The sequence below is a fragment of the Miniopterus natalensis genome, chromosome 9 (genome assembly GCF_054644295.1).
Source record: "Miniopterus natalensis isolate mMinNat1 chromosome 9, mMinNat1.hap1, whole genome shotgun sequence".
Taxonomy (NCBI): Eukaryota; Metazoa; Chordata; class Mammalia; order Chiroptera; family Miniopteridae; genus Miniopterus; species Miniopterus natalensis.
Window position 1 is genome coordinate 46042570 of NC_142089.1, and position 72089 is coordinate 46114658.

Consider the following 72089-nt stretch of genomic DNA (forward strand, 5'->3'; position numbering starts at 1 on the left):
TGATCCTTGTAGTCCAGAGGACCCAGGGGGTTGCTGGCGAATTCCAAGCTGCCCACAGTGCTATAACCATCATAGCTCTGGCCTGACAGGGAGGGAGGGTCCCGAAAGGACCTGAGAGGTAGGCCCTCCAACAAGAGCACCAAAAAAGATTCTGACTTTTACAGAATAATGATTTCTTTATCTTTTTGTATAGGAAGGAATCTTCCCTTTTAGGATGTATATAACATGCTCGTTTCTAGAATCATGACATTGTTTTGTTTCTAATCCTCACCAGAGGATGTGTTTTTGGCTTTTATTGATTTGGGGGGAGGGGATGGGAGAGAAACGGTGATGTGAGAGAGAAACATTGATCAGTTGCTTCCTGTTCACACCCCGACTGGGTATGGAAGCTGCCACCTAGATATGTACCCTGACTAGGAATTGAACCTGCAAACTTTTGCTGTATGGACAATGCTGCAACTAACCGAGTCACCCGGCCAGGGCAACACTGATTTTTTAACACTTTTTCAAATATGTTACTTCACAGGACACTAACCTATAAAAGAAATAGTGAATGAACTTGAAAAATGCTAATAGCAAAAACACTTCAGCCACGGCACACACAGCCAGAAGCCAATATAGCCCTCAGTCATAGAAGTTAGCAGTGTTTTCTGTTCACTATTAAAGCAGAATTCCATGTTCAGACTAGAAACATGACTGTCATTCAAGAGAACAAATCAGGTCAAGAGAACCAACCACATGATGCTACAACAGATAGGAGGCGTGTTCACATGAGGAAAAACAAGAACAAAATTCACAATCAAACTTCACTTCCTTGGTCATAATATTGATGGCAAGATTTCTAAGCAATCATCTCTTTATTTGGTTTAGATAAAGACTTCCAGCACAGAACACTGTTAGAATGTGACCATTAAGGAGCTCTGTAAAAGTGAAGTAGGGCAAGTATAATATAAAGACGAACTAGATAAAGACAGTTTTTAATTTCCTATAGAATCATTGCAGGTTACTATGTGATAAGAAAAAATCAGATAATTATTAATGTGTCAAATTTATTTATTTTTTTAAATATGTGACCCCCCCATCATACAAACAGATAATTCTCAATCTAATTTGAAATCAAGTCAGTCAAGAAGTATCTATCTGGAGACTATGTAACTAGCATCACATTACACCAAAGAAAAGGATGCTGTCCTCATAGAATATATGGATCACTGGTAATCAACCATGAACATAGTGGATGTTCTAGTACAGTATTTGGTAAATATTGGAAAACTAACAGACATTGTTTATCTTGCCCTTTCGAGAGACTTGTAGATCCAGATAAGATTAGCTTGGACAAGGGATCTTGTTTAGTCCAGAAAATCTTCAGAGTCTAATACATTTCTGGGCTAAGCAGAGATGAAGGAAACTTTCTAAGGAGAAGTAGGCTTGGAAATCAAGTATTCTTATTTTTAATTAGCATATTTTAGTCAAAGGTATGAAATTAATGACCAGGTATCAGGAATTTCTACAATGTGCCCCAATGCCAATGACCACAACACTCTACCTTCTACTAGGAATGCTTGATTACAGGTCAAGGGCATTCAGAATTGCCAGCTATAACATAAATTGTACTCTAATGCCCAGGATCTCTAAAGATAAATCTTGTTTTTTAATGTCAGAAACTCACTGAAACAAATGAATGCCAATTAAAGCAAAGATAGTGTAAGTAAAAGTAGGATAAGAAACCTCTAATTACATAAGAAATACATGACAGAATGAATCATGATATGAGGAGAATCATTTTTCCAGTAGCCCCACTGCTATGAATGATTTTTTCATGAGCCTGAACCGCCTTCTCCAATGGATACTGAGGACCTACTATAGGTCGCAACCAACCAACTTCCATTCCAGCTTGAAGGGCTGCTGCAGATTGCCGAAATTCCTCCTAAGAGAAAGAAAACGTTTTTTTTTTTGTTAACGGAACATATAAATTGATTTTCAGAAGCATTACATATTTTCGGAATCTAAGAAAGCAGTTTCTTACAAATGTGTGGCTTTTGTTGACTTGTCCAGAACTACAGAAAAAGTAGCCCTCTATAGGGTAACCATAAGTTCAATTTGTCTGAGACAGTATCAGGTTACAAAACACTTATTGTCCTGAAGTAATTACTAAAAGAATCTCTCTTAAGTGTCCTGACTGGGAAAATAAATCACATTGCTGCCCTCATTATCATCTGGTGACCAATTCTTAATGCACACATCTAGTCTTAAACTTTCAGGCTGCCTGACTAGGCAAACTGATCAGTGTTAAAGTTTCCCAAATAAGGATGGCCCCTTGTCCTACCTTGGTTGATGAAAAGAGAGCAACTCCAATTATACTGGATTCCTTGGCCATGGTGTCCCGCGGGTTTATTTCAATAGGACCTCTGTTGCCAACAACCTATTACGAAGAGCAACAAGTCTACAGTTAAAGATTACTGCAAAATAGTGTTAAATTATGACAAAACTTCAAAGTGGTTAAAAAAAATACTTACTATTACTCGTCCTCCATATGACAGAAGATTCAAATCATTACTAAGATTTACGTTAGCCAACATTTCAATAATAACATCAATTCCTTTTTCGCCAACAGATTCCTATATAATATAAATATAATGCAAAATAAGTTAAGAGAACAAGTTAATAAAACCTATAAAATAGTTATCACTGTCCCATGTATTACAAAAATATGTTTCAAATGATATAAAAATGCACATTTTTAAGACTAATAATGCAAAATTTAAAATGAACTAATTATACAGTGATGATGTAATTCCAAAGTATGAGACACAACAGCTAAGATGATGAAGATTTGTACAAAATAAATTGCTATAACAAAATAAAATTTGTTTAGAATTTTCAGGTGCTTAGACTCAGCTTGACTACAAAATACTTTTTCCTTAGTTGAAAATTTTCTATCTTTAAAATGTATTTTCATAGAGAAACAGATAAATGAAAAGCAAACTCCTACTGGGAGTTGCAGGCCTTTTTTGTGTGCATTCAGTTTTGTTCTAAGCTTGGTACACTATTTTATTTGGGCTCTCAGGTGTTGGCTCCCAACATCCAAAACTAGCTCTTAAATACACTATACATAACTACCTTATACTAATTTTATTTAAGAAAAATGAATACAGGTGCCAGGCATGGTGCTAGGTACTGGGAATTCAAAGATGGAAATAGGAAGCTCAAAACAAAGCTGAGGAGAAAGATGGAAAATACACAGTCATAGCTATAATGCAACAGCTAAGTGCTGCATTAGCAGAAATAATCCACAGGTTATGAAAAAAGAAAAAGTTACAACTCTGATCAGCTGTAATGCTCATTGAAAGTCCCACAGAGATGATGCGCGGTCCCTGAGGGATGAATAGGAGTCTCTTGAGCAAGAAGGAAGAAAGAGGAGGAGGAGGAAGCTAGATATGAGGCAGAGGCAGCCCAGACAGGAGAAACAAATGCAGAGATGTAGGGACTGAGCCTAGCCGGCCTGGAGCATGTATTTGGGAAGGTGGGCGCAGGGGAGAGAAAGAGGTAGGAGAGAGGACATTGTAATGCAATATGATTTAGTGCTAATAAACAAACTCTCGCTCATCCTTTCCTTAGTTTGTGATGACAGTAATCAGTACCTGGAAAACTCTAATTCTTAGTTCACACAGTAATCAGTATCTGGAAAACTCTAATTCTTTCTCTACGTGAGCAAGTAGTTTGAGGATTAGCAAAGCAATCAGTGTTTAGTAAATTGCTGCCAGAGCACAAACGTAGAGCTTTGGAATCTGCTTGAATTCTACTATAGTAATGGAATATATGCAACAACTAATTAAATGCTGCCTCACTGCTTTGGATGAAGTAGCGATTATTCCTCCAAAGCACCCAGTTAACAAACAAGCGTGATTCCCTAGGCTAGCCAGATCCAGTTGGTAATCTGAGGATGCCTCATCTTCCAGGAAAATTTACACCAATAGAAATGACATTAATAACACCTCACAGGTGCAAATATAAAGCTGGGGACTTACTTAAACTGTGATTTGCATTAGGAGTACAAATGTTTATAGCTTTAAGACTTGAGAGGCTAAATCTTATTTGATAAACATAAACAAGACAGAATAAGAGTGAAGGTTTACAAATTAGGCAGCTCTGCTTTTTAAATTAAAACACACAGGCATAAAAAACATAAGCATTAAAAAAAAAAGGACAAACAACTTTAAGAGTGGTTAAAAAGAACTTATAAAACAAACTATAAGTCTCCCAAGTAACAAAATTTTATTTTTATAAAACTGAAGAACAGTTTACCTTAATTTTATCAATATAATTAGCATCTCTGTGATTAAACACTTCATGGGCTCCATTTTGCAAAACTATATTTTGCCCTTTCTCAGTACCAGCTGTGCCCAAAACCTTTAGGCCATAAGCTCGAGCAATTTGGCACGCTGCTAGTCCAACCTGAAAAACAAAAAAACCCAGCAGTTTTATTCATTTTTTAGGGGGAGGGTGCATATTTTTTTATTTGTCAGTTACAGCCGACATTCAATATTATTTTATATTGGTTTCAGGTGTACAGCATAGTGATGAGACATCTACAAGTTATGAAGTGATTCCCGACAAGTCTAGGACCCACCTGGCCCCATACATAGTTATTACAATATTACTGACTGTGTTCCCTGTGCTGTCCTTTACATCCCTGTGACACCGTATAGCTACCAATTTGTACTTCTCAATCCCTTCACCCAGCCCTCCAACCTCCTCCCATCTGGCAACAGCCAGTTTGTTCTCTTAACCCGATATTGTTGGATTCTCTGCATCCTTGCAAACATTCATTAAATATAGATAATGAGCAGAAGGTTCTTCTAAGTCCTACCCTATTGATAAAGAGCTTCAAGTGTAAATGAAGAAATAAGAACAACAGGTAACTTTTATTAAGCATTTATAATGTGCCGGGTTGGACACTAAGTAATTTCTATCCATCACTTTACTTCATCCTCACAAGGAGCCTATGAAGGGGATATAATTATTGTCCCTACTCTACAGATAAGAAAAATGAAACTTATAAAGTGTAAGTAACTTGCCTAGGTCACAGAGATGGAAACAGGAGCTAGACCAAATCACACTGCAGAGCTTGAGTTTTTAAACACTGCATCAAAATGTTTACTTAGTTTTGTGCAAAGGTACAGTGTTAGAGATGATCAAAATATGTTCACTGACTTCATATTTCAACTGTTCATGGAAAAAATACTATGTAACATGCCCAGCCAGCATGGCTCGGAGGTGGAGCATCGACCTATGATCCAAGAGATCGAGGTTCAATTCCCAGTCAGGGCACATGCCCAGGTTGTGGGCTGGATCCCCAGTAGGGGGCGTGCAGGAGGCAGCCGATCAATGGCTCTCATCATTGATGTTTCTATCTCTCCCTTCATCTCTCTGAAATAAAAAAATATATTAAAAAAAAACTAAGGCCTCTACCAGTTAAGTGGAAGAGACAAGTACATGGGCAAATTAATTTATTCATCTATGTGATAAACCTTTATTGAGTGTTTACTATGTGCTAGACATGGTACTTCATGCAAGAAACTTACATTCTAAAGAAGAGGGAAGACGATAAACACAGAAACAAATACATGAACAAAGTAAATTCAGAAAATAAAAAGTATGAAAAAAATAAAACAGCCTATTGTGTTAGAAAGCTGCTCTGAAGAGATGAGACCCAAATGAAGTGAGGGACAAGCCATGTGAAGAGCTGGGAAGCAACATGGAGAATGCTGTAGGCAGAATGGTCATGGCTAACTTGGTGAAGTGGGAATGAGGCTGCGGTGCTCAGAAGAAAGAGGGACAATGTAGCTTGAGGGGCACATGGGAGAGAGTGGAAGAGGCCAGAGGGGCACAGGGAGGCTAGGCTGAGCCACACACAGCCTTTGGGGTAAAGGTTTGCATTACATTAAAGAACCATGAAGAGTTACCAGAGAGCTTAAGTTGAACAAGATCTGATTTAGGCTTTAAAAAGAACACTCAAGTCATATGAAAGGCAAAAAAGAAGGCTGCAGGGAAATAAAGAGTAGGGAGACCAGTTATCAGCTGACTTAACAGTCAAGATAAGAGGTGAAGCTGGCTTGGACTAAGGTGGCGACACTCGGAAGAATCACAACAAGTTCAGATACAGTTTAGCACTGAAGGGAAATTGTGGGATGTGAGGAAAGAGAAAAACCAAGGGTGTCTCCTAGGTCTTTGGCCAGATTAACTGGGTAGGTTATCCCATTAACCTACCCAGGACCCAGTTTGTGAAAGCATCAAGGATTCACTTTGAACATGCCGAGTTGTATTGCTCACCTGACTGATGACGTTCATAATCAGCTCACTATGGGTATGGGCTCAGGGAGTTTAGAGCTGGAAATAATAAATCTGAGGTTTATCAGTTTACAGATGGTATTTAAAGCCACGGGATTAGATGAAATCATTAGATCACCAAAAAAAATGTGCTCAGTATAAATGAGAGATAATATTTTAGAAATATAGATATAAGCAATTATTTAAATTATAATACTAGGCCATGTATGTTTGATTACATGCCAAATGGAGAGTACAGATAAGTGTACACATATTTAGAGCAAGTTTCTCAAACTTGACACTAATGACATTTGGGGCCAGATAATTCTTCATTTGGGGGCTATCCTGTGCATTGAAGGCTGGTTAGCAGAATGTCTAGCTGCTACCCACCAAATGACAGAACCCTTTACCCAGACACAACCACCAAAAATGTCCCCAGACACTGCCAAATGTCCCTGAAAGAAAAGGAGGGCTGATGCAAAATTACCCCTTATTGATAACAACTGATTTAGAGGAAGACAGAATCATTATGGATTGGGCATGATAGAAAAGAAGTAAAATGAAAAATGATAATGGAACCTAATAAAACTTGTAACAGTATCACAAACTCCCAGGCTTGAGAGAGACCGTAAAGACAGTATGGCATATGGGCACGATAAGCCTGAACTCATCTGGGTTATGACAGGAATTTGTTTGAATTAACCAAAACAAACAAACACATGGAACTCACTGTCTGAGGAGTGAGACAGACATTCAACTTCATGAAATACAATACACTATGGGGTTATTAGCATGATCAATTTTTACTACTTTAATTTTCAATTTAAAATTTCAGTTAAAAAAAAGGCCTTTACTAAAACCACATTTTAGCCTAGGAGCTAATGTAACTGTATCTCCTTAGGCTCTAACTACTTTAAAGGGGCACTCAATAGCTATTTTAAAGGCACCATTTATTCTATTCTTGTCAACAATTATACCAGCCATACTCTCAATAGATTATATATCATTATGTGTTTACCATTTGTCTTCTATTTATTTTGCTGACACTATAATAGGGCACTCCCCAGCAACACATCTGGATAATAGCTGTGTTCATAAATTCCACATCAGTTTAAATACAGAGCATAATCACAAAGAAATCTGAATTAAATGAGGACAGAAAGTACAAACAGAAGCAAGAAAAACCCGGTACTGTTTCCCTCTGACAGGGCAGGGAGATCAGAAGCGCTTCACACACCAGGTCGCCAGTCTATCCCTGCCAGCTGAGGATTTAACAAACTCAGCCAGCTCAGAGAACAGTGTGGATTCTGCCTTTAAAAAAATCATGGTGAAGCCACTGGGCTTTTTACAAGAGGGAAAAGGGAATAAAAAGAGATTTTGTCTCCCTTTCCTATTAAATTTTCTCCCTTCTATAGAGAGTACAAGGTGAGCTCCCTGAAAGCCAAAGCAATTTAAATGCATGTTTGACAGAGCTTTTAGTTGTTTAGGGTTAAATTTAAGTTAACCCCAAAATAGCCTTTTTGGTGAAGCTAAACAACAGGGGTTCTTAACAAGGTATATTTGTCATATTTTCTCAAGCACCATAAGGACAATCTTGGTGCCTTTTAGTCAATAGTCTGATCTGTGAAATCCTTCAGAATTGATCTATTTGCGGTACATCGGGAGCTGGGTGTGAAACCTTGCAATTCATCTATCTAAAGTAATAGAAACACAATGGACTGAATTCTCTGCATTACCCGGCCACCTTTAACGGTAAATTCACATTTTCAGGATGCCACTCATTATTCCGGAGACAGTGTGCCACTTAATAGGTGACTTCTTTCAATCTACTGTCCAAAATATGTAGTGCTCTGGAAGGGTTAACCAGCTTCCTCAAGGTGAGCCTTCCAGCCCTAGGCCCTGTGTGTTAAAATTGTGAAATCTTGTCTCCAAAATTTCTAAAACCTCTCCTTGCAGGATAGAGGTCATATGGAGTTCTTGTTAAATTCTGACCTCAGAACTCTTAACTTTTCCTCTAAGCTCCTCAAAGGCAGATTGACAGCATGTTTCTTGAAGAGGTTTCTGACAGCCCTTCAATCGTTTGGTGACTTCACTAAAGGGCTTATTTCATAGTTCTGAGTCCTCACTTCGCCACATCCTCCATTAGCATTTTAAGCCATGGGTTGTGGTGCTAAGGACTCAGCTGTATACTCTGCACTCTGCGAATGTCACCAAAGCACAGTGGGCAGGCCCAGGAAGTTGAGATAGAAAGGGCAGAGGATTCAGTATGGCTTTGCAGTGCTGTCTAGGGCAACATATGTAAAACTTTAATGAGCCTTAGTTCCTCATCTAAGGGAATATGGAATTAATATTCACTTTAGAGAACTGTTTAAAATCCTAAATAAGTATTCTTTTAAGATGTGCCGCTTGAAGGCAAAAACAAAGTCAGTTTACCTTGGTCCACACTCAGCACAGGTAAAAAACCTAATCTATTTTCAGTGGAGTGATCTGATGAGTTTATTACCCAAGAAATGCTAAAGTAATGACAATGAATCACCTTCAGAAGACAGAACTTAAAGAAGCTTTGCTACGTAAAGGGAAAAAGCACCCTTGGCTATATTCACGAATTTGTCTTTTAAAACTGACTTAAATGTGAAACCCACACATGAACGCTCATTTAAAAATAAACTTAAAAAAAATACTTACTCCCCCACTAGCACCATGAACCAAAACACTTTCTCCAGCTTTTGCACGGGCACTGCAAAAGAAAAAGCACAGGTTCATCACCATACTTTAAAGCTAATTAAGCTCAGGTATTTTTAATTATTCTCACGGAAATGCTACCCTACACCCAAAGGGGAAACTCACTGTGAGATATTCTCTGGGCTCCAGAGGATCAAACAATGATTCTTCAGCGCCACAGATAAACAAAAGCTTTAGTTCATTTATTTATTCAACAAGTGTTTATTAGGAGTCTATTACGTGCCAGGCACTGTGCTGGATGCCAGAATCACATCACGGTGCTCCCATCTGAAAGGCGACAGTCCCTCCAGGTACATTAAGTGAAATTGCTGAAGCCAGAGGAACTGGAGTTTCTCATTGATTCCACAGGAAGCACCTCAAAACAGGTCCATTATAGCCAGTCTTTATTCTGTGGCATAGAGCACTGCCCAAGTCAACACAGCAGCTACACTATGTAGGAAAACATTTCCACTTTTCCATGTCTTCAAACATCAGGTTGCACCAGCCTTTAAGCCCTCATTTCATAAAGCAATACTGAGTCAGCAATGATTCAAGCATAAGAAATACAATAAATCCTGTCACAAAGCTTCCCATGTCACCCCTAAAATGTCCAGATCCTCTGGTGAGATGACATAGGTGTTTTACTTCTGGTTCATATCACTACTTTTCTAATATACTGAAAACAAGGAACACGCAGCAAGACAGATAGGGGATCCTTTATTGTTGCAGATGGACAAGTGCTAATATCACAAGCCAGCAGCTGTTGTATGATCCAGATCTGACTCTCAGAGAGGATCTCTTACTTCCTAGAACAACAGGGGGTGGCCCTACAGACATTATGTTCACTCCGAGAGTGAGAACACAGTAACCTGGAGTCCTGCTCAAGGCTGTGCACTAACAGCTGGCAAATGGCAATTGTGAGCAATAAATGAAGCTTTCTCCAATGTTCTTGCTTGGAGATACGGGGACTGAGGATAGTGAATTAAACTGAGGGTTTCGAATGATAAACTGTGATAACTATTACTAAAACACTTTGACATTTTCAAAGGTAAAATACAAATGTAAGGGACTAGGATTACTAATGTTATACTATGGGCTATGAAATACTTCCCAACAAATTAAAAAGAATCTTATAAACAACCCCCCAAACACTACTTGCACATTCTCCTAAATCCCTGGGACTGTGTGGGTGCAGAAAAGCAGGCCAGCCCTCTGCAGGATCCCCACTGCTATGATCCTATCCTTGTGTGGAGTCATTGTGATGGTTAATTTTATGTGTCAACTTGGCTGGGCCAGGGTGCCAGATTTTGGTCAAACATTATTCTGAATGTTTCTAACATTTAAATCAGTAGACTTTGAGTAAAGCAGATTGTGTTCCATTAATCAGATGAAGGCTTTAATAGAACAAGAAGGAATTCTGCCAACAGATTGCCTTTGGACTTAGCTGAAACTCTTCCCTGAGTCTCCAGCCTGCTGGTCCACCCTATCAGAATTTTTTTTTTTAAGACTTACCAAGTCCCCACAATCACATGAGCCAATTCCTTAAAATCAATCTCTCTCTCTCTCTTTCTCTCTCTCTCCATACATATATATATACTTTATAAAAGAGTAGTCTCCATTCAAGGAATCAATTTCTTCTTCCTTCCTCAACCCACTCAATCAGCTTCTGTTCCACCACTGTACTAAAAATAGTATCACTAAAGTTGCCAATGACCTCTTAATTGCTAAGTCCAACTATTTTCCAAACACTGCTGCATTTGGCAGCTAGCTTCCCTCCTTAGCAGCAAAATCCACTATGACCCCTAACACTATCAACACTGATTGAGTACTTACTCTGTGCCAGGCTCTATTTAATTCTTGCCACACCCCTATGAGGAAGGTGCTGTTAGTTTTCAAATTATTAAACTGAAGCTGAGACAGGGAAGTAACTCGATCAAGGTCATAAAGCTAGTAGTAGGTGAAGACAGAATTCCAACCCAGGTCTTCCTATCTTCAAAGCTATGAGCTTAACAGATGTTTAATGGACATCATGACTTCTGAACTCTCTTGGTCTTGGAATATACTTCTTTTGGTTTTCTTGGGACTCTGTCCCCCACCTCTGACTACACCCTTAAATGTTGATGCTCACTAAGTTTTGATTCTCACTCCACTGTTCTTCTCACTCCGTGAGGGAATTCAATCACTTTCATCTTGTCAACTCTCACCCAAATGCTGATGTCCTCAAATGTATACCTCCAGCCTTCAAGCTTCCAGCTCTTTCATCCAACAGCCTGCTGGACTTCCCATTAGGATGTCTGTCTTAGTTTCAATTCAAAACTTAACTCAGCTTCCCTTTGAAACTTCCCCTGTCCCCCTTTTTTTAAGTCACAGTTAAATATTACTCAAGCTAGAAGTATTTTTAAGCTCTTCCTTTACCTCATTCTCAATGTGCAGTCACCAAATATTCCTAATTTTAACTCTAAATAGTTGTCCTTTCCTCCCCACCCCTCCCATGACCCTTGCTTTTGCCCAGAGGTATTTTGCCTAGAAGATACTCCTATAAGACCCTCTCATCTCCTTCTCCATTCCTGTGGTCAAATCTATTCTTCACATAGCTGAAAAGTGAATATGACAATATCACTCTCCTGAATAAAACATTTCAAGAATTCCCAGTCCCTGACAGAACAATGTGTGAGCTCTATAATCTAGCTTTTACAATCTGAAACCTACATATGTGGTGATGACAGCTAACATTTATTGAGATTACTTATTTTTTGCCATTCTTTGCCTTAAAATCTTCTATCCACCAAAACCAAACTTCTCTAGCTCTCCCCAGATACCATGTTTTCCCCCACACACCAACTACTCCCATTGTCTAGAATTCCCTCTCCCCTCCCAGCTCTTTCCCAGGCTAATTCCCTCTGATCCTTTTCAAATACCCAGGGTATTTGATTAAAATATAGATTCTCATGTCCCAGCTATGGAAACTGACCCGTGGGTCTAGGGCACAGCCCTATACTGTACTTTTAAACTACAGCAATTAGTTTTCATAGTTGGATAACAAGATTTTTGAACCACGGCTTTAAAATAATCCACACCTTATACCTTGCCAGGAAGCCCTACCTCATCACCATAGGCACATCCCTTGTGATCCCATAAATCCCTATGCACATCATCATTTCCATATTGTATATAACTGTTTTTACTCTTATGTCTACCTCCATCACTAAACTGTGAGCATCTTGGCTATAAAGACAGTATTTTGCTCTTCTTTTTATCCCCAGTAATTAGAACAATCACCCAAATTAGCAATTTCCACTTCATAAAAGCTTAACGGTAACTAAATGGTACCCCAAAATGATAGACAGATGGTAAGAAGAAAAGCAATTAATGCTGCCCTCCTTTGTTGTTGGTTATATAATTGACAGAGTGTTATTACCTGTGGAGCAGAGCTCGGTAAGCAGTAAAATATGGGACACCGATGGCAGCTCCTTGTTTAAAGTCCAATTTTTCTGGCAGTGTGTAAACAGTGTCATCAGCTGCAACAGCAAACTCTGCATAGCCCCCCGAGATCGTGCTGGTAGTGAAAACTCTGTCACCTTTCTGAGGAAGCAATAAATTAATATGTCGGGGATTAAAAATGATATCAAAATGGGTACAATAGTTTTTTAATGATCCTTTCAAACTTTTTTCTTAATTACAGTATAATAAAATACAATATTATATTAGTTTCAGGTGTACAACATAGTGATTAGACATTTATATAACTTATGAAGTGAACACCCTGAGCTACAACCCTTTTTAATGCAACCTTTATAACAAGAAATGAGTATTTATATAGTGTTTTCTACATTTTAGGGTCTCATAAAAATAACTTTAAATATTGAATATTTTAAAATATTTCATTAATGGGAACCAGTGAGAAGAAAAAATATGAGAAATAGAAAAAAATAAGAGGAAAGGGAACCTCCAGAAAGGCCTAACGCTGCTAATTGACCTTTACTGAGAGCGCGCTGTGCTAGGTACTCTATTAAGTGACTTATGAAAAGTATCTAATTTCATCTTCACAACGGCTTAAGAGGCAAGTACTTTTATTATCTCCACTTTAGATTAATCCCACTGTACAGAAAAGGAAATTGAGGTAAAAAGAAGTTCAGTAATTTGCTCAGATCAAACAGTAAGTGGCAGTTAACAAAACCATTTATGCCCAAAATACTAAGGAGAAGAAACAAAATGTAAGGTTTCTTCTGCACACCAATGACCTGCTCTAAATACTTTCCATTGATTTCTTCACCTCTGCATCTCCTCCATTTTGCATGTGTACACCAAAAAGCAGGACACTATGCCTGGATCCTGCCAGCAGTCTGAGCCAGGACAGGAGTCTCTACTTGTCACAGCACCAGGAGCAGCAAACTCTCACCAAGCGTCTGGTGGCCCTTACTATTGAGGAGCAGATGCATAACTGAGGGTGAGATAAAGCACTATATAAGCATCATAGGACTGCCCAATATGGCCTGAACACTAGGAAAATTAGACTGCACACTATGGACATCTGCCCTAACTTCTCTTTCTTGGGGGGGAAAAAAAAAGTAAATATTCCTTGGAATAAGCAAAACATTAAGGCAATAAATAATGCTCAATATGTTTAAATTGCCCTATAATTAAGAGATCTGGAAAGGTAACAGCAATATGCAGAGATGAAGCAAGAGAAGAATGAGCTCAGCTTAGACACACTGAGAAAGCAGTTCTGGAACTGGACCACATGGGTGCCATGCTCTCCAGCATGACCTTCTGTGATGATGAAAATGTTCTACCTCTACATCGTCCAACAGGAAAGCTAGACACATGGGGCTAGTGAGCACTGGAAATGTTGCTAGTGTGACTGAGGAAATGATTTTTTAATTTTAATTTAATTTCGAATTTTAAACAGCCAGTAGCCATTTAAGTGTGGCTGCCGTATTGGACACCACAGGTCCAGAGCTTAGTAGCTAGACTTACCGGGGGGATCATTTTGTAAATTATACAAATGTCTAACCACTATGCTATATAGCCGAACCAAATATACAATATTGAATGTCAACTGTAAATGAAAAAAATTTTTTAAATGTTTATCTAATACAAAAATAATAATAAAATAAACATTTTTTAAAGAGCCTAAATACTAGGAAAATGTTCATTGCCTACAAGACGCAATATGCCCCTAAAGTAAGAATAGGAAATAGTTCTTTCATGCACTTAATATTTGGTTGGGCTTAAAATACTGCCTCAATAAAATATTTAGAAATTTCTATATAAAAAAGAAAATTCTAAGCAAAAGATATCCATGTGATAATGGAAAACATGGGTGTACATGAGATCATCATGAAGAAGGTATACATCCAAAGAGCAGAGGTGTACATAGGGACTGGGAGCATTGGGCAATACCAAGATTCGAGGAGCATCCAGAGAAAAAGAGGCTTGAAAAAGGGTGCCCAGAAAGAAAAGGCGGGGGGACACAAGGAGAGTGATGTCACAGAAGCTGTAGAAAAAGTTGTTTTTAACAAAAAGTAAGTGACTGAGCATGTCAAATGTCACAGAAAAGTCAAGAGAGATAATGACATAAAAGGGCCCATTAACTTCAGCAATATAGATGCCATTAGTGACATTAGCAAGAATCATTTCAGTGGAGCGATGGGGGCAGAAGCCAGATTGCCACGGGCCGAGGAGTGGAAAGCTGCAGGAATTTGCTTGTCTTCCTGTTCAGGGGCCACGTTAATCTTCTCTGTCTCAGTCCAATTTTGGATAAATGAGTGGCCAAAGTGGAGCAGGTCAAGGAATTATGAGGAAAGATGCTAGAACATGAATACACTCTCTCTTTGGGCATATAAATAACAAAGCTCTGATCATAACATTTTCATAGACTCCATCACCTTGCTCTGAGTCAGAGCTCAGAAAATGTACAGTGACCTTGCAGTTTTTCATTTTTACTTATTAGTCAAAAAAATTAGCATTCCCTTTACTTTGTGAAGCTAAATTTAGAAAAAGTATTAGAAATTATGTTGCATTGTGTATTATCAAGAGTTAGGAAATAGTATAATTTTCTTACTTGCTTTCTGTCCTTACATATTTCTGTTAAATCAAAAGGTTCATTGTTTATTTTTGTGGGGATGTGAAGATACAGAAATGACCCTGCACTTACTCCAATAATGCAGATAAACAAGGTGATTTCTTTTGTTACTACAGGAGTCCCCCATGTGGCAGAAATTGTGTAATAGGGTGTTCTTTTAAAGACTTAAATACAGACACATTTTAAAACTATGTTAAAATATTTTAAGGAAAAATATTACATTAAAATAGAAATAATTAAAAATGAAATACCTTGAAAGCAGATACATTATCTCCAACAGCTTCTATTACTCCAGCCACATCTAAACCAGGAGTATAGGGTAAGAGCGGTTTTCTACTGTAAGTACCAGAGCGAATGTATGTGTCCACTGGGTTTACACCACATGCATGAACTTTGATTAGAACCTGCAATGGCAATGTATTAGTTTACACAGAGCGTTCAGGAACTATGCTAGGACTGTCATGATCACGAGATCTACAAAAATGGAAGCGAAAACCTTGCCTTCCATTCCAGTTTTGCAAACCCACAGATAAATAAAAATATAAGACAGGATGGTTTATGTGCTGTATTAAAAACATTTTGAGAAAATAGTGGTGGAAATAATTGAGGGAATGGGTAGCAGGGATGTCTATGTGGTTATTAAGTCTACTTCCTCCTCCTGGCTCCTTTACAGTTAGGAGAAACCAAATGATTGAGTTCTAGCCAAGGGAATGTGAACAAAAATGATGAGAGCCACTTCCAGGCCTGACCCATAAAGACCTTCCTAGGCAATCCACACTGCCCTTCTGCCCTTTCATGTGACCTCGGAAGACAGGCGTTTAAAGTGGCTCTGCCACATGATGGAGGAAGCCTGGGTCCCTAAATCATTGTTGGAGGAAAGCCACTCACCAATATTTTAGAATTTTGGACTTTAGTGAATATTAAATAATTTTCTATTGTTGATTCATTAGATTTTTGAGGTTACTTCTACTATAGGAGCTTATTTTAACCTTAATACAGAATTACTTCTGCTGTCAGAGTAAGGGAAAGCATTTCAAAGGATGTGGTATTTGCACTAGGCCCTAAAGAATGCATAAAATTCTCTGGGAATTGGAGAAAACTTATATTTCAAGCTAAAGGACTATTATGTTGCAAAGATAGAAGGAACGAAAGGGCCTCCTGGAGAAGCCAGATAAAGCTGATGTTGTTACACCAACATCTATTGAGGAGTGGTAAGAAATAAATCTATAAAGATAGGTTGTGGCCAATTGTAAAAACTCTCATGACTTGCAAAGGACTCAGGAGCCATGCAAGGTACAGTAATAAAAATATATAATTTTTATTGAAAAAGTATATTGTTAAAGTTACTAGAAATGATTAAGCTCTACATTTAAATTCTCTTAAATCATATGTGAAAAGCAGGCATGCAGAAGAAAATTGTTTTCCTATTTATTATACACAAAATAAAAATTGGGAAAGTTTATAATAGAATAACTATTCAAAACTACTATGACTCCATTCAGAAAAATCCAACTACTGCATTGAACAGATAATTCTGAACTTCTTATAACAAGATGTTATTCCTTTTCATATCTCTGCTTCACTAATTATCAGAATTATAGTCTTTGTCAGAGCTCATAAACAGTGAAAACTTTGTCTTAATTCAGTGTCTTTCCAATCATTGTGAGTCTGCTTCTTTTGAATATTAATGTGATGTGCTAGAGGCTCATACTCTGTAATTATTTCCACCTGATGGTCTTTTGGAACTGGTACTGGAACATCCGACTGGAATTTCAGCACTTCTGGTCCACCAAATTCAAAAACTCGAATCGCTCTCATCAACTTCTGTCCAGTCGCCATGGTGATCTAGAGACTAAGAAAAAAAATTAGTGTATTGTCCCATTGTATCTAGGCTATCGCTATGTGTGTTTTTCCCCCTGGAGGGTCGGATCAAACAGGTTTTCAAATGACAATTTAAATCACAAGATTACCACTGATCTCATTTCATGTTTAAAAACCTTTCATCTTACAAATCCTTCAGCTACAAAGCAAAATACTTCATATGATTTCCTGTAGAGATTCAATGCCTTCAACAAGGGAATCAGACATGCAAACAAAAACATCTGGATAGGTATAGCATAATGAATATCGTAGGTGTCCTTTTGTGTAAGCTTGGGCTGCAACATCTTGGACATTTTAGGAGCTAATGTAAGTTTTATTAACATTAGATAAATAGATCTTCTTTTGTTAGATTATTAATTACTTCAAACACATAAAGAAATACAAAGGATATAATAAACACATTCACCGGCCATCCACCTTTAACAAATCTTAACATTTAAAAAACATAAAACATTACAGACATAACGGAAGCCTCTGGGACCCATCCCTAAACCCACGTCTGTCCCACCTTCCATGAGTTAATTATTACCGTAAACTCAGTGCTCATCACTCCCAGGCATGATGTTATCCCACTACTACATGTGAATGTATTACCAAGCAATATATGCTATTGTTTTTTGCATGTTTTCAAATTTCATTTGGATGGGATCATACTGTACTTAATTCTGCAACTTGCTTTTTCCTCTTAGCATTATGTTTTTGAGATTTATCAATGCTGAAACATTTGGCTTTATGAAGTTCATTCACTTTAACAAAGGAGGAAAAACATTAAAAACTAAAACACTGCTTTGTATGCCATCATTTATAAATTAAAAGGGTAACTTAAAGTTAACCTTTTTGGCCTACCACTGTTAGCATTAAAATGCTATATTCCCACCTTTTAAAACTCAGAGTTTTCAAAAAGAGTTGCAGACACTAGGACTTGAGATGAAAGAATTCAGACTTTTATTGAATGGAAGCTCAACACAGGGCTACTCAGAAGCAGAGTCCATGCAAACTATAAAATGTCATCCCAGGTATGGGGGAGGGAGATCAAAAGCATTTTGATGGTGCTCTTTTTTTCTTTTAATTATGATTTTTTATTGATTTCAGAGAGAGGATAGAAGAGGGAGAGAGAGATAGAAACATCAATGATGAGAGAGAATTATAGATCGGCTGCTTCCTGCACACCCCCTACTGGGGATCCGAGCATGCAACCCGGGCATGTGCCCTGACCGGGAATCCAACCACCATGACCTGCTGGTTCACAGGTTGATGCTCAACCACCGAGCCAGGCAAGCCAGGCTTGATGGTGTTCTTAATGGAAAGCTCTAAATATAATTAGTCAAAAGTTGCATCATTAAAAAACCTTTTATTTAAAATGATTTACTATAGTACCCAGCATGGAGGAGAAAGTAAAATTTCCATTGCTGAAAGGTTATTTGGCAATGATACATCCTGAAGGGCAGCCCTCGAATCAAAGGGGGCAGAAGCAGGCAAAAGCAGAACCCCAGGAGTGCTGCGGGGCACAAAACAGTCCCTGAGGGTGAGAAGACCTGTGCAGAGACCATTCAACAGCCTCACTACTATATTTCCACCTTCACTCAAGCTGGGTATTTCTTAGACAAGTAACTAAAACTATAAAGAAAATAAAACATAAAGAAAGAGGGTTGCCTAGATCAGCATTTTCCATTCTGGAAATAACTTTTTTTTTTCCTTTCTGTCTTCAACATGGTGTTAGGGAAAGTGTGGGCTTTGAAATCTGACAGCTCTCAGGATGAATCCCAGCTCTGTCACTTACTAGCCATGTGGCCTTGGGCAAGGCAGTGGACTCTTTTGAGCCTCTCCATGTGAAAACTGGGCTCCCACTCAGGGTTATTGTGCTAGAGACATGGCAAGTATCAAGTACAGAACCTGGCCAATGTTTACTCCGATGTATAGAAGACACCATTATTCATTTCCCATCTATTTTCTCCTTTCCAATTTCTTATTCATTAAAATATTCTCAATTCTACAATTCTGTAACCATCTTTGATTTACTATCACAATATGTACAGGACTCTGGCTGTAAAAACAAGTCCTTAGCCCCAAAGAGTTCACAGTCCAGAGGATGATTTAAACAAAACATTAATACCAATTATTGGCTGTTATTCATTCAACATGCATTTTTTGAACATACATAAGCGAGGCACTGTGCTAAACTCAGAGAATACAAAGGGCAAAGAGAAAATGCCTCAGCCCCTCCCCAGCTCCTGCTCACTCTCATTTTCTCACACATGTACACGCACACCAGGTAAGATTTGTAGCTCTTCTTCCACTGTAGCTCGTCCACCCACTTCCTACCTATTCATTACTTTCAAGCACGCACATTTATCTTTTCACCAACAGACATCACTATTATCCTCAAAAAACTGCAGAAATAATAAAAGCAAAATTACCCTGAAATAGGATCTGTCAAAAATATCTAGCACGTACATTTTTTCCCCTACATTTTGACATTTGCTAAATTGGGAGAAAAGAACAAAGTAAGGAGGAGACTCATCCTTAATGCTGGATGTAGAAGATGCTGTGCCTTGTCCAAAACTATCACATTATCCTGTGGCACCTGTACAGAGACAGGCATGACCTTGACAGCTCTGTCTTCTACTTTGCTTCTGGCGATCTTATTTCCCACTGAGCTTTTGCCACTATGACTGATCAGGCTCCAATCTGTACTCCTTGCCTTTGAACTCCCTCAGCTACGGGCAGGATCATGATCTGCTTCATGATACAGGTGCTATGTCAGAAGGTTTAATAAAAAGAATAAAAAAATACAACACACAAATAGAAATTATAATTCTGAAGCCCCCGCAATACCTGATTTCTTCTAAAAAGCACATCTTTCACATCCATTGATGTAATTATTTTCACAATAGGTAGAGAAGAAACAGTTATTAAAACCACCACTTAACTATATGAAGTAGAAATAAAATCACCATCCATTTAATGGATGAGAAAACGTTCTAAGAGGTTATGAGACTCACCAAGGTCACACGGAAGCAGAACTCAAACCCAAGTCCTACACCCTAAATGTTTTTGGGTGATTTTATTTTCTTACCATATGATCTTTTTCATCTTACCCTTTGAAATGTTGACAGAGAGGACCCTTAATTTCTTAGCAATGTACTTTATTATGATGATAGTGAGACAGACTGAGTTAGAAATATGAAATTCAACTAACCTGAAGGTAGGATTATGTATTTTATGGTCAAGGCAGATGCTTACAATTTGAATTATCTCAGATGCCCATAAATTAGAGGATCCACTAGAGATATACAGGGCATCATTCTATTAGAAAAACTAAGAATTTCCTTATCTGTAAAATGAGGCCAAAACTCCCTAGCATAGTATCCCTGTGAGGAGTAGGAGCAGCAGCACATGGTGAGTGTGTCACAGCACACCGAGCATGCAGTCATATTATTTACTATTATTCAGAGTAAATCATTTGCAGTCAGCAGGTCTGTCACACTGCTTGTGTTCTTTTAATTAAACTGTACTTCGAATAGGTTTTTCTCTTTATCAAATATAAACTTTTAAAAGTTTCACCAAAAGTACCTTGGTTTTACTTTTTGATTTTATTTTTTAACTTATGAAAGGTTGGCTACCATACTTTGCAAATCTAGGAAATTCAGAACTTAAAATGCTTCCTCAAACAGTGATCTTCTTCCATGCTACGCTTGAACACATTAGGTTTAAAGGAAAGTTAAAGGGATTGGGAAAATGCCAGAAACCTATTTTAACGTGGACTGCACAGATCAATTTACAAAGCCAGGGCAAAGGCACATTATGAGAGAAAAGCAAAAGTAAAGTTAAATAAAAAGTTTAGGCAAGAAATAAAAAAAAATAAAAACTTGGAAAGATAATCAATCATTACATAATGTGCTGCTGTGGATCAAGAATGGCTCATGTATTATTATTCCTGACCCAGAAGCAACTTAAACAATTAAAAGTGGCCGTGAACCAGTCTCTTGGCGGCTGCGTGGCCTCGGCGAGGTTGCTCGCAGCTCTGGATCCCCGAGCTCACGTGGGTAAGGGCGGGGGAGGGGGAGTTACGACCAGATCCTCCCACAGCCCTGCAGGTCCTCCGATGCGAGGGCTGGACGGAGCTGGGCAGCCTGCTCCCCAGGGTGGGGAGGCAGAGCTCGGGGGGATTTGCTGCTGCTGACCAGGCGGTCACCCAGCCATGGCCACCAGCTGCCAACCACAGTCCAAACTTCAGCCCTTAAAATGTTCAATCATTGACACACGTTCCCTGGTCACGAGATGTTTCCCGGAGGAGCTGCGTAAACATCCAAAGATGTGTTAACAGGGTGTTTGGTAATTTCTTTGACTTTGTAGATCATTCTAGGTGGGGGTGATCGGAGCAACAAGACTTCAACAAACCAACCCTACACATGTCTCTCCAAAAGATGGCAAATCTGTTGGGAAAGCAGGCAGGCCGGGCAGGAGGAGCTCCGGGACCCCTTGCGGTTGCAGGAACCGGAGACGAACCAGCTCCTAGATGACGCCGGGGCGGTGCACGGCCTAAACTTCTCAGGGACACTTACCGGTCCTAGAGGGGAACCAGACTCTACGCGGCCGCCCACGGATTCCACAACACTGGCTGCCGGCCGGGCGGTCTTCACCCCGCCGGCTCCGCCCCGCCCCGCCCGCCTCTCCCCGCCCCGCTCCGCCCCCGGAAGTCACCGGGGGATTCTCGCGAGTGCGTAATGACGAGGAAGTTTGGGCCTTCCCAGCACCACTCGCTCCAATATGGCTGCCCCCAGGGGAGGCGAAGGCCAACGTAAACTGCAGACCCCAAATCCCTCTTCGCATGGATCGCAGCGCGGAGTTCAGGAGATGGAAGGCGCAGAGTCTGAACAAGGCGGACCTCAGCCGGAAGGGCAGCGTGGACGAGGGTGTGGCTGAGCTTGTGCAGCTCCTGAATGCGCGAGAACAGTATTTTACCACCAGCTCCTGCGCTGGCCGCATCCTCCTCCTGGACGGGGTGAGCCTCCTGTGCGCCCTTCCCGCGCCGGCCTTGTGGGAACACCGGGAGCCCTGGGCCCACCCGAGGCGGCACCCCAGTGCGGCCTGTTTGTGCTTGCGCTGCGGGTGGGTGGTCTCGGCTTCTTTCTCTGTGCAACTTAGAGGGTGAGTTAGAGCAGCGCGTCCACAACGTTAACGCGCGTACTGATCGCCCGGAGCTCTTTCAGAGGACAGATTCTGAGTCTGTAGGTCTAGCGTGGGGCTCGATAGTCTGCATTTCTAACAAACCCCCAAATGATGCCGAAGCTGCTGGCCTGGCAGTGATCTGGAGTTGCAAGGACTGAAGAATGTACTTTCCTGAATACTGAGGGTATTTAAAGACTGTCCATCCTGGAGAAGCTGGCGGCGTCCAGCGCCCCACCGGACCCTAACCGCCTGACGGGCGTCGCCGGGTTCATGTGTGCACTGCCTCCTAGCGGCCTGCTCCATTATCACAGCTCCTGTCGTGTTGACCTGAGGCTGAGCGAGGGCAGCAGCGGAGCGGGTTGTAACGCGGCTGTGGGACTTACTGGCTCGGTGACTTTAGGGAAGTTACCTAAATTCATGCCCTCCCTGTTTCATGAACTGAGGATAATGAAGAGTGTCAGCTCCGCAGGGATTCTGTGTTAGAGCAGCGATTTTCAACCCGTGTCCAGGCACAGGCACACGGTGCGCCGCAAGAATTTTTAAAACATGCAATACCTGACTGTTTAATACCTGACTGTTTCGTCAGGGGCTCTGACCTCTTTTCCTTTAGATTGTCAGATTAAAAAATGACAACAGCTGACACACCAATAGCCGTCCGGTGTGAATGAATCAAAATTATACCTGTTTGTTGTTGTTTTTTTCGGATTGGCAAAAAAAATATATTTTTTTGGTGTGCGGCAGAATTGTGGTAATTAGTTTATGTGTGCCATAAGATGAAAAAGGTTGAAAATGACTGGTATAGAGAAAATGGGATAATTTATTTAAAAATCGCCACTCGGGATTATTAATTTAAGAAAATCTACAATATGTTATGCATTGTACTTAATATTTTTTTGCAAATGTGTGATTAAATTAAATTATATTATTTTTCATTTTAGAATATAAATGGCTTTGAAGTTCAGAAACAAAACTGTTGCTGGCTGTTAGTTACACACAAACCTTGTGTGAAAGATGATGTGGTAAGTTTTTACATATAAATTTAAAGAAATAAGCTTTTTAATTCTCAGTCACTTTAAATACAAACGAAAACAGAAAATTCAAGATGACTTATGTGCATAATTATAATGATTAAAGATTATTCATAAAGCCTAAAGAGAATTCATTGTAATGGCTTTTTTGAGTTGGAGATAAAAGTAAAAACATGTATTCAAGCATTACTACAGCTGCTCAACAGAACACATCCCCTTGGACATAGCAGCGAGTTCATGGACAGTGGACACATACTGTATCCAAAGATTGAATTTCATTTCTGCCATTTTATAACTGCAACCTGGTGCAAATTATAGAAGGAAAGGGGAGAAAGGCAGCCAGGAGTAAGGCATTAACACTATCTGTGTATTACCAGCATACTGCTGTAAATAAATTATACATTACTTACTTGGATTGCTTCTTGAAAATCTTTCTCTCTGTGCTGGATTATTTAGTTTCCTAAATTGAAATGTTTATAGATGATTTCACATAGATTCGTATTAGTCAAGCAGGTGCATTACTGGTTCTGTTGCTCAAATGTTGTCTTCAGGGAACTCATCCAAGCTCCATCCCCTTCTCTGGGTACTAGTTCTCTGCATATTTGCCCTTATTCTCTTCTGCTACAGATTATCTTTGTGATAGGAAAGTTAGCTACCAACAACCCCAGCAGAAAAAGACATCTTATGAAGATCCATGTTTAATTCCCAAAGGACCCTGAACCATCCTGCTTGGGTTGGGTGTCTTCCCCTTGAGATCAGTTATTTTTGCCAGCAGACTGGAATGCTATCCTTGATTAGCCCTAGGCACTTAGCATTTCTGGTACTGTGATAGTGGGAGTGATGAGTATCAGGGTTATGATTAACATTCCATGAGAATGAGAGGGTGTGAAGGAGGAAGCATGCTGTCTGGGGATATTAGTCAGAGAGAAATAACAACTGCCTTATATAAATTCTAGCTTAGACATAATAGTACATGTGTCTCAAACCTCAGTCTAACAATGAAGTATTTAAACAGACCTCCTAATATAGTCTTTACATACCATTTCTTAATGAAAAATCTGTTTAGGAATTACATACAGTAGTAGTTTCCTTTTTAAAGATATGGTTGGAAAGAATGACCCAAAAGGTATATGGGAGAATTAGAAATTGGGTCTTTTAAAAGAATAAGCAGATTAATAAGTTTTTGGAGAAAGAGGACCATGAAGGCAGAGTGAAAAGTTATTTCGGGAAAAGGATGCTGAAGAAGTCTAAAAGTTCCTGGGAAAAACAAGTTACGTATGATAAAGGATCACCAAAGAAGAGGATCATATATTTGTGTCTACTACTAACATTTTTTATTTATTTAGATTGTAGCTCTGAAAAAAGCAAATGGAGATGCCGTTTTGAAGTTTGAACCCCTTGTTCTTCATGTGCAGTGTCGACAATTGCAGGATGCACAGCTTCTGGTAAAACTTTATCATTGTACTTGAAGTTATAACTATATGGGTAGATTTAATTTTAAGCCTTAAAACTCCTACCAAAATTTAATCAATAGTTTTTAATTTATAGGTTTGGGATTATATATTTTTCTGCAGATTGTAGAGTTTAACAGTTTATCTGATTAGTCAGATTAGCAGAATTTAACAAATTTATTTTCTTACAGCATTCAGTGGCGATAGATTCTGGTTTCAGGAACTCTGGCATAACAGTGGGAAAGAGAGGAAAGACTATGTTGGTAAGATACCTTTTGGCCAAAAGTAATTCTTTGAGCATGAAGTGATCCAGATTATTGAAATAACTTAGACTTAGACTCCTGCCTTTAGTATCTCCTTACTCAGATCTTCTTGCCTTTTTTGCTCAGAAACCTTCAATGACTTATTCTTTCCTACAGGGCAAAGTCCAGAGATATTAGATGTACGTTTGAGGTCTTATTTTATAGTACTGTATTCTCTTCCACTTTTAACCTGATTCTCTGCCCTCCTCATCCTAAATAACCCCAATTTAATAAGCACCATGATGCCATGGAAAGAATAACAGATAGGGGAGTCTAAAGTCCTCTGCAGGAATACTGCATTGCCCCTGGCTATATGGACTTGGGCAAGCTCTTAAACCTCGGGGCCTGAATTTTCTCAGCCATATCAGGGGTCCAGCAAACTACTGCTCTAGGGACAAGTCCAGCCCACAGGGGCCAGATCCCAGTATACCCATTCGATTAATTACTGTCTAAGGCTGCTTTTGTGTTACCGTGATAAATTTGAATAGTTGTGACAATACAGTTGTGAAGTTGAAAATGTTCACTATCTGTCCTTCCACAGAAAAAGTTTGTTGGCCCCTGGACTGGATGATCTTTAAGGCTCCTTCTAAGCTCCACATCCTCTCTGTGTTTTTTCCTCGCCAAGCCAGCCCCTGGTCATTTTGCTCAATTCTGATTTGTTGTAGTATTTACTGATTGTATTTATTCTTTGGCATGGCACATATTGTTTGCTCTTGAACTAAGTTTAGATTGTCCTCCATTCTAGCTCCCTAGACTTTCCTGTTTTCTACCTGTTTTTAACAAATAGCCTATTTTGCAAATAGAAGTGGCTTACAAAAGAAGACACCTGTACAGCATGACTAAATAGGAAAGCAGAGCCCTTGGTACTGGTTTGTGTCATGTCCCCATCTCATTACCCACTGCATCTGGTGGCCCAGCAAGAACAGAGCCATTCTTCTACCTTCCCCTTTTTTGACTTCCATATTCAGTTAGTTACAAGTCTTGTCTCATCTGCCTCCCATTTCTCACACCTGAGTCTACCTCTTCAAGCCCTCTGTCACTTCCCCTACTTAAGCCCTCATCACCCCTCACCTCAGTCTGTACAGTGGTCTCCTGACTGGTCTTCCTGCTGTCCATCTTCTTCAGTCCCTGCAATCAGTACTGTCAGAATCCCCCTTTTGAACAAGTCAGGGTCTCCAGATATTTTCCCTGATATTCAAGGCCTTACCCAAACTATTTTCTATTTACCTTGTTTATGCTTATCTTCTGCTAGCATACTTACACTCCAGCCAGATAGAAAATGTGTCATTTTCCCAAATGTGTCACGCTCTGTCATGTCTCCATGACTATAGATAAGTTATTCCTCCCCCATTTTTACATCTGGTAAATTGCACATGTCCTTTAAAATCCTAACTGAAATGCCACCTTTCCCATGAAACTGAGGCCTGTCTCAATCAGTTGTACCTCTTCTACATTTCCTTAATGTTTTGTGCCTGTGTACACTTGAACGCACATGCACAAACGTGGTTGTGTTTCTCCTGTCATAGCATTATAATTTTTATATTATAATTAAAATTATAATTTTTGTTCACTTGTCTATTTCTTGTTCTAAAGTGTAAGCTCTTAAAGGGACAATGTTAAATTCATCCTATATCTTCACACGTTACGTAGGGCCTATATCGGAGATGCTCAGTAAAGTTTCATTGAATTAATTTTTATTCCTCATAATAGTTTTCGTTGTTCTTAATCCATATCCAGTGTTTGTATTTACTTGTAACATGTTAACTGTTTCATCAACAGGGTTAGTAAGATTGGCCCTAATGCATCGAGAAATGGCTCCTTTGTGAGAGAGCAGGCATGGTTTATTCTTATACCCACACTCTGCTCAAGCAGCACTAAGGCTCTTTTGAATCCAGTCCATTTTGATTTTCCCTTGAAACTTCTGTTGAGATTTCATTTATTTCTTTTTTTTAAATAGTGTATTAAAGCTTTTCTGAGCTTTAGTGAAATTGAAATTGCTAAGTTACTGGATTTTTTGATATTATCTGCTTCTCTGAAAGATAATGTGTAGAATGACTTTCTTTAGAAATGACTTTATATGATGGGAAAATCTATTTAATCTCCTTTGATCCAACTGTGTTTAGCTAAATTATATCAAAACACAAGCCTAAATGCTGTAATGGAGCTGAACTATGTTTAAACACAACCCTGATTTGGGAATTTCTTTAGTTACCTTCAGTGTCTCTAGCACATAAGTCATCATGTCTAAATTGTTTGTTTCTTGTAGGCTGTCCGGAGCACACATGGCTTGGAAGTTCCATTAAGCCATAAGGGAAAACTGATGGTGACAGAGGAATATATCGACTTCCTATTAAAGATAGCAAATCAAAAAATGGAGGAAAACAAGAAGAGAATTGAAAGGTACATTAATTGGATATTTTCATGTTATTTTTCTATGCCAAGATCATCTTTGAAAATATTAATACACACCATCTTCAGTTTATACTCCCAACTGCTTTTCTGTTTGTAGCCTTATCATGAATAATAAAAGATGGTCAAAGTAATAGATGAAAATAACCAGACTGTAATGGGTACTAAATGGAGCATAAGCTCCATGGAGGAGAATGGGACAAATGACTGCCAGCAACAGGCATAAAGGAGCAAAACATAATCACTCAGGTAGGAAAGTCCAGTAGCCACAGGCACCATAACTGATCAAATTGCAGGCGGCCACACACTGCCACCTGGTGTGATCTCCTGGAGACGGCCTAGAATCTCCTTTTAAGGAGAATTGACTGGTTAGTTTTTAGCCTGATAAATATTTTACACCCCTGGCGAGTTTAATACAAGTTTCTTATCATGGATTAGATCTAGAATTGCAGAATTGTCCTAGTAGTAAGGATTGTGGCTATTACTTCACATCTTTATATTTCTCCTGTTCTTAAATTTCACCCCAGGGTATATAAACTCTTACAGTGCTTTCTTCAACTTTTTTCTAAGAATAGTTCTTGATATAAAGAAGTGACTATTATTTTGCATTTCTTATATAAAGATAATACCATTGATCTACCATCAACAATATATATATTTCTGAGTTATTCAAGTGGTGTTCGCCAACTTGATATCATTTATAATTTCTTTTTTCCCTTCTCCCCACCCCCTTGGCCACCTCTTAACCAGTCAGTCTCTGCCCAAGTAACTCTTTTTTTTTTTTTTAAATATATCTTTATTGATTTCAGAGAGAGGAAAGGAGGGGGAGAGAGATAGAAACATCAATGATGAGGGAGTCATTGATCGAGCCCGCAACCCGGGCATGTGCCCTGACCGGGAATCGAACCCCGATCGCCCTGGATCCCAGGTCGGCGCTCAGCTGCTGAGCCACGCCCGGCCGGGCCCAAGCAACTCTTAAATCATTCTTCTCTCCCCATCCTTACTGCCACTTTCTTCATTCAAGACCATTGCAATACTAGCTTGTCTCATCGTAGAATGCTTCTAGTGTGTCTGTCTGCTAAGCCATTCTCCATATCATCATCAGAATCCTGGCTGTAAAATGCAAAGGAATCCTATTACTTAACTTGCCTGCTTAAAATTCTTTAATACCTAGAATTTTTTTGAAGCAGCTGAGACCAGACGTGCCAATGGCAGTAGTGTTGTGTGGTCGAAAGAGGTAGATCTAGGCTCTGGAGCTAGAACTGAGTTGAAATCCAGATTCTACTACAACTTACTCAACTCCCTTAGCTTAATTTTTCTTATATCTAACTAGGGCAAAATACTTATCTTAAAGAACAATTTTGGTATACATTCACTAGCATATGTATAATGATTAGCTCTGGCCCTGTTATGGCTTCTCAGGGTGGAACAGCCCCTTTCCTTCAGTGATGCTTATAGAGAATAAACCAGCAGGCACACCAGTATCAGCATGGTTTCTCAACCAGGGCTCTGCATCTGAACAACAGGATTCACAAAATTATTCAAGTGACTATTTTTCAGGCTTCCCAACAATGGTATATAACTTGTACCATTCTAGATACACTGAAGAGAAGTTAATTTACTACGTAGAATGGATGTCTTAGGGCATTAGGGCTTAATATTCTGGCATCCCGGCTGGGTGTGGCTCAGCAGTTGAGTGTCGACCTAGGATCCAGGCGATTGGGGTTCGATTCCTGGTCAGGGCACATGCCCTGGTTGTGGGCTCGATCAATGACTCTCTCATCATTGATATTTCTCTCTCTCTCTCTCTTCCTCTCCTTTCCTCTCTCTAAAATCAATAAAGATATATTTAAAAAAAAAAAAATTCTGGCAGAACTGTGTTTGAAAAAAGCCAAGAGGTTATCTGGCCACAATGTGCTTCGAACAAACATTCTAAATAAAGTGATGATTTCAAGTAAGCAACTGAAGAGCACCCAGCCACTCTACCAGACTCAAGAGTTTGAACTCTATGTAGGTACTTATTGGTACCATTCCAAAAGTTTACCACATTAATAGTATTTCAGTGAGGTTGTTTGCTAAGATATAGGAGGTAGCAAATCCATTTTTCTGTTTCCTTACTTGAATTTCAACAAGATTATAAATATAGCCCAAGATCAAGTAACTGTACACCTGGTGAAGTTAATTGAGCCACGTTCACCAACTATGAAATCAAATTATGCTTTAAATCCATAGACTAAGAGATGTGTTTTGAGATTATAGTGTGCATGCTGCTATCAAGAGAGCCATGCTCATCATATAAAATCAGTGAAAAATTAAAGAAGGGTAAAAAGTGTCTTAAGATACTGATTAGAAGATTACATGTGAATTCAGAAAGGCTGTACAAATTAGGGAGCTCCTTTGGGAGCAGCTGTACTTTCAGCCAAACGCAGAGAAAGAGTTACTCTTCTGATGTTGAAAAGAGAAAAAAATAATAAATACTGGAGGTGATGAGTTCTGCAATCAGACATTGAGTACTAAAATTGGTTTATCATAGGACCAAAGTTTCACAATTAAACTAGCTATATGAAGAATTTTTAAAAGTCAAGATCCAAATGAGTAACATTTCATCAGCAAGAAGTTTTCTGCAAATGTGAAAAATCAAAGTCAAAGGGTAATATGTGTTTTCAATAGAAACAAGGTCTTGTTTGTGAAAACCAACTCCCAAGCCCCTTCTTAGTGGGAAGAGTAAGATAATTTTGTATATAATGATTTCTAGGTGAAAAATGTGAAGTTTGGAGGTCTACTTACCAACTGCGAGAGGAAGGCTGTCTTTGATTCTATTTATAAGAGATCAGAACTTACTGGGTCAGATGAAACCACCATTTGGCTATGAGTACAATGAAAGTAGCCATGTTCTTTTCACCAACTGTGTAATAAGAAAATAAATGTTAAAGTATAGAATGAAAGGGCTGACTATATTAGCATATAATATTGCTGATAAAAATGAAGCAAATTGGAGAGAAAAAGTAAATGAATCTATTTCCTGCGGTTCAACCTTTTTGTTGTTGTTCTTATTATTAGTTTACTTTTTTGTGGTTAAGTATACATAACAAAATTTGCTATTTTAACCATTTTTAAGTGTACAGTTCAGTGACATTGAGTACATTCACATTGTTATGTAACCACCACCACCACCCAGTCCAGCTCCAGAGCCTTTGCATCATCCCAAATTGAAACTGTACCTGTCAGACAGTAATCCCCCATTCCCCAAATCGCAGCCCCTAGTAACTGCTATTCTGTTTTTACTCTCTGAATTTGACAATTTGAGTTTCCTCATAAAAGTGGGATCATGCAATATTTTTCCTTTCATGTCTTGTTTATTTCACTTAGCATAATGTCTTCAGGGTTCACCCATGTTGTAGCATGTATCAGAATTTTGTTTCTTTTTATAGCTAAATAATATTCCATTATATTTATATGCCACATTATGTTTATCCATTCATCTGTCAGTGGCCGTTTGGATTTTTTTCCACCTTTCAGCTATTGTGAATAATACTGCAGTGAACATGGGTGTACAGATATCTGTCTGAGTCCTTGTTATCAATTCTTTTGGTGTATACCCAGAAGTGGAAGTGCTGGATCACATGGTAACTCTACATTTAATTTTTTTAAGAACTGCCATACTGTTTTCCACAGGAACTGCACCATTTTACATTCCCACCAGCAATGAGCAAGGGTTCCCTTTTCTCAATATCCTTGCCAACACTTGTTGTCTTTTGTTTTTTTGTGGCTTTTCCTTTTTAATAATAGCCATTCTTGCAGGTGTGAGGTGATATCTCATTTTGGTTTTGATTTGTATTTCTCAGATGATTAGTGACATTGAGCTTTCTTTCATATACCAGTTGATAAGAATTTCTGTTATATCACTGCTGCTTATCTTCCTTCTGGATTTCTTACTATTCTGTCGGTTAAATGTTGTTGTCCAGGATTCTGTCCCTGGCCCAGAGCTTCAGCTACTTCCCCATATACTTGTAGGTCTTCCAAATCTCTCCCCAGTCATGGGCTTATATATCCAATAACCTATTGAACATATGTAACTAAAATATCCCATCATTCTTTCCTTAATATCTTTCTTAGCGTAGTCTCAACCGCGTAGCCATTTCCTTGGTTCAGATTCCTATTAGCTTTTACCGGCATCGTTACAGTTTATGCCTCAGTGCAATACAAAAATATGAATCATAGTGACTTGCAATTATTTAATTGCATGTATATCTTTTTTTCCACTACAGTGTGGTCACCAACTACACACACAAACACACACATACACATACACATTCACTTTAAATTCTCTTATCCTATATCTTATCCTAAAACCTTACATAGTGTCTGGCTCGTAGTAGAAACCCAGTAAGTGTTTATAGAATTAATCATAGTAAAGAAACTTAAAAGTTAACACATATTGAGTTCCCCAAAGTAAAAAAATAATCATTATTTTCTGTGTCTTATACAAGAATAGTGATTAATAAATGTGCTAAATTTAGTTAACTGACTTTTTCCATCTCTATGCTACTTTTAAGTCTTCAAAGCCTTAGGATGATCATTCTGGAACACATGAAAGATGGCTTAGACATGGGGCAAGCAGGAGTAGGCTCTGGCTACATAGTCCAGGTGAAAAGTAACAGGACCCTGAGTAACAAGATGAATGGGGGCGATCCTGCAGAGCATCAGCTGAAATGGCAACAGATTAGAAATGGTAGAGAAGGTGGAGTCAAGGGTGACAGATGTCGTAGACGCCTCAGAGTTGCTAGTTTTGATTTTAAAATTGGAACTGAAGCAGGTAAATAAATAACTTGCACATTTCCCTATATACATAAGATCAAAAAGGTAAATAATGAAAAGTGAAAATACATATTTTATATTCTGATAATCCTTCTCTGGATATCCCCTCCCCTTGATTTTTCCTCTCATAATTCCTCTCCCTTCAACCAGCCAGCTTTCCATTCATCCTTGCAATTCAGCCTAGGCATTGGGTTTTTCCTAAAGAGCTTTTTATGATCCCACTTGGAGCAAAGTGCCGCTGTGTGCTCCCACTTTGTCTTATCTTTCTCATGGCATGTTGAATGTGTCCTTACAGCTCTGTAACTCCCATTAGACCCTGAGCTCCTTGAGGGCACAGACATGTCTTTTACCTGTGTTTTCAGCACCTGAGACAGGCCACCACATACATGTTTTTAAATAAAAACACTAGAGCTTAGTTAAAATCTAAATGCATAATATATGAAAATAGCCCTCTTGGTTATTTGTGAATAATGGAAGCCTAAAAGTGTATGAAATTGTGCCTCGATTTCATTAACTTTTCCTTCGTATTTCAGAAGTCAAATATCAGCTTTTTATTGAAAGTGGTTCTATAACTGACTTGAAAAACGAGAATTCATTTTCACAGCGCTGGCCTAAAAAGTTCTCGCATGAGGAGAACTGAGTACAAGTTGCCCCATGGCATGATAATCTTGACTGCAGAGGTAGAAAAACTGAAGACAATTTGATTTTCTTTTGAGGGGAGAAAAGAAACATTTGCCCGAGTGTACATTTCTTTTTATATTCCAAGCTGTTTTTGTTGCCTGTGAGAGCTGAGAAAATTGCACTGTGAGAATTAGACTTTAGAATGCTGTGTAAGGGGCCATAGAATGAGGGGGGGGACATGCAATTGGACAACAAATTTCTGACTTAATGTGTGAGATAGTTTCCCAAAGGACTTTTTACAAGTTCCCTTAAAACAGGAAAAGGAGAAAGTATTTGAAGTTTCTATTCTTGGCTTTTAGCACAAAAGGGTCCTTGTTACACTTACCAGTTGTTTTGTGGCACCCCAAGGATACCCCAAGGATACCACAAAACAACTAAAACAGCTTTTGAATTCTTAGGTTCTTTAGTGGAAGATTAAAGTAAGGAGCCTCTCCCACTTTAGTTACCTTTTTTATGTGTGTTTAACAAGATATGTTGCATGAACTGTTAATTCTCTGTGATCATGGAAGAACAATTATCTGTAATTTTCTAGGAGCAGAGTATGATCCAGGAAAAAAAAACTTGACTACCTGAGTCTAACGTGCAGGGTTGGGTGGAGAACGATAGAAGATGAAGTTGCACATCATGGTTAGCCTCTTACGATCAACAAGGGCGGCTCGCACCATTTTGTGGCATGCTTGGGTTTATGTTTTAGATAAAATGAGTCATTCTGTTGGGTCATTTTATTAAGCTATTCTAAGTAGGCAGTTTGGAAGATGAGAAGAAAACCAGCCATTGAAGTCACCAGGGATGATGGTAAGACCAAGAGAGAGATCAAACCAAGTGTAGAACTTTTCGTAAATAAAAGGGACTGAACAGAATTTTGGTAGATGACATGAGGGGCTGATGCAGGAGGTTAGTCTGGCAGAGTCTTGGTGAGCCAGCTGAATTCTGACCTCATGTCTCCACTCTGTGGTAGGTGGGATATGAAAGAATAAACCGTCTCCACTTGAGAGGAATGCAGGGCAGATGGTGCCTTTGTCAAGAACCAAGTTTTAGTTAAGGATGTACAGGGTACATTAAATGAAGAGGTTGTTACCATGGAACAAGGTCTAAAAAATGTATGTCGGTTAATATTTTTAAAAGCCTTTTGCTTATACCTCTTACAGTACAGTTTTTCCTTTTATTATACCTCCCTTATTGAGATTGATTATTCTTTGAAAAAATATCTATGAGCACCTATTATATGCCAAGCATGGTGCTGGATATCAAGGTGTAGAGTGGTGAGTACTTTAAGTTCTTCAAATATGGACAGGATGTGTAGTAATGATGTTAGGTACATATTAGAATTGTGTGGAGTATTTGGGAATAGGTATCTTTTTTTTTTTAGGGAAACTTTAGAGTCTTGGCAAGTAGAAGAACTAAGCCTGTTTGTTGAATTAAAGAAAGAAGAAAATTGATCCAAATAGCACTCTATTCTGTAGATGTCAAAAATTTCCTGCCATAGTCTACCATTATAATAGGATATATAAGCATGACAAGATCCCTACAATGGATCTCTCGTTTTCGATGAGAACAAGGGAGTTCTCAACCTTTAGATCATTCTGATTTGGGACCTAGGCTAATAATTTTTTAAATGTTACCTTTTTTGCTCAGTAGTTATTTATTCACTTATTTGGCATATTTTTACCGAGCGTGTCACATTGTACTGCATACTAATATAACAAAACAAGATAGGTGGGGTCCTTGGTCTCATGGAGTTTCCAATCTGTAAAAATAGTCATTACAGAGAACTTATTCTGTGCCAGGCTCTGTGCTAGGTACTTACATACATCACCTATACCCTCTGACAACCCTGCTAGGTACAGGATAATACCCAATTGTATAAATGAAGACAGCAGGGTCAGGGAGGTTGGAATCAGCCAACCTCAGCATTCCCAGCACAATGCTTGTGTGAAAACACATGCCACACACTGTGCCACCCTGATGCCTCCCACATATGCTGAAGGCCACTGTCAGGCGGAGAGCTGTTGGTGTTAATGTGAGCTTAGAAAAGAAATTAAGCCAAATTTTCAGAGAGAAAACAGTTAATCGTGTCACAAAATTAACACTAAAACTCCAGTGGAAAAATGAGGAAAGGAAAAGAACAATTCATATTTTTTAAAAGTTTCAAATAGCTAATGCAAAACATTCGATTTCACTCACCAATAAAGAAATGAAATTGAAATAATGAGATACCATTGTCACCTCTCCAAGTAAAGCTTGTTTTTTGATGGTAATACTCAATATATGGTTGAAGTGATCTCTCAGGTATTGCTGTTAGAAGCATATGTTAAACATCCATTTTGGAAAACAATACTTCTCAAGAACTTTAAAATGTTCATACCTTTTAACCATGTAATCACATTTCTAGGAGTCTGTCCTAAAGAAAGAGCTAGAAATTCGGATCGTGTTATTTTCAACACTGTCATTGTTTGTATTAGGGAAAATTTGAAAATAAATTAAGGCCAATATAGATGATATAGTATTATACTACCATTAAAAAGTGTTATTTTGTAGTTCATCTGATGATACAGAAAATGTTGTCAAGAAACATTAAATTAGAAAAATCAGTGTAAAACTTTATATGTAATATCACAATTGTGTAAAAGAGAGTAGTTATATGTGTGCATGTATAAATACATTAATTCAGAATACATTAATAAACTGGAAAGAATAAAAATATTGAGAGTGGCAATTGCTAGGTAGTTATATAGAGGATCTGTATTTGTAACTTCATGTATTTTCCATATTCTCTAAAATGAGCTGCTATTACATGTTTGATTGTTTTAATAAAGAAATTTTTTTTACCTCCTGTGTTTGATACCTATATGTGGAATAGAAATTGAGATAGAATAGAAATTGTCAAGAGATGATTTCAACCCAATTTTCTAGACTGTTCTTAAAGAGCTGAAAATACATTCCTTTTTCTAATTAAACAATAATAAAAGCAAGATGCTTTTAATGTATTTCATATTTTAAGGTTAGCATGGAACATCAAATTTATATAATTTATAAGTTCTAGGTATACTTCAGTCATTCGTTTCAGAACACACTGATATAACAGTAGTGCTTATTTCTTTACAGGTTTTACAGCTGCCTACAATGTGCTTTGGAAAGGGAAACTATTACTGACTTACATCCCAAAGAGAAAATCATCGTGAAAAATAATTCATATTCTCATAAGAAAAAAAGAAACCGAGAAAAAGCAAGTGGCAAGTGTGTTACTGAAGAAAATGATAAAAAACTTGAAAGTGATGATGATCCAGGAATCAATGTTACTCTCTTCCCTGAAGATTACTAAGATTTGGTTCTAAAGTGTCTTTGGTAGAATATGTTTCTAATAATTATTATAAAGCTGCTCTTTATAAGAGTGTTTTAGTTCATTGAGTATATCAGACATTCAGAAAAGCAAGGTTTAATTTTTTTTTTAATTTTTAAATTTTATTTTTGTTTAAAATATTACAGATGCTCCTTTTTCTCCCCAATGACCCGTATTTTAGAGACATCCATCTTATAAACATAGATGCCTTTTTAAAGTAGCTGTGTGTGATGTTTGCTCATTAAGTACCATCTTTTAAATCACGGAAATTCATTACAAAAATAAAATTACAATTTTTAATGCATCTCTTTTTTTTAAGTTTTAATTTCTACTTCTGCAAAACAGAACTATCATACTCTTTCAAGAGAAACTGAACTTTAGGAATACTTGAATAAAAGTCATAGCAACATTTTACTTAGGTTTAATTTTGAAATCTGCAGCCTTAACAGTACTTCAGAGTTTGCCTGCTGCCATGGAGTCCAATGACAAGATTTTCCCTCTTTTGACTTTGTGAATAAAACGACTGATAACCCTTTTTGTTCAGAACAAAATAATCTGAACCGTTTTCCCCCTTTATTTCTCACAAACCAGTCTCCATAAAACAGTGAGCATGATTTTTCACTAAGCCTGTTCAGAAATGATAACTTAAGACGCATTTTTAAAAAATTCAACCTAATTGTTAAAAGCATTACAGATGTCCCCTTTTCTCCCCCCATTGACCCCCTCCACCCCACACCCACCCCATCCTCAGGCGCTTCCCACACCATTGTCAAGACACAGGCATCTTAATGGAGCAAGTGTGCTGTGGAAAATTGCCAGGAATCAGAAGCCTTGGGTTTGAGTTCTGACTACTGCATAGAAGCTGGAGGTCCTTGAGCAAATCGCTTCATTTCCTAGGGCTTCCATTCCTTCTATACAATAGTTATTGTAATACCTGGAGTCGAGGAACCTTGATTTTTTTAAACAACTCATCCAAGTGATTCTGATAAAATTAGGCTAGTACTTTTAGAATCCACTGGTAACAGACTTAATCCTGGAGGCACTGAAGAGGAATTAAAGATTTTTTAGTAAAAAAAAAGTAACATGACTAGATGTTGCAGTGTACCTATGCCACGTACTGTGTGCATTCACATAGAAGGCTAAGCAGGGGCTTCCAGAAAATTAAGTCACTGTCCTTATTCTTTTGTCTGAGGCAGCTGCTAGGAGGATTGGCAACCGGTACAGCTGTGTACGTTGAACTCTGCACAACTCCAGGAGGGGACATTGTCCACATATGACAGTATGAATGACGCCCGTGAACTTATGCAGTGCACATTCCTATACACTAACATATACAGCAGTCCTGCCAGAAGGAAATTTGGCGAGGAAAGAAATCTTACAGTCGTAGAATGTCTGGAACATTTCTTCTAATTTAATGAATAGGCTATGGAAAACCTGCAACGCAGGTAGATCGAAAGAGGAGAGAAATAATTTAAAAATAAGGCCTACATACATAGGAACTGTAGGAAAAGCATTGGGGTGGGGGTGGGGAATGACTATGCATTGTGCTGTTTAGAAATATCTCTAATGGGCTCAAATGCACTGACACTTCACTCATTTAAACTGATCCCTGAGGGACCTATGTATTCTAAAGTTCTATACCCTGAGTATATGCATGAGAATCTGGAGGAGAGGAGCTGCCTCCTAATTCCTTTATTTATATGTTCAAGCCACATGCCTGATCAAAAATATTAAAAACTGCAAGTGAGCAATTTAGTAATAATTTAATATGTAAGATCACTTATTGAGAAATACTGAGTGGTTTATTTTCATTGTTGATCTCCCCAAAATAAAAGATTTTTTTTTCTTCCCCTAGGACAAAGGCAAGTATTTTTATTCCTAAGGCCTGGATTCTCCATTTCTCCACATCACCTACGAATTAACTATAGTTGAGTTGAACAATGCAAGAGTTAGAGGCACCAACCCCTTGCACAGTTGAAAATTTGAATATAACTTCTGATTTCCCCAAAACTTAAATGCTAATAGTCTACGGTTGACTGGAAACCTTACCAATAAACAGTAGATTAACACATATTTTTTATGCTATATGTATTATATACTGTATTCTTAAAGTAAACTAGAGAAAAGAAAATGTTACTGAGAAAATTATTAAGAGAAAATACATTTACACTATTGAAAAAAATCCACATATAAGTGGATCCCTGTTTTTCAAGGGTGAATTGTACTTTCGTGTTCTAGAAGAGAAAATAAAATGTCCATTTGTTGAGAAATAGAGAGGGAAACTAAGAAACATGCTTTTGTTTTTGAAATTCTGAGCCAAGGTCATAAACTAGTGGCCAAGGTATGGCCAAGCAGATGTGTTTTGTTTGGCCCACACATAGGATATTTTTCCTAATTGAGTCAATATTTTAAAATACAATGATTTCATTTGTTTTAAAGTACATCTCTAGTTTTTCTTTAAAAATTGGAAGATCTGGCTACACTAGGCCCACATGACAATACTTAGCAGAGCCAAGCACTGGCTGCCCCTTTGGGCAAAGCTTGTTTTCCTGCTCACCGCAGTCGCAGCACCCCCTCCTGGCTCCCTGACTTACCTGCTGCAATCATTCCATCCTCGATGCCTGATCCTGTGGGCACCCGCGTTAGCAACCCCTGGTTAGAACTTTCGAGAGAACTAAACTGTATCATGACATTAGTATATTATACAATAAGTAAGAGATTTAAACAGGACTGGCTACATAATTTGCAAAGGCCAGTTCAAAATAAAATTGTGGGACCCCTTTTTTTAAAATTGCTAAAGAATTACAAAATGGCAACAATGGAGCATTAAGTCAAGTGGGGGCACTTCTAAGCGTGGGCCTGTGCAACTACGCAGGTTATACACCCACGAAGCCGGCCCTGGGTTGGAGGCTCGGTTCTTCAAGAAGAAGGGACTGGGTGCCAGGGTGTTTCATCCTCCTGCCCCCATTAGGAAAGAAGCAGGGTGCTGCAGGTTCTGTGATGTGCCTGGGCTTGGTCCTTGCTCTCACACGCAAAGTCCCTGAGGTGGCAGGACCACGGGTAGCTGTTCAGGAGCCTGCAAGGACTGAGTACTCATCACTAATGTTTGGAAACGAAGTCAAAGGTCTCAGTGGTTAAACTGAGAAGACGTGAAATTAAGTCTTCTTCAGAGCCACCTGATTTCAAACAAGAACAAAGGCAGTGATGACCACCACTGAAAAGGGTTTTGAAAAGGGTTTTCCCCATTTTGACAGGAGTTAAGTTCCTGAGTTAAGTGTTGGAGAACCTTGAGAAAAGACTGCAGTCATCCTTCTATGGGTGGGGCTATGAACGGGCTTTAATTTGGATGGGGGTGGGAGAATAAATCTAACACTGCCATATAAAGCATATTATAAGGAATATTTTTTTGGTTAGGATTTTTGGCCTTTAAAAATGGCTTTTGACCCTCAGGCCTCTACTTTCTCTGCTCTAATGTACTGCTCTAAACGCACAAGCTTATCTCAATGAAAAATAATTTTAGTACCCATAAATGCTTATGTTCTTAAGCTCAACAGTTTAATGTCCTGGATTTTATTCACTTGGTTCTTGCTAAGCGTTTATTTCTCAGACCTTTTTCTTTTTAAATTTTAACTTTAACCCATTGTACATGTTACATTGTACATTTATTTAATAGATTGTTTTAGAGCAATTTTAGGTTTACAAAAAAATTGAAAAGTACAGAGTTCCCATATACCCTCAAAGGTTTATTATATATGATGTATCATCTGCAAATAGTGACAGTTTTACTTTTTCCTTCCCAATTTGAATGCCTTTTATTTCTTTTTCTTGTCTAATTGCTCTGGCTAGGTCTTCCAATACTATGTTGAATTAAAGTGGTGAGAATGGACATCCTTGTCTTGTTCCTGATCTTGGAGGAAAATATTTTGACTTTTCACCACTGGCCATGATGTAAGCTATGAGCTTGTCATAAATGACCTTGATTATGTTGAGGGTCCCCTCTATACCCACTTTGTTGAGAGTTTTTATTATATATGGGTGTTGAATTTTGTCAAATGCTTTTTTTCTGTATTTATTGAGATGATCATATGATCTTTATTTATCCTTCATTTTGTTTATGTGATGTCTCATGTTGATTGAATTGCAGATGCTGAATCATTCTTGTGTCCCTGGAATAAATTCCACTTAATCATGGTGTGTGATCCTTCTTGAACTATTACAATTCATCAATGCATTGTATGTGTGAGAGCTCAAGATCATTATCTAATTTATTGTTTTACAAACGAATGACAAAACTCCCAATCAAATTCTATTACTATTCACTTCTTGGAAAACTATTTATAATATAGTCAATAAAATTAGTAGTGAAAAAAATAAGTTCAGGGGGCACTGTGTGCACAATATCATACTTTATATCTGACAAACTATCCAAACTTCCAGAGCTGGCATTCTAAGGCTGCAAAATATACTTTGTGATTAAAGGAGATAAGTTCTGTTTTTCTACAGCAGGCTTTTTAAAAAAACTTCTTATTTTGAAATAATTTCAAATCTACAGAGAAGTAATTATATATGTGTATAAATATTTTTTCTGAAAATGTTAGAGATACTATGCCTCTTTATTCTTAAATATGTCAATGTATATTCCTTTAGAACAAGATCAGTCTAAGCACAATTACAAAAATCAGGAAATTCAACATTTATATAACACAATTATACAATCTACAAGTCATAATCAAATTTTGTCTATTTTCCCAGTGATATTCTGTTTAGCAATTTGTTTTTCTGGTCCAGGATCCATCTTAGGAATTGGATTTAGTTTTCATGTTTCTTTAATCTCATTTAATCATTAATAATGTTAATAAGCCTTTATTTTTCATAACTGACATTTTGAGGAATACACGAAGAGATTTGTTTTTTTAAATAGCGATCAACTTCTATTTTTCTTGCATTTATTCATAATTAGATTCAGGTTATGCATTTTTGTCAAGAACACGACATAAGTGACGTGTTCTTGTCAATGTATCAGTTCAGGAGGCACATGACTTCAGTTCACCCCATTACTGGTGACATTAACTTTATTAGTTGGTTCATGTGGTATCTGCCAGGTTTCTTCACTCTAAAGGCAATATTTTTTCCCTTTTGTATTAATAACAAATTTTTAGGATGCTATACTTTGAGAATATGTAAATAACCTGTTCCTCATCAAAACTTTATCCACTAGTTTTAGCATCTAGTCACAATTTTTGTTGGAATCAGCTGTTACTGTGATGACCGTGCTTGCAAACTAGTAATTGGCTGTTTTCATTATCCCCCCTACACTTACTAATTAACATTCTACTTCTAGAGAAAGCTTCCCCTTCACAGTGTATGTGTGTGATCAGTATGGACTCTTATCTTATTCAGTGGGCTGTAATCCATTGCTATCATCCTTTATTTTAATGCTCATATTGTCCCCGATTTGGACAGTGGGAGTAAATTCCAACTGGCCCCTGTGCCCTTCTCGCGCCCCCTCCAGGTTTTGAGCGTTTCCTTCTGATTTCACACAAGACGTTCCGGGTTCATCCCAGCCATAGAATCAGTCAAAGAGCGTCGGTTTCTTGTTATTTAGAAACTACGTTCTGAACACTAGGTGTGCTCATGACAGCAAGTTTTCTGTTTTGTTTTTAAAATAATTATGGAATGATTCGTCAGGGTATAATAATGAATATGCGATAATTATTCAGAGGTTGGATCTTGCAGTTTACATCATCCACGAGATATGTTTACAGAAATGACACCTAAGACTGTCTACTAAGTTCATTTCTCTGTGATGTAGCAGCAGGAATGTTCATATTATTTCACAGAAAAGTCTCGTTACATTTATTTAATGAATTCCTCTGTTCCTCAGCATTTCATGACTTAATATTACCCCTACCTATTTTCCAGGATATGGAAGGACTTAAGGAAACTGTTCTTAACCCCTTGGAGAAAAACACTATGCAGAGATCAAGAAATTCTGGCTAATTTCATTTTACTTAACAATTGCCAATAACTTATTCAAACCGCCTGTTGATGTTGCAGCTAATTTGTACTGATACTATGAGGCAAAAGCAAATTAGTAAGTCATGTACACTAGCCAGTGTTTTCCACAGCCACAGGCACATAGTCAAACCGAAGTTGAATGTGTCAGTTCTGTAAAGGGCAAGGAGAGGCAGAGCGCCCAGTGTCTGGATTTCTCACAAGCAGCCACCAGGTGGCAGAGCACCACACGCCCTGGGCCCAGCAGAGCAGTCTGGGCCTCATTTAAGACTAAGGTGCTAAGGGTGGGCTTTGGTTTGATTTATTTTTTTTATAAAACCAATTCCAGAATATTTTAACATTTTAATTACTAACTGCTATTTAGAAAGAAAGAATTCTGCCACTTATTCTTCTAAAAAATGAAGTCATGTTATGTGAAATTATGTTTTTAGTCACTTGGCATTTTAATAAAAGCTGTATAACCAGAAGTTTTCACCTTTGTTGTTGCAGTATGCCATTAAAATTATAGTATAGCTAAGGTGTGAAATGAAATAAATATTGGGAACTAGATTTTCTTCAAATTTTTAGTAGGCTTGATTTCTAAAATCTACATAGTTTGAATTATCATATCTTTAAATATTTTCACACATAAATAAAATGCATGTATAAGGAATTCATAATAAACATTTTTAATAAAATGAAAAGATTAGCCTATTTATTGATTTGTGTATAAGCCTCTAAGGAAATTGCTGTCTCCCTCTGCACATCTGCATGAAATCTACAGGTGTCCTAGGGAAAGAGTGGGTAACTAGTTAAATTGACCAGGATTATAGAGTTTCATGTCAAATTTTTTCTTTAGTATTTTTAACGTTACTATTCTTCATGCCGTTCGGTTTGTTCTTTCTGTTAAATATAATGTTCAGCACTTAGGCAAGTCGTTACAAAATGTAAATATCTACAGTCAATCCCACGTGCATAACATATAATCCATTGCTGTTGGTTTAAAACAATCGTTCTAACATTGATGTTCCCTGATTCTGATGACATTGTATTCTTGATTTTGTATAATTGTTGACAGATTATTTCTGATCCCTTGATTTTGAGGGACTTTTGTGACACCGAATTTTCTTTATGATTGTGAATGTAAAATGTAAATAGTACACTTTCAATTTAGAGAGCCGTGCTGAGGATTTCAAAATACAGCACCTCAGGGTATTTAAGACTACAATTGTGGTTTGGTGGTGAAAAAATAGAGATAAGTTAAGAGAATCTGGAAGTGAAGTCTGTCCCTTAATACAGAGATAAAGATAAACAAATGCTGAGAAATTTTAGCGATTTGCTTTCCTGCTACTGCTAGTATGTGTTCGATGCAGTCGCAGCGAGTCCGGCTTATCCTTGTAATCTCTAGTTTACACTTGGCACTTGAAAAAACAAAGGGACATTTTTTCTTAAATATTCCATTTGTGTTTTCACTTACGAACTTCTGAAGGTACTTGGCATGTGTTCCTCCATGAATTTACGTTTTTCTTTCTTGCTTGGATCTCCTTTTTGGTTGCTAACTATAACTGTTTCCCCAGACTTCTCTATAATGCACTCTAAGCAAATCAGTCCTCTAAATGGGAAAACACTATTTGTGGGGACAGTCTTTCGCTCAAGGAATGAAGAATAATTCTTTAAAAGGGTTGCATTTCGCCAGCCGTATCTATAGTCACTTATTTTTCCTTTCCATATTTTTAAAACTGAAAAGCTACATAAGGCACCTTAACTCTTGCTTGGCCGGTCAGTGGGCTGCTGCTCTGTTGATGTTGAACAGTCTAAATATAGAAATGAGAATATAGCTTGCATCAGTTCCAGTATCATGCCTTGTTTCTATGGAAAATACATGATTTGATTTAATTACATAATCTGCTGTTCTCTTAGACAGGGCTTCCAACAGGGCCAAACAATTCTGAAGCAGGTTTGTCTTTTTTTTTTTTTAAGAGGCCTAATCAGAAGGGATTTGTGATACTGAAATCACTAAGAGGTAATTATGAATGATTTTGTGCAATTCAAAAGTGAAAAATTCCTCCCCAAAGCCCCAAATCTTTGAGTCTATTTTGTTTTAAAATAATGGAAGTTTGTTGTTTTACTTACCTATCCCACTAGTGTAGTGCATGGATATCTCAAATGCCAAAAATGAAAATATGTTCCTGTAAAGAAAGATGAATAGATCACAAGTGACAATAAGAAATGACACATAATATACCTCTAGAAGCAGAAATTTCCACATGGTGAAAGACAAGGGAATTTATTCCTTGAAAATAATATTAATGACAGGTTTCAACACTGAGATTGTTCATTATTTCTTTACAATCAGAGAAGAAAAACATTCTTCAGACAACTTTCCATAGTCTGTTGACACGAACATTATTTTTTGCTATGAAAGTAGAAACTAGTAATTACATTTTTTAAAATGACGCTCTGGTAATTATATATTTTAAATATGAATCCTGATGTTTAATTAGATCGTATGACTGTAATATCAGCTCACATTAGCAGCAGATTATCAAATCCTAGCAATTCCTCCTTAGAGAAATACAAGAAGAAAAGACTGTTATAATTGTGATACATAAATAGAATAAACTATAATGCAGCACAATATTCTTTAAATATTTTAATGTTTACTAATGGTGTTGAGTAATGAAGTTTATTATCATGGCATATTCTTCCTAGGTAATTACTCTGGTAGCAATGAGCACAGGAAGAAGCATGCTGTTTTTTTCTTTCAGGAAAGCTTTCAAAGTAAGCTCAGAGTAGAATGCAAAACATACACTTGAAAGTGGTTTTGTGTATTTTTATTACACATATATAGGTAGTATTACAATTTTTTTTCTGAAATTAATTACATTGTGCTTGGATGTTAGGTAAGTAATTTTTATTTTAACTTATATCACAAATCTGTATTTTATTAGCTCTTACTTTCACTTTTTTCTAATTTTCACTAACAAATAATGCAGTGCAAATTAAACCTCTTGTTAATTTATCTATCATTTACAATCAATAGTTTCTAAAAAGCTTAAACACATGCCTAGCTTTTGTATTTTAATGTTTGATTTTGCATGTACCACCATGAGTTCGGGTTCTGAGTTCGTTTTTGTTCTGATCCCCTCCTTGCTTTGACAAACCACACCAACTGGCATTTACCGGTTTGGTTTATTTGCCACAAACACAAAGAACGTCACAATAGAGTTTATTCATTTGTGAATCTTCACACAACCCTTTCCAGGAGCGTTCTTCTTAGTAAGGAGACCCCTGTACAATGTATGTGTCACACTTCTTTGATACCTGTGGGAGCTGTATCCCTTAATATGATATTTTTCTCCCCCAAATTTGCTCTTTAAGATACAGTCTATACTGTTAAATAGCTACCAAATCCATTTGTGTAGGTCTAGTGATACAAAAGCTTTTGAATACTTATAGATTTTGAAGTCTCCTTATAAAGTGTCTAACGAATTACACAGCTAAACCAACTTGAGTGCTTTTCCATGTAGTCCATAAAAGCTGGATTTCCTACACACAGGTAACTTTACTGCTCAAGAAGCCTGCCTTGAAATTGTTCCACACACATTGTCCTTGACGATGCCACCAGAATTTTTATTAAAAATCCTGCCTTTCTTTCCCTTGTAGCTACATCTGCTATAACTCATAGCTATAAATATATATATTTTGTAATGAGAGAAAATTCCTTTCTGAATGACAAAAATCTAATATTGCATGAATGGATGTGAGGATTAGATATTTTATTTACTGGGCAAAAGAAAAGAGATTGTCTTTATGGTGTACTTTGTGTCTCCTTGTGTTGAATAAAGCAGCTAATTTTACTACAAGCAGTGGCAAAATGTGTGTGCTAATATTACTATATTTATAAACAATATTTGGTGCTTATGATTTACTCTAAGAAATTTATTTCCTAACACTAGGGGTCCTTTTAGCTTGTGGCAATATTGTAAGATATTTAGTTTTAATGAAAGAGAAAGTCAGGAATATGATATTTCCTAGAAAAGTGCTATCCTGGAAAAACATTTTCCTGGGCTCAGATCCCTAATTTCTCCCGTAGTTGGACTGTGAATAGATTCTGTTACTTGGTCTAATTTTTAAAATGTCAAACAAAAGTGTGCTTTGAGTTTCTTATAGAAAGTTCATTTTTTGTTACTTTAAAAATGTTCAGGCTACTTTTGAGATTCGGATCCTGTTTTTGTCTGTGGTCATTATTTAATATTTTGTTCGCCTTTGGGTTTTCTTGGCCTTTTTTTCTTCAAGCCCACATTCCCTTCCTCCCGAGCCTCCATATTTTTTCACTAATTTTCAAAATGCTAGCAAATGCATCCATGAGAATGGAGTCTTTTTCTTCCCATAACAAAATAAATACTTCCCATCACTATATCTCAGATTTCCTTACTCTTAAAAGTTTTAAAAATGTCAAGCTCTTTCCTAGGAGTACTTTGTGTTCCCTCTTTGGTACTTAATAATATCTCGATTCCTTATTTTTTTTGTAAAAATTCACTTTGAGGCCATGGTGCTGGACGTGAAGGATGATATAAGGGAAATGTCATGTTCTTTTTCAGAGTAGCATTATGTATTTTAGAATGCACTATAGATTATGTAATATGAATTATGATTTTGTTTATATTGAATGGAGGGTGTAATTGCAAGCTATAAATCACTTCTGGGTATCTGAAAAATGTAGCCTTCTTACTCTAGTTACACACATAAATAAAGATAGTTATATTTGTTTTTCTAAATCCAGTTTTAAAAATCTGCTGAAAATCTGTTGTGCTTCAGAAAGCATAGCGTATTCTGTTTAACATTTTCAAATGAAAATCAAAATATTCCCTTTGACTCAAAAACTGCATATACTTTCTATTTCTATTATTTGTTGGGCCTATGGAAAATACCGGGAGAAAGCTATTCTTTTCCTGCTAAAAATAAATATATGATAAAAATGTCCATTAAGCTTACATTGATTCAAATGACAAGGAGTTCTACTTTTACTAACTTAGAATCAGAATTATGGCCTGAATTTCTATGCATGTCAATGATGCTGTTCAGAGCTACAGCTGCAGAGGCCTGTGTTCTGCCCTCAGAATTGCCTACCTGCAAAGAAAAATGGGAGAATAAAGCTGTACTTTGGTTCTGCTCCTGATTGTCCACTCTGTTGTAAGTAACTGGTCTCCATTTGGAAAATAAAAGAGACTAAAGTATATTTTCTGTAGGTGAAGCTTTATTGTTCTCATACCTAAGGACAAAAGGGTTCTGAACTACAGAGAAGTTTTATTACGAGCTTAATGAAAAGTGGCAAAACATGCAGAAACAGTATTGCTGCTCACACCACAGGCTGAAGTTGCATGTTGATGGTAAGCACATCCTATTACAAAAATCACTGATGTCTGTACACTGTGAGGCTAACATGCCATGTTTCCCCAAAACCCACAATTTAGAGCCATTTGAAAGAATGATGTTGAAAGAATAGAATATAATGCAAAAGGTAAGGACAGCCAAGTTTTAACTTAATCCCTGTCATTCACCAGCTTTTGTTTCCACATTTACATAATAATTGAGAGGCTGAAAATTGTGGTCTCCACTATCTTTCCTGTGTTGGTGACTCAATATATCTTTCTGGCCTGTACTCTTAACAGCTGATTTTCTGTCTCAGACAGCAGCATGGCCCTAACCTCTTTTGGACAGTGTTACATCCGATATGCATGCTCAGCTGCTTTGTAATGAGAATATTGTATACACAGCATGTGTGAGTGTCTTGCTCAGTAGATATAATTACATTAATCTTCTAAAAAGTACCTATGTAAAAGGTACCTCACTTTTACGGATGTAACATGTTAATGAAATGATTAGTATACATCTATTCATTCTAATGTATAAGTTCAAAAATAAGAGTGTAGAAGATAACTATATATTACTATATTTCTAGCAACAGAAACTTTACCTGAGCCAAATCCATTAACACTGCAACACTGAAAGAAAAACCCAATGGAGCATTTAACAGTATTATTTCTGAGGAAGTCAAATTCTCTGAGAGGCCAAAGCCTTTTCCAAAACAGTGATACTCGTGGACATTCACTCAAGCTTATTTGTGAATATTGTAGGTAAATGTGTATTAAAAAAATTGACAACTCCTCTTCCCCCCTTTTTCTTTGAAGACTCATAACTCTGACCTTATTGGAACATGTGACATGGCACAAAATATGGCCATATTTTAATATATATGGAAAAAAACATATTTCCAATATATGTTAGTTGCTGTTCTAGAATGGTAGCAACGGGATTTGATGTCATAAAAATGGTAGCCCCCAAGAGAAACACATTACAAAAGCAACTCCTTCCCACCCTCCTCCCTCCCCCTGAAATAATAACAATTTGCTAAATTGTTGGGAAGTTGTTATAATTCCTTTTCCAAATTATTACTCGCCCTTTAGATTAGAAATGAGGCCAGGGTTAGCAATCAGCTATAAATGGTAGGATTTTTCAAGTAAGAAGCACTTGTCTGATTGTGAAGTGGAGGCCATTACTGCCTTGATTGGGCCCCTTTTTTTTTCAGCTTGCTTGATTTGTGGTTGAGAGCGCACATTCACTCCTGTACTGCGAGCAATCAGAGCCTCCCCCCTCTCATTTTTTGCTCAGCGATTTAGGGTCCACTACTTTGGCACAGCTGCCACCTTTTAGCCTCCATCATGTAGAATATATTCTTTTTTTTTAAATGGATGGGGGATGGGAGCAGGTAACCAATGTACATTTGGCTTCCTGATGTACCTATTTTATATTTTCAGAGAGAACTTTGTCATTCAATTACAATCATGTTGGAACTTGCACTTCCACACTCAATAAATAACTTTGGATGGAGACTTGAAGCTTGTTAGAGTTTATTTTCCATTTCTTCATTTATCCCACCAGGAAAAAAAAAAATAGACACACAAAAAAAAAACAAGTGGAGAGACAAAGCTGACACTGAGGCAGTCTAGGGCACATTTAGCTTTAGCACTAGCATTGTCTTTGTTCTCTGAGAAATTACACAGAAACAAGGCTTTTGTTTTTGTTTTTGTTTTTTTGCTTTTGTTTTGGTGGGCATTTCATAAGTTTTGCACCAAATCTAAGGTCTGTAGGCTCTGCTAGGAATATAAATAAATCTTAAGATACCTAGGAATAGAATTGCTGACTCATACAGTAAATCTATATTTAACTTAAGAAACTGCCTAAGTGTTTTGCAAAATGACTGCATCATTTTTTATTCCCACCAGCAAGGTATGAGAGTTTCAATTTCACCTTGTTCTTGCCAACACTTGTTACTGTCCATCTTTTTTATTATAATCATTCTAGTGAAAAATTGATCTCATTGTGGTTTCAATATGTATTTCTCTAATAACTAATGATGATTACAATTTTTTCATGGACTTATTTGCTATTTATATATTTCTTTTGAGAAATGTCTGTTCAAACATTTTGCCCATTTTCAATTGGTTTTTTTCTTATTATTGACCTGTAAACATCCTTTATATATTCTGGATATAAGTGCCTTATTGGATATACAATTTACAAGTATTTTCCTCCCAGTCTGTGGGTTAATTTTTCACTTTCTTGCTAATACCTTTGAACCACAAGAGTTTTTAATTTTGAGCAATTCTCTTTTGAACCCTTAATGTAGCACAACATTGAATCAGTTCTGAATGTAATTCTTTAAAGAGCCAGAGAGGAGACGTAAAAGGTTAAAAACAAAATCAATAATTATACTTGGGTTAGTGTGAAAAAAGGAAGAAATTGTTTCACTAACCCACTGCCTTTAAAAATAATCTGAAAGCTTTCACTAGGAGAAAAAGTATTGTTTCATTTTTAACTCTTCATTGCTAACTTTATGTGGGGCATTTGAATCTTATCCTAACTAGAGTGGAGGAATTCAAAATTCAGCCTTGCCCAGGTTGCAAATGGTTTTGAACGATGCATGTATCTAAATGAACCCAAAGCCACAAACAATATTCCTTGTGCATCCACCTCTGAGTGGCGGTAAATGGCTGAAGAAAAAAATCAGGATGTAAAGAATCTTATTCCCAGGCAGGAGACTGATTTTGAGCTCCCGGACCCATGGCTTTACCTTGTTTGTGAGATGCCTTCTTCCTAGGTCCACCCACATCAGTGATTAGTAACAGCAACAACTTTACAGCCCCTGCTGAATGCCAAGTTTTCCAGACACATTTGGTAGAGATGTAGATAAAACTATTAGCAATAAATGCATCCATTTAAAAGTTCCTTTAGGGGAAAAGAGGAAGAAAAGAAACCTACTTGTGAGGCAGACCTAGAACTTGTAATACCCATGGCTCAGCTCTTGTGCAGCAGAGGTTTGTGTGTACCTTGCTCTCAGCAATAAAATGGCAATTATTTCAATATTTTCCAGAACCTACAGTTTCAAAGTACCCAGCAATGAAACCTTCAGAAATTAATAGTTAACTGTTAACAGGTTTACTTTGCAAGCCCAGATTTTCATATGGCATTTGTTGTGCATCGTAAACAAGATATGCCCATAATGCACTTTGGCTGCCTCTTGCTTCCTTCCCACCTTTGTACCATTATGAATTTAGCCACCAATATCCAAAAAGTACATACAATTGCAAAAATATTAAGGAGTACTCTTACTTGACTTTATTAAACTTCAGAGGGTTTTGTGTGTGTGTGTGCGTGTGTGTGTGTGTGTGTTGTTGTTGTTGTTGTTTTAAATGACTCTCTGGATATAACCAAGAATTCAGTAACAACCATTGTTACATTTTATCTTATAGATGCACATGTTGTTGGATATATAGTGTTAAAAATGGCAGTATGGTGTGGCTTAAATGTTTACATCAAATTCTCTTGCACACAAGTAAGAAGTCATTACCTATATTATTTTTACACTTAATTTAGCACTATGTGTCACCTGGATTTCTCCTTTAAAAAGTGACTTTCAGTTGAGGCTCCTCTAAGAGTATAATTGATTCCTAAGGACACAGTTAATCTATTTTTGACAGAGTTGCATATTTGTTCAAATTAACACTGAAAACTGAACTGAAGAATGGTGAAGTTAGGGCCATTGATTGCAATCAACTTTGTGAATTTGAAATGCAGTGCTAATAAGTAATTAATTAGAAAAATAAAATTAAAAGGCTACTAAGTATAGTCAAGTTCCACCAGAGATAAAAACAGGTGAGTTGTGAACAAGAAATTGTCTAGATAAATGTCAGGTAACTGAAGTAGTTCCCAGCAGCTTTTATAAAATGAAAATAGAAAAGGCAGAGCCCCACAAAATAAGCTGTGCTCTGGAAAGAAAAGAAGCCAAATAGGAGAGAAAGACTGTTGATTCCTCCTAGGAACAAATGGAACCTTAGAAGAATAACACCTGTGGTTTTAGATCAATAAGATTTATTGTAAAACAAGGTGAATATTCTTTGATCTCTCAAGAGATTGTGTTATATCAACTAAGCAACTTGACATAGAAAGGAATTAAGCCACTTTTGCCCATCATGAAAGTTATGGAAAAATGGAAATAGACTTGCTATAATTTATTAAAACCTGAGTTCAAGCAGGCCTCCTCAGCCTGTTTTATAGCTGGAATATTAACATATCCACCCAGGCTTCATGGTTTTTTTGCTCACACATGCTCTGTAAGACCTCAGAGTCCTGCAAAGGACTCTTATCCAGTTTATTTGGTAATTAGGTAGAGAGCAGTGGTTTCTTCCAACTTTTTACATTCCATCTAGAAATCTCCCTGACTTGGTTGTCAGAGAAAAAAATGTTCTTTTACTTTCATAGTTCATTGGCTTATATAATATAATATTCAATTAAGTTAGGTGATTGCTACAACTGTGTAGCTGTCATGATCAGCTTGGGGACAAACAAAGCTGAACTTGGGTAAACACAGCACTTAACAGGTAGGAGAAGAAATGCAAGGACACTATTAGCCTTAAGTATTTATGGCATGGGGGTCAGTAAATATGTTTTTGGGTTATGGAGCCTCTCAAACAAACAAAAAAAACCCAAACCAACATATTCTACTGTATTCCCTGTAACAAATTTGATCCTGTATAACACTGACATAAAAGTAGTCCTTTAAATAAATGAAAACTCTTCATAAGGGTCTATGCATTCAACTCAAACCAACAAACAGGTATAAAATCTTTGCTCATCCAATGCAAATGTTCATTTATTCCGCAAATGTCTTTATGCTTTCTATCCTGCGAAATTATTCTAATGGGATTCTCTATGGTAAGGAAATTGATTATCCATAGGTTGGACTATCTTTCTCTGTCTTGAAGACCCATTAACTAGCACCTCCTAATGGCTTTGATCTCTCTCTCTCATTTTTTTTAACAATTCCATTACTTTAGCAATTTAATTTTTAGCAATGACTATTCTGTCCACTGTCGTTGATAATTTATCTCTTGATTTTGTAATGATGTTTCAACTATCAATTTGTTCCCTTAGGTATTCAGTGCCTTTCTGTTCCCATTTTCTTTGAATTCATAAGAAACTCAGTCTCATGATACACACATTCAAGCATATTCAGATATACATACACACGGATATTCTGATACTTCTCAAATTTATGTCTCTAGCCCAGATTTCCCAAACTCCACACATATATCCGACTGCTTACTTGACATATCTACTTAAATGTCTAATAGATATCTTAACATAACTTGTCCAAAACTAAGCTCCTTGTCTCTTCCACCCACCTACCTAAACCCACTCTCCTACAATTGACCCTAACTCAATGAATGAACCTCGCAGTTATTCACACTAAAAGAATTTGGGATTATATTTGACTTCCTTGTTTTTCTCATACCCACAGCCAATGTTATAGGCTCCACCTTCAAATTATACCCAGGATTTAATCACCTTTCCCTATATCGCAGCAGCCATCCACCATCCTGCTCCAAGTCACCATAATCTCTTACATGGATTTTTTGGTAATAACCTCGTTATCTATCTATCATCTATCTATCTATCTATCTATCATCTATCTATCTATCTATCTATCTATCTATCTATCTATCTATCTATCTATCATCTATCTATCTATCATCTATCTGTCATCTATCTATCATCTATCTATATCTGTCTATCATCTATCTATCATCTATCTATCATCATCATCTATCTATCTATGTATCTATCATCTATCATCTATCTATTGTTATATTTGGACATTAGCTATAATTCTGAGATCTTATGAAGCCCTTTCATAGGGTTTACAAAACTAGTTCAGGACGAGGGACTCTGCCCTCTTGTGTGGGAAACACACTCAGGCTTTGGCCCATATCAGTTCACTTACCAGACTGGTCTTCAAGCAGGGTAGGAGGTGGAGGGTGGTTGTTTGGGAATCAAGGCTTTTTAGACTGTGCAGTTCTTAGTAGTTGCTCCATTTTGAAGTATGTTGACCATTTTCTTATTTGGTTGTTGTAGTGGTGATGTTTTTTTAACCTTAGGTGACACCTTTCTCTGGTACAGTTTCTATCTGCCACCTTAAGCTAGTAATCTTCCTGTGCTATACATTATTATCCTTTGAAATTTCACAACAGCCTTGTGAAATAAGTAGCATTGTGTGTTTTTTAAGAAAATTAGGCTCAGAGAATACCCAAGACTCACACTTCGTTCTTCTGATCCTGAGCAAGAGGAGTTTTCGCGTTGCCACGCCTGTGCTGCGGACGCGTCAGAGCCGCCCTTTCAAAGGCCGGCCGCCTTAATGCAGTAAGGCGCCTGCTACACGGGCACAGAGCCCCAGAGTCCGCACAGGTACTTACATGTGTGCTGTGTATATTCATGTGATCTTTAGGTGGGAAATGCTTTCCTAAACTTGACTCTAAAGAAGTACATTTGGTGACATAAAAAAAGACAAATCACAACCGAGAAGGTTTCTCCCCCCTAAGAATAAGGAAAACAGAAAAATGTCAATATAAATGAAAGATGCCTATAATATAAATGAGAGATAACAAGTGAACATCATTTTATATACAGAAAATGTATAAATATATTCAATAGAAAAAGTTACTGTCACAGAAAATAAGCAGAGAAAAGGGAAATTTCCAAAAGAAGAAATACAAATGGCTAATAATAAAATAAAACTTATAATCTATTCAAAATGAAAATTAAAATGATATTTTGTTTGACTCTGCGAAAAGATAAAATGATCTATAGTAACGACCATTGGTGAGCTTGTGAAAAATGGGCACTAGTATTTCATGTTTGATAATGGTAATGTAACTTGGTTCAACTTTTCTGGAAGATAATTTTCAATACGTATAAAAAACCTAAAATTATCCATATTCTTTGGCTCAGTAATTTTATTTCTATAAATTTCCATAAGAAAATAAGCAGAGGTGAATTGAAAACAACCTAAATGTTCTACCATAAGAGATTGACTGAATAAATTTTTATAATCCAAGTGATGAAACACTAACAAACATTTTACATTATTTAGTAATAAGAACATTAAATAAAATGAGAAAATTATCATGCTATTGTTCTATAATTTCTTGAAAAAGAAAACTATAGAAAGTTAAGAATTGTATGATCATATTCACTAAAGTAATAAATAATAAAATAATATTTTAAAATATGTAGACAGAAACCAAGGTTACCAATGGTTATATATCTCTAGATAGGAAACTCAGACGTGACTTTAGTTCTCTTTTTTTTTAACTTAAAATTTTTTATTAATTTTGAAACAGACTCACATTTACACACACACACACAATTTATTTCCTGAACTATTTGAGAGTCACTAGCCAACATGTTGCCCCAACATCCCTGCACACTTTAGGGCGTATTTCCTACAAATGAGAACATTCTTATACATTAGCCACAATAAAACTATCAAAATCATGAAAATAACATTGACACATTACTACCTTCTAATCCTCCATCCCATTCCACTTCCACTGTGCACACTATAGCAAAATAAGTCTAGTTCAGAAGCACATGGGCATTAGGTCCTTGTGTCCCTTCGGTCTCGTTTGGCCTGGAATAGTCCTCCATCTGTCCTTGACTTTCGTGGCATTGACACTTCTGACGTTTATCAACCAGTGATTTTGTAGAGTGTCTCTCAATTGGTGGTTGTCTGGTCTTCCACCGGGATTACATGCTGGTTAAGCATTTGTGGAAGCAATTTTGAAACGTGGTATGTTCTTCTCATTGCACCCTATCAGGGAGCTCAGGACTTAGATTTCTCCGTATTACTATGAAGCTCTCCTTGATCACTTTATGAAGGTTGTGTCTGCTCATCTCTCCATTGTAAATTTACTCCCTTCTCATTTTTAATTAAGCAATATTTTTGTAGGGAAGTACGATGGGACTATGTAAATATCCTGTTCTTTATCAAACTTCAATTTTTAAATTTATATCACTAAGGACTCAGTGTTCCTATTTCATCATAATTTATTAATATCTTTATTTTGATGTGTAGTTTTGTCCCTTCTTGAGCAGTGAGAACTTATTCAAGCTGGTTCTGTGTGTGTTTTGGGCAACCCCCATCATTCACTGAGCACTTCTTTGCTTACTGTCACAAGATGTTCTGGGCTCATCTTTTACTTCTTTGTCCCAGTCCTAGAATCAGTCATTTCTCCAAGAAACCCTGGATCCTTTTAATGGAGAATGGTATTTAAAAGATAAGATCTTGGAGCTAAATGTGTTCATTGTTATTGCTGTGTCACTATTCTCAGGCCCTTTCAATGTACAGAGCTGGAGAATACAGGTATTTACATTTAGATTTACCAGTATATCTATTTATAGTATTGTAATCTATGCTTCCATTTTAGACATCGCAGAGTTCTTTTCAGTTTCCTCCCTTTTCATATTTGCAAATCCTTTCTGACATTGGGACTCCTACTTCCCACTATTCTTAATATGTTTACTTATATGACTAGCACCACTATAATACAACCAATCTTCTGTCCCACAAGGGCTCTAACTCCCCACAACAGCCCACCTGCACCCCATCCCTCCTCAGCCCACTGGAGCTCTGTAGCACGTGTTGGGCCACCTGTTCACTGTGATCTCCCCCTCACCTTGCTGGGGCTGACTCCCCACACAGGGCAGTCCTCTTATGAACATGGCCTCCTAATCCCCCTAGACTCCAAGAGGATGGCGTAAGGAGAGACCCTGCTCAGGGCCATTGTAACTTCCCACCCAGGCACAGATAGATGCGTGCTCTGCTCCACTAAATGTCTCTATGATCCAACTGGTCAGGGAGAAGACAAAAAGGGAAATAGGAGGAAAACTGAAGGGTTTTTTTTGTTTGCTTTTTTTTTTTTTTGATATTTTGTAAAGTCCTCATAATAAACCTGTATTACTTGTATGGTTTTTTTAAAGGGTGATATTTGGGGTATATTTTTTATTTGAAAGATCAGATCCTGATACATTAGACCAAGGGTTAGCAAACTTTTTCCATAAGGGGCCGGATATTAAACATTTTCAGCTATGTGGACTATATAGTATCTGTAGCAACTACTCAATTCGGCCACCGTATAGGAAAAACAAATGGTAAGAGCTCTGTTCCAATAAGACTGAATTTACAAAAGCAGCTGGCTGTATTTGGTCTTCTTGTGATAGTTTGCCAACCCTTGCACATGTATGTAGGGTTTAGATGCAATAAGCCAAGGTTCAAGCCTGAGCACCCTCCTTCAATACCTGTGAGATCTTGGAAAGTTCCTTAACCTCTCTGAGCTTCAGCTAAGACTTTTATGAGGCTCTCTTGGACTATCAGGCATGCAATACATTGTAAACGGCAAAGTGTTACCCGATACCTAGAAATGAGTTCTAAGAGGGTGAGGTGATGGAAAACTTGGTAAGAGTTTGGATTTTATGATAGTGAATATGAAAATGGAATATGAAGAAGATTAATTTGGCAGTGATTCAGGGGATGAAAAAAAATAAACTTAAAGTTAAGAGCTAAGACGGTTCCTTGAGCCTGGGCATGGTAACAATAACAGGTCCAACACCAGACTAAGGAGAAAGAGGCTGGGGATCTTTAGGAGCAATATACCAAGGGAAACAAATGGTGGGGAGAAGGGAGGAGAGAGAGGGGGAAGGAAAGAGAGTAAGACTGAGAATGAGGGAGAGAAGGAGAGGGGGACGGAGAGCTAGAAAGGTAAGTTTTGTTAGATTCATTTACCAACAACATTGTTATGCTAACAGGCTGTAGCCAGTCACACTGAAAATTTAAAGCAGGCTTAAACTGAACATCACACTTTTGGATCAAGGAAATAAAAGAGGAAGATTCGCCTAAGACTTCAAGTGCATTACTCTAAAAGCCTCAAAAGCCAAGGACGGGAACACCTCCAGGATTTGGTAAGGAACGTTTGATATGGTATTGCTGTAAAATAAGCCAGTTTGCCTCTGCCTCTTGCTGCATCACTTCCTGTGGGTCTAGGGGCACTGACCAGTCTTGAGAACATCTTGTTGATCTTTTCCCCATTGATTGTCCAACTTTACCTGTTCGCGAACTTTGAAGCTCTTTTAGCATCGTTGGCTTTTGGTACTAGTTTGTTGGTAAGAAGTTGCTAAAGATGGAAAGTTTTCCATTAGCTTTTTCGGAGCTATTCTGAAAACTGACACAGAATTTCCAATGAGCCTAAAATTGGGTTAGGAATCCTTGGCTTATTAAATCAGTTCTGGCGCAATAACAGGGTTTGGTTTTTAGTGCCAGCAAAGGTATTAATTATGGATCTTGGGCAAAAACAATTATTATAATGTGATGGGGTAATACTTTGAAAAAGTAAATTGTGTGTTCTTTCTTTTCCTCTGCGGTTATCACCCATCTTGCCTGCAGAAGTATGGCTGCTTTCTATAGATGGGGTCAAATGTCAAAATAGAACCAGAACGTGACTGAAAATCACTTAATGCTTAAAAACAATGAGTCCAAGTGTGAACAAAAAATGTCAGAAGTAGAAGCAGAAGCAGTTTTTTCTGCTCCTAAATTTCTAGTCTTGGCTTGACTCCTTTTTCAGGACAGGGGATCTTACCTTATTCCTGCTCTATTATGAGCATCATGCCCAGTGCCCGGTAATTGTTGATGCTCAGCAAATGAATGAACAAATAAAAGACCTTGGGTAAGTCATTTACCCTACCTGGATCTATTTAAAATTTCTAAGTAATATTATCATTTTGATTTGATACAAAGAAATAAAATAAATTGTGCTCTATCACCGTTAAGACTGATGTTGACTTAATTTGATGATGGTGATGAACAGAAAATGGTGCTGTGATGCACCCAGATTTCTCTGCACATTTTTTTCTTTTACCCAGGAAAACCTGGACCCTTTGACTACCCAAAGGAAACAGAATTGAGACACTGTATAAAAACCCGGAAGCAAATCTTTTTCTCTAATTTAGAGAAAGAATGATATCCAGGTCCCAAGGTAATCCCAGACCCAACGTTCTTCTAGGTGGAGTAAAGAGGAGGGATCCATTGGGAGAAGGGTTGGAACATTCATCTGTAGGTGACAGAAGGGGACATTAAAATTCTTCCAAATAGGCAAGGACAAGAATGCTAATGGACTGGCTTGGTGCTTGCTTTGATGCTTGAATATAATAAGGAAGAGATCGGAAGTTACCTGATTCCCAGCCCAATGCTACGGCCCTTTGTCACTTACTATACATCTTCTTTAATACAGTTCTAATTCAAGGCTCTATGTCAGATGGGGATGATTTGGAAACATTTTAGGGACCCAAAGCTTATCAAAGTACTTAAATGGTCATGGAATGATGAAAAGGAATGTGTGTTCAAATACAAATGGAGAATGATTTGAAGGTTGGGCGCAAGGGATAGCAGATGGTAACTATTAATTATTAGCCTATTACCAAAGCTTCAGCGCAGTAAGAAGGAAGGTATTCTATGTCCGACTCATTACCATCTAACCCTTGTAATGCTTTGATTTCTTGTAAGAACAGTAAAGGAAGACATTTCCTCCCTCTGTTGATGCCAAGAGATCTCTCTGATGTTCAAGAGAGAAGAACTGTGTGGCCACTGATGGAATAATATTGCATTAAATGCCTGAACATATGTATCAAAGGCTCAAGAGTGAAAAAAAAATAGGCCAGAGATATTATTACGGATGCGCTGTTCTTAAGAAATTATTCTGTATCTCTTGTTCCTAATGAATGCAGGTCTACAGGACAGAGCTGGGCACACGGGGATTTGAGACCTCCCCTCTCAGCTTCGTCTGCATTTAGGTAGCACATAATAAGCGTGTAGTCAGTCTGTGCCCTAGTCAAACGGTTTTAATAAATCCCTACAAGCATTTCAGATCTGAAGCCGGCAAGGGTGTACGTTGGGTAATGCTAGACATGAGTCGAGCCCGACTTTATGAATGAAGTGCCTACATGTCATTAATGTTTCAATAGGTCCCCTAACAAGGGTAATTGGGCCTCCAGGGAGCTTCTCCGAGCCTCCAAGTCAAATCTGCTTGGTGGTGAGGATGCTCGGGCCTTGAAGGTAAGCGGAACCATTCCTGTTTTACCCTGAACCCAAGGGTCAAACAGGCCTAGGGGAAATAGTTTGGAACTGTCATTTAACATTATCACCGACATGTACTGTATTTCCAAGCAGCCTGCAAAGGGAGCCAGCGGCATGCGTACATGGCCCCGAGCTGCAGGGTGGTAGCATGTCACATGTCTGGTAACAGAAGGGGATAACCATCCCAGTACAAACTTGACATATATAAATTGATTACATAAGTGGGCAGTGGTGGTCCTTTCAAGTACACTCCTTTTGTTTGAGCTTTACAGTAAAATTACCAGCAGCAGTTTACAATTAAGGGGAATAATAATAACTGAATATGCTTTCATCTGCACATACAATTACAATGAACTGCATGCCTTAATAGGATTGTGAAAAATCTGCGTTTGACCCATACAAAAAAGTAAACATTCTTGTTCTGGATACTATATCATTATCACAACAAAGAGAAACTCCTGAAATCTGATGATTTAAACATCTGGAGAATGTTAATCACTTCAAAATGACGGATGTTTTTTATTTCGGCTTTTGACAGACGCACTCCTTTCATAGATAGATGATTATTTACATAAATTACATCATCAATGTGAAAAAAAATCAGAATAACTTCAAAGGATAAAATGCTTAATTAAAAAGAGACTTGTATTTCTATTTTTCTCCCTTTCTCTATGTTTTCCCTTCAGAAGAGGAGTAAAATACCCACTCACTTGGCCAAGTCACCAGTTCCTTGGTAGGTGACTCTGAACTAAAAAAATTGTCTTTTTAAGTTGCCTCATGGAGAAGACAATCACCTTTAAGAATAAATCACTCTGTGGTTAGTGCCCTAAAACCTATTCATTGACTTGAGTTCACTTCTAACTTTTAAAGTTTCCCCTTGGGTCAAAATGACAGTTTGCAGCTCACTCCTCCACTGCAGTGGGTGAAACTGAGCAGATTCAAGCTCAAGCTGAGCCTGAGACTCACCCTGATTCCCCATTCAGACTCCCAAGTCAGCCTTAGTAGATGGAGGGAAATAAAGACATTTTAAAGCAACTCGGCTCTGAACCATTGCACTGTTGATGGGGGTGGGGTGGGCAGAGAGGAGACTCAGGAGCAGCCCAAAGAGAAAATCCAAAGTCTGTGCTGCTCAGGGAGCAGCCCCGGGCGCAGTGGCCGCGGTCCCTCAGGGCGGCCCCTGACTGGCTGTGTGCTGCCTGATGCCGGTGGGTAGAGCCGGTGCAATTTGGCTGATCCACTACAATTTCCTCCTACACTCGGAGCTGATCTGCAGGCTGACCTTAGACAATTTGTCTTCTTTCAGGGAGAAATGTCACCCGAAAGGAAGCTATTAAGTCAAGAAGGTAATTCTCTCAGAACAGTCCACTGTATAAACAGAACTTGACCTCAGGTAATTTATTGCTGGTCCCTAACAAAGAGACTTAAGATAGAGGCCTGATAGAGTTGAGATCTGAATCTGTCAATGGAAAGGGCAAGCCAGAACCTCCTAAAGTTTCTTTGGAGTACAAGCCACATGACCATGTTCTTCAAACAAGAAGAGGGGTGTTTGGTCATTTAGGATGAAAAGTTCGTTGGCAAATCGAAAGTCTGCTTGCACAGCGAAGCCACGAATTGTCTTGTTCTTTATAAATTCTCAGTCCTCTGTATTAGGCTCACATCTAAACATGACACACAGTTGCATTTTCTTAAAAACAGTGAGCTGGATTCCGTACTGAAAACCCAGGTATGCCTCAGATCGGTATTTTGTTTGAACACACAGTGGAAAATGAAAATTTACATTTCTGAATGGAGTGGAATGCATCATCTTACTCAGGGTCTCAGAGAACAATCGAGAGCAGCTCCTGGTTCAGGATCAAAGAAGGTCAGACCGCTGAGCCGACTCATAATATGACGTGGGTCGTGCTTAATGGATAGTAGAGAGGCTCCTAACAAACAGAAGAAAGAAAGGGAGAGGAGAAGAGAGCAGGCGAGGAGGGCAGGACGTGTAGTAGGAGAGCTGATTAGCTCACTTTTAAGTGCCTTGCTTTATAATTACTAAGGTGAAGCTTTCCATTTCCTATGCCCAAATGAGAACTGTCTGCCTTTTCTCTGGCAACTCTAAAGACCAGCACCTTAATTAATCAATGGCTTGTTTGAAAACAGTGCTTTTCCTCCTAAGGTCCGGACTTTCCTCTCCGCTGTCTAGTTTCACTGGCAAAAGCCTTCCCTAGCCACCAGCCCACCTTCCGCAGACCTCTCCTCCCCGAGCTCCTCTCCACCCCGCAGAACTCATTAGCCAGCTCCGCGGGGGCTGCAGCTAGAGACCACCCACGGCCCAGAGCGGGGAGTGCTGAAAGCCTGTCAGCTCCAGCTGACGCGGCTCCGTCAGGTTAGATCTTCAGGCTGTGAAAATTTTTCTGAATTTTTTCCAGAGCACTGCCTGCTGTTGAAATTTTAAGTGTAGGAGGAGCGACTCATCCATTGCTCCTTGACTGGCACTCACTTTCAAAGCGCTGGGCACAGAGCCCTAGGACCTCCGAAATCTTCACTAGGCCGGTCTAAAACTGGGGCTAACACCACAGCTGAAGGCCCTGGACACCCCGCAATGCCTCCCTCGAATGGATAAAGTGCTTTGAGATCCTCGCAGGAAAATTTTAAAGGAGGAATTGGAGAGCATAATGATGTTTTTCTAAATTGAAAGTGACAACCAGCATTTAGTGGGGGAATCAGGAGGCAGAATTGAAAGCAGGAAGCCTTATATTCATTACAACAGATGGTTTAGTTTTCACTGAAGGATGAGGAAGAAGCTGAGTGAATGAGCAGCGGTATGTCCTTAAAAGATTCAGCAGCCACCCAATTACACAGGGACAAGCTAGCAGTTACTAAACTCCTGGACTGGTCTGTATTATACAACATAAAGCATCCCTATTGGGTTTGACTTCAGCTGGTTCAAGTCATAGGCAAAGTGTTCCGCTATTAAATAACACCGGTGTAATTGCTGGCATGGCTTTTGAAAAAAAAATGGGATTTTGTTCAAATTCCTAGCACAAAAGGAAGTCACATAGCGAATCTGTAATAAATACCTGTTGAAAAAAGTAATAAATAATATGCAGTTCAAGAAATTGCTTTCTTCCACTGCTTGGTCTTTCTCTCATCTCTTGCAACCTCTGTGTTTCTTTCCTTTCTAAAAAAGTATGGAACATTTCATATGAAATATAAAATATTCAGGAAAGTACAGAACATAATATAACTGACCTCTGTTTTCCACCACCCAAATTAAGCAGATGTTAACATTTTTCAATACATGCTTGTTATCTCCCTCTTTTATAGACATAAATATATCATCACCCCTTTATCCCTTCCTCCTCACCCTTCCTCAGAGGTAAAAACTTATCTGAAACTGTTTTGTATCATTTTTGCACATATGTTTGTACTTTTACTACATAAGTTTGTGTTCCTGAGCACTATGTACTATCATTTCATTTAACAATTTTCATACATGTCATTATGCTGTATTTATCCTTTTGCAACTTTCTAATTAACACATTTTTAAGATTTATTCATATTGATACATGGAGATTAGTTCATTCAATTGAACAACAACATAGCATTGCTTTATGTGTGCTTAACCCATTCCCTCCTGGGAGACCAGTCCTAGTCCTCAAGAACTGCCACATTGGCCCTGTTTAATAGAATGGCAGGTGGTTGTTTTTTAATCAATTAGTTTTATTAACATACATATATATAAATGGGAGTTCACAGAAAAATGTGACTCTAATGGCAGATTTTTTGTTTGTTTATTTGTTTACTATTACAAACAAATGCGTAAGTGAACATTTTTGTCCATGTTGCCTTATACACATATAAGAGTTCTCCTAGAGGAGAAATCTGGGAGTCAAATTGCTAAATCCCATAAAATGATCATCTGTCGCCTTATCAAGTACAGCCAGATTGCTTTTTTTTCCTGTTTTCTAATCCTATACACTCCTTCTCAATGTTTAAAGTGTTGGTAAATGTGTTTATTTGTGAAAATAGGATAAATGGTTCAATTAACAAATAAAATACTTCAGTGGCTTTAATAAAACTGAATTCTCAGTCGTAGTCCAATATGGGCTGTCAGGGGCACTTTGCTCTATGTTGTCTTACATTGTGGGTCTCAGTCATCTCCTGGAACCTCATGCTCCTCAACACTCAGCCACACAGACAGAGAAAGAGAGGGAGAGCCTGGAGGGTTGTATGGGAAGTTTCTTTATAGCCCAGGTCTTGAAGGGGTGTGCATCACTGTCCCCACATTTCATAAGCAAGAACTCAGCACATGACTTTGCACTTCTACTTAACTGCAGAGAAGACTGAAAGAGATGAGCTATGTGCCCAGGAAGGGAGAGAAATGGGATTGGTAAACACATAGCAGTCGTTAGTGATATGCCAGTTTTCTTTGGATAGCTATTTGGAATTATAATTGCCGGACCAAAGCATAGGCATGTTTATATGGTTTTGTATTATTTGTAAGCTTTATTTTTGCATACAATGGATATGGGAATACTGATACTATTTCAAATTGCCCTAAAAATTTTTATAATAATATACAATTAGAATTCATGTAAAAAGTAATCTAGCTCTGTCCAAGACTGCTATCTCTTATGAAGTTATAGCAATAGGCTATTATTTCTTTTATATAAAAATAATATTTTGCCCTGGTCAATGTGGCTCAGTTGGTTGGAGCCTTGTTCCCTGCATGGAAGGGTTGCAGGTTCGATTCCCAGTTAGAGCACATACCCTGGTTTCGGGTTTGATCCCTGATCAGGGCATGTGCAGGAGGCAACTGATCGATATTTCTCTCTCTCTTTCTTTCCTTCTTCCTTCCCCTCTTTCTAGAAAATATCAAAAAAAAAACACATTTCCTCCAGTAAGAATTAAAACAAACAAAAACAACAACAACTACAATCTTTTAACAGAGTTCGTTGCTCAGAGACTAAGGAAACCATCTCTGGGAGAAAAGAGCTGCATAGCTGCCCCATTCCACTAAAAGTATCTTTATCTTCATTAAACCAGGTGACAATAAAATGGTGGGAAAGCCTATTCTGAAGTCTTGGGGGAGGAGGGGAATGTCTTGTTGGTCGTAAAGATGGTGGATTAAGAGTTGAAATGATTATGAAGTATAAAGAGGCCATACGCCTTCTCTAACTCTTACTGAAAGAAGTTCCTTTCTCCTCCTACGGATGCCTCTTTGAATCTCACCCGACTCCATAGAAGGTCATCACATAAATACACAATTCCATTTATACCAAATCTTAGTACCTGAAAGAACAATTCTCCCTAATTGCTTTTACTTCTGCTTTTCAAATCCTCACTTAAGAATTTCCAAGAAAGTCACCATATCATTGATCAACTAGGCACCAAGTTCTCTGTGTGGGGCACCAACCTCTCAGGCTCTAGATCTAACACAGGAATGTCAGGCTTATAATAATGAAGAGTTGTAGTTTTAAGTTATTTTATGGAGGCATCTAAATCAGGTGTGATGATGTTTTTAGGGACATAGCATCCAGATTAGAGTTAGTTAGTTTATTAGTTATCTAGGTAACACATGACTTCCAACAGAAAAAGTACTGACCCTATGATCTGAATGTGACCAAAGTTTGGGTTACCAATCACGATAACAGTCTGTAGCACCCCCCTCTCAGGTTTTTCCAGTCTCCCCTGTTATTTGGGCCCTGGGTCTAGTAAGAATATGAAATCTCCAAAAGCACCAGATTTGGGTATAATTTTGCCAAACTGTGGCAAAAAGTGCTGCAGGAAAACATCCTCCCTCTGAGAAACTCCATGGTTTAGCCAATACATTGCTAGCTGAAATTCCTAACATAGGCGAAAGGGTAGCAAATTTACTAATCAGAATTGCAAAGAAGATGGAAAGAAATAATTTATTCTAAAGGCTAACTTAAAAAGTAGTCTATGCTATTACCAACCCAAAACATGGTTAACCCCTTCCCGCATTTAAAATTTCTTCCTGTGTAACTGTACCTCTTTCCCCTTTCTGCTTCCAGTGCCTTCTGACTGTATCTTTCTCACTTACAAATATTTCTCTTTCATCATCTTTTCCCCTCCTTCTCCCACTCCTTCTTTAACTTCTTATCCCCTCCTCCACCTCCCTCCTTTTGTCATCTTCCCACAAGTCATTAACTGGGCTTTATCACAATATTAAGAATATCTTTATAATTGGCCATTGGCGTTCAAGACTTTTGTTTCTCATTCCTTGGTCTTAATATAAAATCTGGATTAATTGAATGTTTCACATATAAATTCCAGTGACCTAACTTCACCTGAACCAAGCTCGGTTTAGGGGTTTAGGGTGGGATGGGGACTCTTCATTTTTACCAAATACCCACCAGTGATTCTGACGTGGGTGCTCTGTAAGATCACGCTGGGTGAATCCTGCTCTCACCCATCTTTCATTGCTCTCAGAACGACCTCCTGTGTTACCAATCAAAACCTCTCTCTTTCTACTTAAATCTCAACGTCCACTATCCACAGATCTTGCATATTACTTTACAGAGAACAAGGTAATTAAGGTGAATGTCTTCAGTTTCCACCTCTTGACAACCACTAAAAATGTCTCTGTTTTTCCCCCTGAGTTCATCTTGCCACCCTTCCCATTCTAGCAGAGGAAAGAGAACCCCCTACCCAAGGCTGACAGTGAGCCCTGTGCCCAATGCCACCTGCAGTTTCCTCATTCAGAAGACAATTCCTCCACTCCAATTCCCATCATTCTTTCTTCCTCTATCTTCTTTTCTCTCCCTTCCTCCCTCTCTCTTTTGCCCTCTAACCTGACAATTCCTTGCATTTCTTCTGGTTGTTGTTTTCATTGTAATTATTATTGATAGGAAAACATCTCTCTTACAAACTAATAAGCTTCTTGAGGACAAGGTCCATGCATTCATCCTTGTATATCTACAAAGTACCTACTTCAATTCTTCCATAAATGCTTGTTGAATAAATGACTAGTTGTTCTTTTCCCTAAAACAAAACAAAAATTGAATTGGTTCTTTGCCCTTATGTGTGTTCCTCATCTGAGTGTTTTTCTGACTCATGGAGGACAATCCCTGTCCTGGATTAAGGAATTAGAATGGCAGCTGGATAGCTGTTCAGAAACCAGCAACATTCAGAAAATGGAATGAACTTTCCTATTCATGATGGCAATTAAATCTGTAAAATGTTTAGAAATAAACTTTCTCAAGAAATGCGATATTTACATGTAGGAAACCACATTAACTGAAACATAAAGAAACTTTGACTAATTGGAAAGGCCTATGTATCTCGCTGGGGACTCAAGGATGAATATCGTAACAAAGTCCCTTCTTCCAAAGTTGCTTTATATATTTTCAGGCCATTAAAAACTCAGTCCAGAATGTGATAATACTCTTGATTACTTCGCCAAGGGAAGGAGGCAGTTTCACAAGCTTCCATGTGGGGTTTGTCGTTGTGCTTACTCTTATCTCACAGGCCAAGTTATCCACAGGAGGGTATGTACATTTCAATTATTCATTTAAGGCCTGGGGAGCTGGCCACTGGATAGGTTTGTGAATACAATAGACCCACTGTGAGCAAAACCAAAATTAGGGCTCCATTTGGCTCTAATGGGAAGGACTATTGTAAAACTTCCTTCAATGTCACCTTGTACAATTGTGCCCGCCAGTCCTCCAAATGTCTGGGTATTTCCCTTTCCCCAAAGTATGATCAATTAAGTAAAAGGCTCTAAGTCCCTTTGGAGAATTGTTACCATAAACACTTGCCACCTTGGTCTAGCATCCCTCCTCATGGGGACAGATCCTGTCTTTTAGGCAAGTCTGAAAATTGCCTAGTTCAGGTCCAAGTCATGAATCAGGAATTGGGGCTAGGGCCCTCGGCTTCTGATCTCTCATCTTCATTTCTTTTGGTTAAATGAATTAAGCATGCTATTATGGGCTTCTCATGATCTTGCCTGTAGAAACACCATGTGCTATTAACCGTCTTTGTAGCTGTCACTCTGAAATTGCCACTCAATGTGATAATGCTATTCATTTTGCTTCTGATGGTCACTTGCTGCTATTTTTCTTCTATTATTTCTGAATCCTTTTATCACCATTGCTACTAAGGAGCCTAATTCTGGAACAGTCCTGAATTATAGGGGAAGACCACCATAAATCTTCTCAATGATCCTAATACCCCCTTCAGGGGCACATTCCTTATTGCTTTAACAGAGTATCCTTCTTCCACCATCTCCCACAGCAATGCCTGGCATTTCTCCATTTAGTGTGGGAGATGACTTTTTCTGAGCTTTTAACAGCCATTCTAGTAGCATACTAGTGCTGTCTCCTAGGGTCTTCACCAGGGCTTAAATCCTTTGTTCTAGAAAGTGCTCTCATACTGATAAACTATCTTTTCTCTAATTTTATCTTCTAACCCTTCGATTCAGCACCCTCAGGATTCAGTCCCATACACACTCTCCTGGCTTTTGGATGGGGACTGTCCCCTAGGAAAGGGTTAACCTTGGACAAGGCAGCTCTCTTCAGCAGAGGGTGATTTTAGCATCCGCTGATGATTCTTGTTGGAAATGATTGTTATTATTGCTGAAAGGAAGTTTTCCAATTCCTTCTTTTCTTTAGTTTACACATCTCTAACACCCCAATATAACAAAACAGAGAAAGTAGAGTGGCAGATATATTTAAAAGAGAAAATATGAAGAATCCCCAAAACAAAAGACATGATTACCTCTCTAAGAAACAACTGAATGCAAATTATGACAAAATACAATATTTTTCCTGAAGAAAATTGCAAAAACTTTTTTAAAATACCATACTCACTTTTCACAAGAATGTAGTGAAATGTGAATTCTGTTTTGCTTATGAAGGAAGCTTGTACAAATAATTTAACTCTGTATCAAGAAACAAGTAATTCTTCTTCTAGGAACCTTCAACAATTCCTTTTTGTCTCACTTTGTTTCTTCTTTTTCTTTTATATTAAGATAAAAGTAAATTTATACTTTAAAAATTTTCATCTATCTTAGTCAGCCCAGGCTACCATAACAAATAATATAGAGTAGGTGGTTTAAACACAGAATTTTTTCCCTCACAGTTGTGGAGGCAGGAAAGTCGAGATCAGGATTCCAGCAAGGTCACTCTCTGATGAGGGCTTTCTTTCTGGCTCACAGATGGCCATCTTCTCACTTATCTTCACGTAGGAGAGAGAGAGAGAGAGACTTTATTATAAGGTCATAGTCATATTGGATTGGGGCCCCATCCTTACCACCTCACCTAACCTATGGTACCTCCTAAAGGTCCTATCTCCAGATACCCGAGGGTTAAGGCTTCAACATATAAATTTTGGCAGAGGGATACAATTCAGCCTCTAGCATCATCTCTTAAAATAATTACCTTTAAGTATCTACCCTAATATCGGTATATTTGCAAAGAGAGTTGTCAGAAATTATATTTATATAACATTCACTTTAGTGATTTCTAAGAACTTTTGGTTTGGGCTTTCCTCTTTGCACTTTTATATATATTGCTTGAGTGTTTTTATAGATGCTTTTTAAAATTATAAATTAAAAGAACTAGTGTCTTTTCATTAGTACCCCATTTTTTTGCTATCATGTACAGTTGAAGATGAGGAAAGACTTCATCACTGTCAGGAAGACTATTTGCCTCTAACTCACTGAGCGCTTCTCAAATGTCCCCGCCAAATACTCCTAAGCTCATGGCAACAGATGAAGAAGAGGCTGGCAGTGAAAGGAGTTTCTGGGACTATAAGCAGCGGTGTCCTATCTCAAGTATAAAATTTCTTCGAATCATAATTTTTAAAATGACTTGATTTTCCATTTTACTCCATAATACATAATTGTTTGTTTCCGAATAAAAATAATACCTACAATTACTTACCCTTCAAGTAAAATTCATGTTCAAAGAAAACATATCATAATGAATTCTGGGGCTTGAGATGTCCCTTGACTCAATCGGCTTACATCTAGGGGCACCCATATCCCCATTTGAGAGGTGTGGGACTAATTTAATTATTTAAAAATTTCATTTGCCTGGACCTCTACAAATTGTAAAGTACTTTCTATATAAATGATGTCACTGGTCCTCTCAGCATCTTCTTTTCCAAGTTGTCTGCTTTACCTAATCTTTTTATACTGGAATCTCTCCAGGCTTATCCCTAGATCTCTTTCTCTAATAACTTTATATTCTCTCCTTAGATGATCACATTCCAGTAATATCTAAAATTATATCATCAGAGGTACCTATATAACTGCCTATTTGACATCACATATTGGATGTCTCACAAGCATTTTAAGCTTTAAATATCTAAATGTAGAATTCATGATCTTCCTCTAAATATTAACCTTCTCCATTCAAAAGCACCACCACCATCCATATAGCTGTTCAAGCCACTATTATATATGCCATCTCAATATTCCTCACACCCACAACCAATATATCACCAATGTTTATCAACTTATAAAAATGTCTCTAAGTCTATTTCTCACAAGTTAACCATCACCATCCCAGTCCAAGCTACCATAATTTTCTCCTGACTACTGAAAAAGACATTTAAATTTCTATTTTGATGTCTTGTAGACACCTTAAAATTAAGATGTCCAAACAGAATTCAGTACAATCTGTTCTTTTCCCATCTTCTTCGTGAATGAGAAGCATAACGTTTCACTTTTCAAGTGAAACATGAAGATTTCCTACCTCCTCTCACACCCTATCCCAAATTCTCACTGTATTCTGCTGACTATATCTTCAAATATATGCCAATTTCACCTGTCTCTCTGTTTCCACTCTTAACATCCTATTCTAAGTCACTGTCATCTCTCACTGGATTCCTGCAGGAACTTCTTACTAGGTCTTCCTGCTCCTCTGGCCTCCCTGCATTCTACGCTCAATGAAATTCTTTTGATACCGTAAATAAGATAATGGTGCACCCATATACAGAGGCACCCACACTGAGAAAAAGTTCTACAAGTTCATGTGTTATCTGGTCTGTTTACCCCTCTAACATCTCCTACCAGTTCCTCTGTCTTTCACTAGACATATAGGCCTCCCCCCGGCCCTGCAAACTTGTTGCCACATCAGAGCCTTTATGTTGTTGTTCCCTCAGCCTAGGATATATTTAAACCAGTACCTGGAGCGTTTTTTTCCTTCACTTCAGTCATATCTCCGTTCATATGTCATCTCCTCAAAGGGGCCTAATCTCACTACCATAACATATCCTCCCAGTCACTTCCTATGCTCTTACTCTGCTTTATTCTTTTCAGGAACCCCTAAATTATATATCTTTATTTGCTTACATGTTTGTTGTTTATGTTTGTTGTCCATATCGCCCATGAAGGCAAGGATTTCATGTGTCTTATTCATCCATTATATCTACATCATCGAGCACAGTGTTGGCAATTAGCTGGTGCTAAGTAAATGTTTCTTAAATATATAAGTGAATAAATGAATGGACAACCTTATGAGTTAGGACTGATATTAAAGTATACTTATTTTTAAATAAGTAAATGAAAGAAATAATGTTCATCCCTGGTTTTATATAACATTGTCTCCTTCCAAAGAAAATAGTAACAGCTTACATTAATGAGCTCTTAGTATATGCTAAGCTCCTTCTAAATGCTTTATGTCTATTGTGTCATTAATCCTCCCAACACTTTTATGAGGTAAGTGCTATTGTTATCTTCTTTTATTAATGAGGAATCTGTACAACTGAGTAATTAAGAAACTTATCCAAGGTTACAAAGCTAGTAAACAGTGGATCTGCAATGTGAACCTAAGTATTTTGACTCAGGATCCTGTGCCCTTAAATGTTACATTAAATTTTGTCCAGATAATTAAGGCTGCCATTAATGAAGAATGATTGCTGGGAATATGTATTTTTTTAAATATATTTTTTATTGATTTCAGAGACAGTAAGGGAGATGGGAAGGCAGAAACATCAATGACAAGAGAGAGTTATTGATCGGCTGTCTCCTGCAAGCTCTGCACTGAGGACTGAGCCCACAACCCAGGCACGTGCCCTGACCGGGAATCGAACCCTGACCTCCTGGTTCATAGGTCAATGCTCAACCACTGAGTCATGCCGGCTGGGCTGAAAATATGTGTTCCGGACAAATGTTTTAAGATTTCAAACAAAAAGAACACTGGCTATTATCAGTTTTACTTTTTCCCTTCCTAATATCTACAAGTAAATAAAAATTACTTGCAGGTGTTTTTGGAGAAGAGCGGCAGAGATGTAACTTTTATAAAATAAAAAAATAAAAAAGGAGAGGGAGGAACAATAAACCTAACTTCAAAGCCTCCTGTCAATATCAAGTCTTCCAGTCAGCTTCACACAGTTTG

At 37.9% G+C, this 72089-nt stretch overlaps 2 protein-coding genes across 4 annotated transcripts; one reads left to right on the top strand and one right to left on the bottom strand.

Moving 5' to 3' along the window:
• Positions 1-833: 833 nt before the first annotated feature.
• Positions 834-21664, bottom strand: CRYZ (crystallin zeta). Of its 2 annotated transcripts, none has more exons than XM_016216821.2 (9): positions 21583-21664; positions 16865-16988; positions 15388-15540; positions 12470-12633; positions 9016-9067; positions 4306-4455; positions 2517-2618; positions 2327-2422; positions 834-1927 (listed from the first exon to the last, which is right to left on the bottom strand). In XM_016216821.2, exons 2-9 carry the CDS (start codon positions 16973-16975, stop codon positions 1763-1765), a joined length of 993 nt encoding a protein of 330 aa, XP_016072307.1. In that variant the 5' UTR covers positions 16976-16988; positions 21583-21664; the 3' UTR covers positions 834-1762. The 2 variants fall into 2 exon arrangements, with proteins under 2 accessions (XP_016072307.1, XP_016072308.1); XM_016216822.2 differs by having other exon boundaries at positions 16865-16981; positions 21583-21636.
• Positions 21665-21779: 115 nt separating this feature from the next.
• TYW3 (tRNA-yW synthesizing protein 3 homolog) lies at positions 21780-38349 on the top strand. Of its 2 annotated transcripts, XM_016216816.2 has the most exons (6): positions 21780-22022; positions 23128-23208; positions 24564-24662; positions 24860-24931; positions 27237-27370; positions 35984-38345. In XM_016216816.2, the coding sequence occupies exons 1-6, from the start codon at positions 21849-21851 to the stop codon at positions 36198-36200; spliced, it is 777 nt and encodes a 258-aa protein (XP_016072302.1). In that variant the 5' UTR covers positions 21780-21848; the 3' UTR covers positions 36201-38345. The 2 variants fall into 2 exon arrangements, with proteins under 2 accessions (XP_016072302.1, XP_016072303.1); XM_016216817.2 differs by lacking the exon at positions 24860-24931 and having other exon boundaries at positions 35984-38349.
• Positions 38350-72089: the final 33740 nt, after the last annotated feature.

What these genes read in the sequence shown, in the direction of transcription:
- TYW3 (XM_016216816.2), top strand. Translation starts at nt 21,849, where the DNA reads ATGGATCGCAGCGCGGAGTTCAGGAGATGGAAGGCGCAGAGTCTGAAC. An exon ending in GCATCCTCCTCCTGGACGGG is followed by an intron (nt 22,023 to 23,127) that starts GTGAGCCTCCTG and finishes TTTTCATTTTAG; the next exon opens with AATATAAATGGCTTTGAAGT. An exon ending in CTTGTGTGAAAGATGATGTG is followed by an intron (nt 23,209 to 24,563) that starts GTAAGTTTTTAC and finishes TTATTTATTTAG; the next exon opens with ATTGTAGCTCTGAAAAAAGC.
- CRYZ (XM_016216821.2), bottom strand. Translation starts at nt 16,975, where the DNA reads ATGGCGACTGGACAGAAGTTGATGAGAGCGATTCGAGTTTTTGAATTT. An exon ending in ATAATGTATCTGCTTTCAAG is followed by an intron (nt 12,634 to 15,387) that starts GTATTTCATTTT and finishes TTGCTTCCTCAG; the next exon opens with AAAGGTGACAGAGTTTTCAC. An exon ending in TACCGAGCTCTGCTCCACAG is followed by an intron (nt 9,068 to 12,469) that starts GTAATAACACTC and finishes TTTCTTTTGCAG; the next exon opens with TGCCCGTGCAAAAGCTGGAG.